This window comes from Perognathus longimembris, chromosome 2 (assembly GCF_023159225.1).
Source record: "Perognathus longimembris pacificus isolate PPM17 chromosome 2, ASM2315922v1, whole genome shotgun sequence".
NCBI lineage: Eukaryota > Metazoa > Chordata > Mammalia > Rodentia > Heteromyidae > Perognathus > Perognathus longimembris.
The window spans coordinates 81,404,426-81,476,514 of record NC_063162.1 but is presented as its reverse complement, the minus strand read 5'-3'; the positions used below and the strand labels follow the sequence as shown (position 1 = coordinate 81,476,514).

Sequence of the window (72,089 nt, the reverse complement as noted above, 5' to 3'; positions counted from 1 at the left end):
GAAAACATTGTCCTGTATAAATGCATAAATGGAAAGAGTAGAATGAATATGAGTCTTCAAGGTAAATAGTGAATTTCAAGAGATTCAATTTGACTGGGCTGTCTTCTTTTTCAATGAGTAAAGAAAAATTATTATTGTTTTTCCTGTTGTGTTTCCTGATATTCTGAGTAAGGAGTTAAAAGTTCTTGACTTGTTCACTGTTAGAATTCAGACAGTGCTGGTCACTGTCTGCTCTCCCTGAAATGAGGACTTTTCTTCTTTTTCATTAAAATTTTTAATTGCACAGGAGTTTCTGTTTCATAAGTCAGGTAATGAGTACTTTCCTTTTTGGAAAATGTCGCCCATTCATTTGCTCTCTTTCTTGTAAGAGTGTCGATATTATACAGTGCTTGTGATTCTAGATTGCTTGGATTTCCATCCTGGAGTTTTTTTTTTTTTAATGTGGAGTCTTGAGCAATGTTTGTGATCTGATTTTCAAATACATCAAATCATAGAAGTTACAAGTGTAAATCTGAGTTGCTATGGATGAATTATAGAAGGAAATCACTAGAAGACAGGCATTGTAGAAGTAGTCTTCAATGAGTGCCAGTTGCTGTTTCAGCTCTTCTTCTTGAGCTGAGCCTTCTCCCATCATTTGCTATGTTTACCTTGGGGAGCTTCTATGCCTGACACTACTGTTAAACCTAATGTGGACTTCTTGCAGCATATCTGTTTAGCTAAACTAAACTAAATCAAAAGGCTTCAGAAAGATCCCAGTGAATGTGTACCAATTCTATGCATCTTTAAAATTAGGCAACCTTTCTCAATCTTATTTTATAATTTCTCTAAGCATGGTGAATATAAAATATTAAAAACATTCCAGGCACTGGTGGCTCTAACCTGTAATCCCTGCTCCTCAGCAGGTTGAGATCTGAGGACAGTGTTCAAAGCCAGCCAAGCAGGAAAGTCTGTGAGATTCTTACCTCCCATTAACCACCAAAAACCCAGAAGTTGTACTGTGGTTCAAAGTGGTAGAACAAGTGGTAGATCTTTGAGTAAAACAGCTCAGAAAGAGCACTCAGGTCCTGAGTTCAAGCCCTGTAACAAAAAAATAAATAAAAAATAAAACATATCCCTTTCCATTTTGAGCTCTGGATTTGACTTCCCATCCCATGCTACAGCCAAGGCTATAACTCACATTCAAAACACTGCACATGAATTGGTATTAGGGATGCTTTGAATATTGATGTTCATCAAGACACTTCAAGGATCAGAAGTGAACAATCACATATCTGTTTCTTATGCCTCAGTTCCCACTTATAAATTCCTATATGAAATTAAATAATGAAAAAATATTAAAGGAGTATTTCATTTCTTAATTTGTGATAATTATACTTTAAAATTATTTTCTCATTTTATAGCCTTTGAAGAACAAAATAGTTCCAACATCACTGTTCATATTTTTCTTGATTCTTCATCTTCATGGGACAGGTAAACCCTTAAAAATGTAATTTTAATTATTTTTAGGAGTTTGGAGCATGCATTTCATAAGAGTCCTATTACTTTTAGAATATGAAGATTTTTAAGTTGTGGATCAATTTTTAATTTTATCAAAGATCTGTTGTGAGCAAATATAGCACTATGTTTCTAAGTCTTCTGCGTATCTATTTTAGGAATTAATGACATTATTTCATAACTTCTTTGTGAATCAGTTTCTTTATTTGTAAAATGAATATTGTAATGGAAGAAAGTGTACAATACACAGGTTAAACAGGGGGATTATATTCTGGCATGGAATGCCAGATGGCAACTCCTTTGTACAAGTACTTAAAGATAATAAAAATATAATTAAAATAATAAAAAAATAAAGTTTCAGTGACTTGATTTTCCATTCACAGTAGAGTGCACTCATGAGGATGTGTGGATGGAGCACTGAAAAGAAGAATACTGGGATTTCCTGTAAAAAGATGAGGAGAGTCTTGAACTCTGGACAGTTGGTGCTAGGGCAGAACAAACTGGCCCAATGTTTCAGAAGTTGGTTCGACACTGTGCATGGATTTCTACAGTGAATCTAGCACAGGAACAACATTTGTATAAATTTAGTTCTTAGGAGTAAATATTTTATAAACTTCAAAGTACAACTGAAAGGATATAATCAGTAATATTACTTGAAATACTGAAAAAGAGAAAAACGAATATTTGTTAAAAATATGGTACAACATGAGGCTGTAAAACATAAAGGATAATATGATCTCACAAGGGAAAGTGTCTACAATATTTTATGGAGTACAAAAGTAATTTTCAGGACACAGTAGATTTGCAAGTACATGACATAAAATAATGGAAGTTGTCATCAGTTTTTCCAGCCCTGTTTTTGTACCAGTTGATTTTTAAAATGTAAAAAAAAAAAAATCTGATCTCTCCTCTACCTACTTACAATTTTCTGATAGCTTTACTTATTTTAAGGTAACAGAGGTAATACTTGTCATGACCTTCAGGATTGTCTGCTCTGGCACCTATTCAGCTCTTCAGGTGTTTTAAAAAATACAGCTTTTTTTTGGGAGCTGGGAACTCATACCTGTAATGTTAGCGACCAGGAGGCTGAAATGTGAGGATCATGGCTTGAAGTAATTGGGCAGGAAAGACTGTGAGACGCTTTTCTCCAATTTGCTATTAAAATGTTGGAAATAGAGATGTGGTTAAGTGGTAGAGAATCAGCCTTGAACAAAACAGCCATGTGAGAGCATAAGGCCCAGAGTTCAACCCCCAATTCCAGCATAAAAATAGACAAGCAAGTCAATACAACACTTTCATAACTCTTTCCACTGCTCTCCAACTATCCCACACTCACAACACTGGACCCATAACACCAGATCTACACATTCCTGCTCTTCACTGTCAGTCAAGTTGCCCTCTTCAAAAATAACAAAATGAAATGTTTATTCCTTAGATGACATGAAGTCCCCACATTCATATCTCACTGATCTCATTCTTACAACTCTTACCACTGTTTTACATAGACATTGTTTTCTGTGTTTTTATGCTGGTACTGAACTCAGGACTTGGACTTTATCCTTTAGCTTTTTATTGCTTAAGGCTGGCACTTTATGACTTAAGCCATAGCTCCACTTCTGGCCTTTTGCTGGCTAATGGGAGATAAGAATCTCATGGTATTTCTTGCCTGGGCTGACATGGAGCCAAAATTCTCAGATCCTAGATGGTGTGTGTGTGTGTGTGTGTGTGTGTGTGTGTGTGTGTGTGTGTGTGTCTTCTAGAGGAAATTTCCTTAGAAGAAATGATATATTTTATTGCTCATCATTTCATTGTTTCTTCCTATTAACATTTAGTTAATGAATGAAATTTGTCTTCCTAACTATGAACTTATCATAGTATCAGTTTGTGAAGACAATTTCTTTTATCTCTGTGCATGTATCATGCACATTTTAATTGATTACTACCTTGAACAGATGTTTACTCTGAGTATTAGGAAATATTACAGAAATTTAATGCTTTTCTTCTTTTTAAAGTGATTTGCCTTGTTATTGGCTGGCACCAAGAATACAAGAGTCTTTCTGACTTTACTAGGAGAGAAGTGTTTGTCAGGGAAAAGAAACTTAAATGACTGAGCCAAATACTTGGTGATTTCTAGAGTACTCTGAAATACTATACTTCCATATCAGGAGTTTTTACTCATATTAATTTAACAAAGCACAACTCTGAAAGTTCCATTGTCAATATCTGTATCAATCCTTATGGTAAAACTGGAATTATGAAGTTGTGGCATAAATCCACATTATTTGCTCATTTAGTGGTATTCCTCAATTAATAAATTGATTCACAGTCGTGTGTGTGTGTGTGTGTGTGTGTGTATGCATATGTGCACATGAGAGCCAATACTGGTGCTTGAACTCAGAGCCAGGGTGCTCTTCCATAGCATTTTTTCTGAAGGATTCAACTCTACAGGTTAAGCCACAGATGAACTTTTGGCTCTTTGCTCACTAACTGGAGCTAAGAGTCTCAGATCCTGGGATCTCCAGATTTTAGCCTCCTGAGTAGACAGGGTTACAGGTATGAACCACAAATCAGCAGCTTCATTGTAATTCTTTTTATGTGTACAAGTAATAATAATTTTTCTATGTTTCTCATACAAAGTAACCAAAATACAGCTTTATATACTTAAATGTACCTTATAAAGTTATATTTCTAAAGAGTATGGCAAAGTACAATTTAGAATTCATCACTTAGGACAATTTAAAATTATTGACATGCTCATGATTTGCAGATCAATCCTTGTAAGTGTTCATGGGAAATCTCTGTGGCTCAATGCCGTTTTCTCTAAATTGGCTATTTGCAGCAAATAAACACTGGAAATTGAAAGAGAGGAGCACTTACGTCTTCTAGATAGACTCCTGAGAATTGTGCAGTCACACAGTGATGATGGAACAAAAAAAGATATGAGAATGTGCCGTTTGCAATTACTGAAGCACTAAAACTAATTTTAGGGTATTCGTGTTTTCAAGAAGATCATCACTGCAGTAATTTTAAATCACCTACTCTTAAATGGGTTGAAATTACTAAAATCTCATTAAGCATTAATGAAAAGTAACAAAGGTGGTTAAGCCCTGGTTTGCATTCATTTTCGGTTACTTAAATTTCCCTACTTTATACTGATACAAGTTTCAAATGATGTGATTGGTGTGTGTGTGTGTGTGTGTGTGTGTGTGTGTGTGTGTACACATGTATGTGTATATGTGTGTAAAATGAATGATATAGAGTTTGGACAACCCACTCTATACCATATACATAGGATCAAAAGAACATAACTAAATATTTTGAATGGAAAATGTAATCAGGCTATCATCTAAAAGAAGTGCATGGTTTCAGTGTAACTGGAGGTGTGAATTGGGCACTCTCAAGATGGAATAGAATGGGGGTCCATGATGGACTCATGAAGAAAAATACATGTGGAGAAGCAGAGAGGGGAACAGGAGCCAAACTTTGTACCACTTTGTACCAACTTACTTCCATGGAAACTACTCTTGGTGAGAGAGCAAAAACTCACTCTCTCTCCTAGACAGTATTAATCAATCTCTGGCAGCACTGCCCTATGATCCATCATCTCCACCAGACATCACCTTCCAGAATGGTCAGAAGAGTTGACCCTTAAAATGAATTTTAATGGAGAGTAACAATGAACCAGAGTTGATTTTTACTAATATTTTTGGAGAACAAAACAGAAAATAGATGTCTTTCTTATTCATTATTTCTGAAGGCACATGGACATTAAACTGTCATGTGGTGCTGTTGGTTTATGCCAGATACTTCCACTGTGAATCTAGAAGTTATTAGCTCTCTCTAACCTGTGCTTAGAAGTCTTTAAGACCTGTCATCAAGGAATTGAGGTCATATGTAACAACCAGGATTGTAGATGATCTGTATTGTTGGGTCATATAAATATTCTTATAGTTTTTCTCATTAATGTTAACATATATTCATGGTGGCCAGTAGCAATTGTGTGTGTGTGTGTGTGTGTGTGTGTGTGTGTGTGTGTGAAAGTTGTATGTTTTTTTTAAATACTTATTTATTGTGTGATATACAGAGGGGTCATAGTTTCATACGTAATACAGTGGGGCCATTTCTTGTACAATTTGTTACCTCCTTCCTCATTTCCTCCCTCCCCCCTCCCCTTTTTCCTCTCCCCCCATGAGTTGTTCAGTTAGTTTACACCAAATGGTTTTGTAAGTATTGCTTTGGAGTACTTTGTCTATTATCTTTGTATCTTGATTTTTATATTCCCTTTCCCTTCCCTAGTTCTAATACCAGTATAGACTGTATCCAAGGTAGCAGATGAGACACAGTAATAGCACTGGGGCAACCACGGGCAGGGTATACAAGAGGATCATCAACAAAAAAGAGCTATAGTTTCACATGGTATGTTGAAAATAATTCATTTCACTTAACATCATCTTATATGTTCATAATGGCATAGCTATTGGGCTCTTGTGATCCTTTGCTGTGACTAGCCTAAACCTGTACTAATCATTCCCTATGAGGGAAACTATAAGGTCCTTGTATCTTTGGGTCTGGCTCACTTCACTTAGTATTATTTTTTCCAAGTCCTTCCATTTCCCTATGAATGGTGTAATGTCATTCTTTCTGATACAGGCATAAAAGTCCATTGTGCATGTGTACCATATTTTCCTGATCCATTCATCTACTGAAGGGTATCTGGGTTGGTTTCATATTTTAGCAATAAAAAATTGTGCTGTGGTGAACATTGTTGTGGTAGTGGCTTTATTTTTTATTTTATTTTATTTTACTTTTTGCCAGTCTTTGGCCTTGGGCTCAGGGCCTGAGTACTGTCCCTGGCTTCTTTTTGCTCAAGGCTAGCACTCTACCACTTGAGCCACAGTGCTGCTTCTAGCCGTTTTCTATATATGTGGTGCTGAGGAATCGAACGCAGGGCTTCATATATATGAGGCAAGCACTAGGCCATAATCCTAGCCCGGTAATGGCTTTAGTGTGTTCTTGTTTGTAATCTTTTGGGTAGATGCCCAAAAGTGGGGCTGCTGGGTCCTAGGGGAGCTCTCTGTTTAGTCTTCTGAGGAATCTCCATACCACTTTCCAGAGTGGCTGAACCAGTTTACATTCCCACCAACAATGTAGTAGGGTTCACATCCACATTCCTACCAGCATTTGTTACTGTTAGTTTTCATGATAAAGGACATTCTTACTGGGGTGAGTTGGAATCTCAATGTTGTTTTGACTTGCATTTCTTTTATGGCCAGTGATGTAGAGCACTTCTTCATGTGTCTCTTGGCCATTCTTATTTCCTCTTCAGAGAAGTCTCTTTTTAGGTCTTTATTTTTTTTTTTTTTTTTGCCAGTCCGTGGGCTTGAACTCAGGATCTGAGCACTGTCCCTGGCTTCTTTTTGCTCAAGGCTATCACTCTGCCACTTGAGCCACAGTGCCACTTCTGGCTTTTTCTATATATGTGGTGTTGACGAATTGAACCCAGGGCTTCATATGAGGCTAGCACTTTACCACTAGGCCATATTCTTGGCCTTCAGCCCACTTGTTGAGGGGGATGTTGGTTCTTTGAGGTTTTGTTTTAGAGGAATTCAATTTTTTGTGTTCTACATATATTTTAGATATGAGGCTTTGTCCATTGTGTGGCTGGTAAAGATCTCCCAATTTGTGGGCTTTCTGTTTATCTTGCAAGCTATATCCTTTGCCCTGCAGAAGCTCTGCAGTTTGGTACAGTCCCATTTGTCCAACCTTTCTTTGATTTATTGCATTTCTGGGCCTTTTTGTTAAGGAAGTTTGGTCCTGGCCAAGGAGCCCAAGTGTTTCTCCCACGCCTTCTTGTAATGTTTTCAGGGTGTCTATTTTTATTTTGAAGTTTTTGATCCACTTGGAATTGATTTTGGTGCAGGGTAATATATAAGGATCTAGTTTTAATTTGTTGCAGGTGTTGAATCAGTTTTGCCAGCACCATTTGTTAAAGAGGCCATCTTTCTTCCATCCTACTTTTTAGTTCTTTTATCAAAGATTAAGTAGGCATAGTTCTGCAGGTTCATTTTTGGGTCTTCAGTTCTGTTCAATTGGTCCTCAGGCTTGTTCTTGTGCCAATACCAACCGGTTTTTATTACTATAGCTTTATAATACGACTTGAAGTTTGGTATTGTAATTCCTCCAGCACTGTTCTTTCTGCTTAGGATGGTTTTTGCTATTCTGGTCTTTTATTGTTCCATATGAATTTCTGGATTGCTTACTTTATTTCATTAAAAAAATAGTGTTAGGATATTAATGGGTATTGAATTGAATTTGTAGATAGCCTTTGGCAATATTTCCATTTTGACAATATTAATCCTCCCAATTCAGGAGCATGGGAGGTTTTTCCATTTCTTAGTTCTGCCTTAATTTTGTTCATCATGTTTTTAAAGTTCTCATTATAGAGGTCTTTCATGTCTTTGGTTAAGGTTATTCCTAGGCATTTTATGTTTTTTGAGACTATTGCAAAGGGAGTTGCTTTCCTAATTTCAGCCTTGGTCTTCGGGTCATTGGCATATAGAAAAGTGATTGATTTTTGAGAGTTTATTTTATATCCTGATACTTTGCCAAAATTTTGGATCAGCTCAAGTAACTTGGGAGTAGAGTCTACGGGGTTCTTTAGATACAGGATTATGTCATCTGCAAAGAGAAAGTGTTTGACATCATCTTTTCCTATTTGGGTTCCTTTTATGTCTTCCTCTTGCCGAATGCTCTAGCTAGGAATTCTAGTAGTATGTTGAAGTGGAGAGGGGACAGCCAACAACCTTGTCTTGCTACTGATTTTAGAGGAAATGGCTTTAACTTTTCCCTATTAAGAGTAATATTCACTGTGAGTTTGTCATAGACACACTTAACTATATTCAGGAATGTTCCCTGGAACCCTAGCTTCTCCAAAGCTTTTATCATAAATGGGTACTGGATTTTATTAAATGCTTTTTCTGCATCTAGCAAAACAATCGTGTGATTCTTCACCTTGCTCTAGTTGATGTGGTGGATTATGTTGATTGACTTGTGTATATTGAACCAGCTGTGCAAGCTGGGAATGAATCCAGTTTAGTCATAGTATATGATTTTTTGATGACCTGTAGAAATCGATTGGCCAGAATTTTGTTGAGAATTTTTGCATCACTGTTCATCAGGGAAATCGGTCTATAGTTCTCTTTCCTTGATGAATCCCTGTCTGATAGGATAATACTGGCATCATAGAATGTGTTTGGTAGCGAACTTGAAGGCCTTGTAGAATTTTGCTGTGAATCCGTCCGGACCTGGGCTTTTCTTGGATGGGAGATCTCTTATTGCAGTTTCTATTTCAATGCTGGATATGGGTCTGTTTAGGAGGTTTAAATCTTCATGGTTAAGTCTGGGCATATCAATTTTTGCCAGGAATTTGTCCATTTCTTCCAGGTTCTTGAATTTGTTGGCATAAAGGTTTGCAAAGGGGCTGGGGATTTGGCCTAGTGGCAAGAGAGCTTGCCTCATATACATGAGGCCCTGGGTTCAATTCCCCAGCACCACATATACAGAAAATGGCCAGAAGTAGGCACTGTGGCTCAAGTGGCAGAGTGCTAGCCTTGAGCAAAAGGAAGCCAGGGACAGTGCTCAGGCCCTGAGTTCAAGGCCCAGGACTGGCCAAATAAAACACACAAAAACAAACAAACAAACAAACAAAAAAAGGTTTGCAAAGCATTTCTTTATTCTGTTCTGAATCTTGTTTCTGTGGTGATGTTACCTGATTTATCTCTGGTCATGTTTATTTGAGTGTGCTCCCTTTGTTATTTGGTCAGATTTTCTAGGGGTCTGTCTATCTTGTTAATTTTGTCAAATAACCAACTCTTCGTTTTGTTGATTCTTTTGTGGGTTTTACTTTTTGACTCTAAGTCATTTAATTCTGATTTATTTTAATTATTTGCTTTCCTCTATTGGCTTGGGGCTTGTCTTGTTCTCTTTCAAGGAGATTAAAGTGCTTCCTTAAATTGTGGAATTGCTGTTTCTCCAGTTTGTTGATGTAGGCACTCAGAGATATAAATGTCCTCTGACTACTGCCTTTGCTGTGTCCCAAAGGAGCTGGTACCTTGTGTCCTCAACTTGGTTTAATTCCATAAACATTTGAATTTCTGTTCTAATTTCTTCAATGACCAACTGGTGGTCCAGCAATGTGTTGTTTAGTCTCCATGAATTGCAGGGTTTTCTGTGGTGGCTATTTGATCTGAGCTCTGATTTTATTCCATTGTGGTCTGAGAGAATGCAGGGAATGATTTCAATACTTCTGAATTTGTACAGATGTTCTTTGTGTCCTAAGGTGTGATCTATTTTGGAGAATGTTCCATGTGCTGCTGAAAAGAATGTATATTTTGGTGTTGCTGGATGGAATATTCTGTAGATGTCTGTTAAGTCTAGTTGGTCTATGCAGTTGTTTGGTTAAGTCTAGTTGGTCTATGCAATTGCTTAGTTCTGAGGTTTCTTTGCTCAGTTTTTGGCATGTTGATCTGTCGAGAGGTGTCAGTGGAGTGTTAAAGTCTCCAACTGTAAATGTATTTGAGAGTGTTTTTAGAGTCATAGTGTTTGCTTGATAAAGTTGGGTGCTTCTGTATTTGAGGTGTAGATATTTAGGATGGTTATATCCTCCTCCTTTAAGGAGAGATCCCCTTATTAGTATGTAGTAACCTTCTTTGTCTTTTCTTACCATTTTTAATTTGAAGTCAATTTTATCTGATACTAGGATTGCAACTCCAGCCTGCTTATGGGGGCTGTTTGCTTGGTAGATTTTATTTCAGCCTTTCACTTTTAGAAAATGTTTGCTTTTGTTGGGTAGATGTGTTTCTTGGAGGCAGTAGAAAGTTGGCATTTGATCTTTGATCCAACTTATGAGCCTATGTTATTTGATTAGAGAGTTAATTCCACTAATATTGACAGTTAGGATTGAGAGATATCATTTATTCCTTTCATTATAGCTATCTTTTTAAAGGCTTTCTTCCCTATTCTTGTCCTAATATCCCAGTTTTCTATTTAGGGTTCATTTCTCTGTCTGTATTGTAATCTTGAATATTTTTCATGTGTAGGACACATGTTGTTCTTTTGTTTTGGTCAATGAGTAGGCTTAGGCTTAGTGCCTAGGCACTGTCCCTGAGCTCTTTTGCTCAAGGCTAGCACTCTATTACTTTGAACCACAGCAGGACTTCCAGTTTTCTGGTGGTTAATTGGAGGTAGTCTCATGGTCTTTCTTTCCCAGGATTGCTCTGAACTGTGATCCTTTTTTTCTCAGCATGTCTACTAGCTAGAATTAAAGACATGAGTCACAGGCACTCAAGTCATCATTGTGGTACTGTAATTTATTTTCAATTTCATTTTTTCTTATTGCTTATCTAGAATTCTTCTATGTCACTTAAGTTCTTCATTATTTTCTAACAGTACAATTTTAAGCTCAAATCTTTTCTGTTATAGCCTAGATTTAATCATTTAGGGAGATCTGCTTTAATGTTTTGCATAGTGATATTTTAAAAGTAAATGCAGATACTAGTTATATTTATTATTGTTGTGTCACCTTGTTCCTAGGGCTTTTCAGTAGACAGAGCTTCAGATGTTTGTGTATTGCCTAAAGCATGTATAAAAACATGACTCTGTTTCTCTATTCCTACCAACATATTTACCTATCTGTTATTACACCTGACTAGCTATCCTTCCATGATTTCTCTTCCTAACTACCAACCTAATACCTATCCTACACTTTTATCTGTGCATCATCTGTCCATTAAAATAAGCATGAATTTATACTGATACCTTCACCACCATGGCATTTATTCTAGTCTTCCTTTCTGCTTCTCTTTAATTTCTATCTATTGGTGAGGACCTTACATATGTGTACGCTTTTAAACTATTTTTTCAATCCTAGCACACAGCCCCATGTATCCATGGGAGTTATATTCCAAGAAGCCCAAAATTTCTTTGCTAAGAACAAAAAAGTTAAAGAGTTGAAAAGGACTTGAAGTCTTTTGACTTTTAACAGACTTTCACAAATATTGGATAGTTGGCATTTCTTTTGGATTCAATTAGTTCATATTGGATGTCTGTGATAGCTAATACTGGATTTACTTCTTTGGTATTTACATCTTTGGACTTTAACCTAACTTAAAGGACATTTAATTTTTAATCATTATTTTCCCCCACAATATCTGTGAATGAGACAGACTTGGTTTAAATTTGGCTATCTCTATGTCACTAGAATTTTTGTTGGAGCATCCTTACCATTATCATGCACTCCACTGCTGAATTGCTCGAGTGAATGAACATAATTTGGGGTGAGACACAGGAGTAAATAATTCATATGTGGGTACAAAAATAGCTTATAGGGGGAATTTAGCTACCATAGTGCTTGATAGTATCCCACAGAAAGATATTTTAGATTGTTTTTCTTTTTACCTCTTCTTCTACTCTTGACCCTCCTGCTTCATCTTCTTAAACTCTAGAATTACAGGTGCATGTGGATTTTGTGTTCTTAGAGTGTCATCCATCAAAGTTACATGTCTCTCATCTCCTCTTTCTCTCATGTTCTATTCTTTCATACCTTTCTTCCCTCCAGGGTATGAATTTTGTTCCAAGTAAGAATTGGAAATACTTTTCCCTTGTCATTCTCCTATGTATACAATTGGAGATTCATTAAAATTGAACTCTTGTATTTGAGATTCTCCATGTTTTAGTATTGCTCATATAAAATCAACAAGTGGTTCTAATTCTAGCTTTCTGACTTTGAAAACAAATTGTGGCTGAAGGCCTATATGGTAGGCCTATACTTCCCATAATAGAACTCACTTTTATACCACCATCTCTTGACTCATTTATCTTCTACCTGTGTTTGTAACTGTGGCAGGAGAGTAGTATTTTATAGATGCTGTCTTTATTTACTCATTATGAACACTATTTTGATCATATGGTACCCTATTAGTTTTGCTTTCTGCTCTTCCAAGTATGGATTTTTAGACAAGGGTTTAAATCTAATAGTTGTTAGGAAATGGAAGCAGGAGGTAACAAGACAGAAGGACAAGAAAGGATAGAAAGTCAATAACTGAATTACCACCATGAACATCTGGAGTTGATCCCCTGGGATATCTGCTCAGAGAGCACATGGAGCAAGTCTCAGAGTTTTCTCCAGTGCATAAACTGGGGGTATTGTATCACCCATCAGCAAATATCAGGCAATTTGTGTTTACTTCTGATTCATTAACTCTTAGGCATTTTTAGCTTGTTTGGTCTAAGGACTGAATAGTTTGAAAAAGTTCATGAGCTTGTGAACCAAAGAGGCAGATAAGTGTAAAGAAACAGAGAGACTGACTTCAAGGGAATGTGGACAGAATAATGACAGCAGTGTAATATAGCATAAGCAATAGCTATAGATATTTGTGTTTCATGGATGAGGAAAATGAGTCCCAAAGTGTGGAGTAATTTGTATGAAAAATATCATAGAGGTAATGAGAATGAGAGTTTAGTCTTTCAGCACAGACCTAGGAGGTAAGTCCTTTCATTTTCTTACTGTGGTACTCTATCCTTTGCCTCTGTATTGCTTTCTATTGGTGGACAGTGAGGGGAAAGGGTACGGCGATGTCTCTTAGCTGAACAGCTCTGTGAGGTAATACTATGCAAGGAGTAGAAAATTCAGAGTACTCAGAATCTTACAGCAGCTTACAATGGATACTACTACCTTAAGGCAAAAACTCACTTTGGCCTGTTTCAGGTAAATCCCAAGGAAAAACTTAATTGAGCTCTCACAATTTTCTCCTAATTTAAAGGAGTTTGAAGGGATGTTCAAGGAGACAACAGTGAAATCAATGGCCTGATAGCTTTAGGGGCTTCTTGGGTAATCTGAGCACACTTCATGTCTTTCAGCCCCCATCTGGGAGCTGGAGAAGGTAAGGACCATAGCTTCCTCAATAATCTTAGAAACAGAGCAGAAAGAAAAATAATATCACTCTATCTAAGTTGTGGGCTTCCTGTGGAAAGTGAGAAGGATGTGAGACATTCCAGTAAAGTGAGCCCTTTCATGAAGGGACCTAGACTCCATAACAACCTAAAATCATTGATAGTTGCTCTCCAGGTCATTTCTAACACAAAAATCCCAGGAGGTCGAGTAAAAAAAAGATCATATTACACTTACTTTTTATGGCATGCATCATGAGAAAATACTTTTCCTTATGATATAAGATCCAAGACCTATGTTTACAATGATTGGCTTCCATTGGTCAAGGCCAGCTCAACACCCACAGGGAGAAAAATGGCATTTGGGCTGGAGAAGATACAAAGTTTGTATGAAACAAAAGTTAACCCTTTACTCCAAATCACAAGGATATTCACATGTCAATAGAAAGTCAGTGAATCCCACAAGAGTCTCCTGGCTTTTATCATCTTTTTAGATCTGTGGTTTTGTTTGTTTGGTATATGTGTATTGTGATTTTGTTTGGCCTTCTAATTCAAAGTTGGCACTCTACCACTTGAGCCACACCTCCACTTTGGTATTTTCCTTGGTTAATTGAAACTAGAGGAGTGTAGATTTTTCTATCCTGTTGGCTTCCTGTATGGATTCAAGTTGAAGTCCTGAAGTTCTCAGGTTCCTGAGAAGCTAGAATGGCAGGTGTGAGCCACTCACTCCCAGCTTAGAGTTGTCATTTTTAACAAGCATAATTTTCTTTAATTCAGAATAAAATATCTATTTTTACAATACAATGGAAAAATAAAGAAGATAAATGCAATTGAGTTAACCTGGTCACTGAACAACAAAATCATAGACACACACATACGTACATCTATATATAAAATATATATTACATACACATATACTTATATGCATTATTCAATATGAATGTATAGAGTTATACACATATCATGCATAAGTAGAACACATTCATATATAATCACACACATAATTTGATCTTCCTATTCATTTGTGTACATGTATGTATATAATTTTTCACTTGGAAAATATAGGCACAAGATTTTACAATCCTGAAAGGAGAAGGTACAGATAAATTTTGTAAGTGAATTTTTGACTCAATAATGTATCTTTTCCTTCCCTTTGTGTATGTACCTCCCTGATATGTTCTTCCATTACTTTTAAACAATTGAAAACCTGTGCCTTATCATAGGACCAGTTCAATTTTCTACTAATAGCTAAGTTTATGGATTTCAATATAGCTATAATTCTTTCAAAATTTTCTGCATTTTACCTTTACTATTTTTATGTCTTTTTCTTGATAGTAGAATGCAGAAATGTCTTGACTGGTACTTTCCTGAAGGTCACTCACATTCGTAAGTAGTGACAGAAAAATCAGGAATATGCTTACTAAGGAGGTGTCAGAATTTGCCTTACCTTCCATAAATTCACAAGTTGAGCAGATCTAAAATCTTTCTCTACTCTTATTGCTATGCAACCTGGCATAGTCCAAATAGAAGTTGAATCTACATACATTATATAATTTCATACTGCTATCAGATGATATAGCCTTAGGGAAATGCTGTGCAGGCAGGCAGCACTTCACCAGAATGCTTCCAGCATTTAAGTAATACTCTGTTTAGACTTCCTGTGGAACAAGAACTCCCAAAATGCCTACTTTTATTGATTGTAGAGATTTGATATAAAATTATGTGTTTTTATTTTGCTAGTTATTTCTCATCACATGTGTACTTATTTTTCCCTAGTTTGTATAAGAAAATAATATCTTCAAAGTTAGTATGTATACAATTTTAAGTTGCTATTTTCTTTCTACATGAAATTAAGCTTGAAAGTGAGTTTTTAGGTTTATGTTTTACTGTTGCTACCAAGTTATTACTATTTTGTTTACATTTACCTTTTATATTATGTGATAAAACATCAAATATTTGCTAATATATAAGAACTTTCAGAGCCAAGTGACTGTGACTAGCTCCTGTAATCCTAGCTATTCAGGAGGCTGAGATCTGAGGATTGGGGTCCAACGCCAGACCTGGCAGGGAAATCTGTGAGACTTTTATCTCCAATTAATCACCAGATAAACAGAAATAGAGGTGTGGTTCAAAGTTGGAGAGTGCTATCCTTGAGTGCCAAAAGGTCAGGGACAGTGCCCAGGCCCTGAGTTCAAGCCCTATGACTGCCACTCCCCCCCAAGAAAAACAACCTCCATCTGTTATCAGATGTGTATCATGACTGTTTTTTTTTTTCTCCCCACACCTTTCCTACTTTTGAGTTCATACAATTCATTTATCAGTGAGCCACAGTTCAAGTTTAGATGTGCATGTGGGCATGTTAGAAGAATATTATCTGAGGACATTTGTTTTTCCTATTTTTCTTTCCCACAATCAACAATTTGGATTAGAATAAGTGATTTGATGATAATATGCCTTCACAAAATTTGTATATGCTGTATAATATTATATCATTACTCAATCCTTTTCACTTTAAAATAGAAATCTAAAACTTCTAATTTTCAAAATGTTGGTTGGCTTTGTATGAATGTGTGTGCAACTTCTATTTTTCCCCAGTAAACTTGGATTCCTAGACTTGATTTTTATTAAGAAATTTGGAAATTATGAAAACATTTTTAGTATTTTGTTTGATTGTTTGCTGTTTTGGTTTGGGTCCTGGGCCTTGAACTAAGGGCCTAAGCACTGTCCCTTAGCTCCTTTTTTTGCCTACTGGACCTCTACCTTTCAAGCCACACCTACACTTCTGGATTCTTTGCAAGTTAATTAGAGATAAGAATTTCCTGGAATTTCTTAACCTGGCTGGCTTCAAACCAGGAGCCACTGGGGTCCAGCAGTTTTTTAAACCATTAACTTGTTGCTTTGATAATAAGGCAATTTGTCTATTCCAGTTTAGTGTTCTAATTCTAGCCTTTCTCGTTAATTTGTACTTTAGTCAGATAATTCCCATCCAAGTTGGAAGTAAAGAAAAATGCTTATTTTTTTCTAATTTTTTGTCAACCATGATAATACCTTTTGCTCCATTGATTAATTTTTGTATTAGTTTGTCTACTTTTCTTTGCTTTCTCCCTTCATTTTAATTTGGAGTTACTATTTCTGGTGCTATGAAGAATAGGTTGATCTCAGAATAGGAGCTTTAAAAATCTCTGCCTCTCTCTATTTTAATTTTTTTCATTTCTAAGCAGAGTATCACCTATGGCGGAGAATCTTCCCCTGATTTTATTCTTGGTGTGTTTATTTGTGCAAGCTCTGCTTTTGCTCCTGTGCTCCTGTTCTTTTTTTTTTTTTCCCAGTCCTGGGCCTTGGACTCAGGGCCTGAGCACTGTCCCTGGCTTCTTTTTTGCTCAAGGCTAGCACTCTGCCACTTGAGCCACAGCGCGGCTTCTGGCCGTTTTCTGTATATATGTGGTGCTGGGGAATCGAACCTAGGGCCTCGTGTATCCGAGGCAGGCACTCTTGCCACTAGGCTATATCCCCAGCCCTGTGCTCCTGTTCTTTAAGGTGTTGTTGTGCTTCAGTATTCAGAGGAAGGAGCATGTCTCTTTGTCATGACAATAATCACCTTTTTATAAAAGCCTCTTGCTTTTCAGAGTGAAATTTTTTTTTTCCAGAATGAAAGTTTCTTTCTGTACTATGCTTTCCTCTGCCTGTTTGTTCTTATTCATACTGCTAGGAATTTTGCTGTCTTTTCAGGCATTTTACCCAAATAATGAAGATTATTACATCATTTCCATACCCACTGACTGGTCAATCCACACACTATTGATTGCTGATACTAGAACTCAGAGCCATGTAGTGTCTAGCAAAGCATGGTACCATGTGATTTATGCCCTCAGCATGTTTTTGTTCATTTGCTTTTGTTGTAACACAGTACTAGGATCTGAACTCATGATCTTACACTTCCTAGACATGCTATCACTTGAACCATACTTCTAGCTTTAGTTTTGCCATGTGCTGCTTTTTTGGAGGATGATGTCTAACTACCTTTCTGCTGAAGCTGTCTTGCACCATGGTCCCCCTGACCTCAGTGTTTGAATAGCTATAATGGCATATGTTATTCTTAATGAATGTTGTTTTATGAAAAGCACAAGAAGAATTGCCATGATTTCTTAATTTTTGTATGATTTATAACACACCTTTTAGGTTGCAGACAAAATATTCATATAAAAAGATTTTCAGATAGAGAATACATGAGTGAAGGATTTCAGATAGGAGAAAATGTTTAAATTAAAAATATTTAAATAATATACAGTTGTGGCTGGTTGTGGTCATTTATACTTGCCATCCCAGCTACTCCAGAAACTGAGATAAAAAGAATGCCTATTTGAGTCCAATCCAGGAAAAAAGTTTCTAAGACTTTATCTAAACCAGGCACAGTGGTACAAGGCTGTCATCCAAGTCACATTGGAAGTGTTAATAGGAGGATAGTCGTTCCAGCAACTTTGGGAATAAAGCGGTGGTGAAGGACTTTTGTGCCAAGCATAAAACAGAGATCACATCCTAATAATATCAATCTGTAAACAGCACAATGGAAATCGTAACAATTGCACAATGTAAAGAAAAATATGTTTTCCTAGTCAACATTCTCCACTTCAATATGAGATATTTTTGCACTATAGCACTACCTGTCAGTTCTTAAGACACACTCTAAGTTAGGGAAAACAGAACATACTGCTTGAAGTGGATTTTCAAAGGATTTTACAAAATAATGAGGTCACCTAAACAGATGTATATTTACAACTCTGAATTGTTGATTAAAAAACTGGGATTAATGAGACTATACAACTTTCAATCAAAATATTGTAGCTTTCTGTAAATGATACAGCAGAAACTCTGGATCTATTTCCATGAGTTTTATGAGATTTATAAACCCGATTTATGAAAATGTTATTACTTTCAGCGTATCTTTAATCTTAATACATTTTTCTTCCTGAATAGTCTGATAAGACTCATGAAAGTAATATAAGTTCTTGAAAGAGCAAATATTTGAAAGAATTATTAATATTAAATACAACACATTTTCCAAGTGTGTCATCAAGATGTGTAATCTAGAGAATAACATTAGATTTAATATTCTTCATCCCAGTTTCTTCAGGCTTTATTGATCTGATCTCAATGTGCATTTCTATGTTAGTGGACTTGAAGGAATGATGGGCAGGATTTTACACTTCATCTGATTTTCTGGTGATTTTTATTAAAATTTGATGAAATTTATTCCACTGTTAGTTCAGTTGGTTAATGAATTTCACTCATACAGTTACCCTTGAGCTCAGTTTCATTGGGACAATTCTGTATTTCATAGCCTGCAAGAGCCTTCTCATCCCAATTAATCTATTCAATGTGGAAACACACAGCAGTATTTCAGGACATTAGAGACACACTCTAAACTTCTGTAGATGAGATCCCAAAAGTCATATCTGCCTGTTTGTTATCTCCTAAATGTATCAAAAATGGATTCCTGTCCTAATTTCTGATGTTGAGAATTCCATTAAACATAACTATATAACTTTACATGCACATTTATTATGTTTATTAATCTAAATACAAAAAAATATTAAGCAAATTAAATTATCTAGATTAAATGTCAAAAACATACCATTTTTATAATGACATAACCAAGTTAATATCTTTCAGATGAAATGTAGAGGAACAATCATTGGCTTGTGCACTGAATATGAATTATAATTTTAAAAGATAATTTTATGTTTTATTTAAATATTTGTGAGAGTACATTTAAAAAATCTGCTCTTCTGAATTCTCAACATGGATACCAACTAGGAGAGTTTATTGTTATTTGTAGCTCAAAAATGATTTTTTTTTTTTTTTTTTTTTTTTTTTTTGGCCAGTCCTGGGCCTTGGACTCAGGGCCTGAGCACTGTCCCTGGCTTCTTCCCGCTCAAGGCTAGCACTCTGCCACTTGAGCCACAGCGCCGCTTCTGGCCGTTTTCTGTATATGTGGTGCTGGGGAATCGAACCTAGGGCCTCGTGTATCCGAGGCAGGCACTCTTGCCACTAGGCTATATCCCCAGCCCTCAAAAATGATTTTAAACAATTAAAAAATTACCTTTAAATTTTAATCATACTAAGGGGTTTCAATTAAACATGTCAACTTTTTTTAAAATTTAATTTTATTGTCAAGTTGATATGCAAGTACATATGTAAGGTAGTAAGTACATTCCTTGTCATACTTGTTACCCCTTCTTCATTTTTTTTTTCCACCTTCCATCCCCCAACCCCGCCCCTCGTTTTTTTTCTACCTTCCCAATGCTGGACATTGTCATTCGAATCTACAAAGCTTATGAACTCTATGAACATTAACAATAAAACAATTCCTTTCGGTTCAGGTGATGTGTACATTTCTTTCCTTTTGCTTAGTATAATCCACTCAATTTTTCTCTCATTTCTTCCATCCCCCCACTACCCTTGAGTTGCTTAGTTCACTTTCATTGATGTCTATTACAGCTGTTGGGCTCCCTGTACAGTATTATTTTTCACCTACTTTCCACTCATTCTGTGCCTTCCTCCCAACTTCCCTCAGATGTGCAAGTATATACCATATATATAAACCATATGTAAGGTAAAAATATAGAGTCCTCTAAAGACTAATTAAGGAGAGGCCCTTTTTTTCCTTATTTTTGGAGTTCTTTTCAGTTTTTCAAATGTTTTCAGGAAAGAGTAAAATGTCAGTCTCTGCTCTGGGAAACAGTACACTTTTGTAAATTTAGTCTCCATTGAGACTAAAGAAATTTGACCCAGTGCTCCAAAGTAGAAAGAAAATGTCAGTAGTATAATTTTGTTCAACCCCAAAGACCATACATGAGGAAAGACTAGATTGTGTGTTTTGAGTTTAATTATGATCCTGGTATCTTTCTCAACAAGTCATCATCATTGACAACTTCCAGTTAACATAGAAAGCTAGTTGCCTTTCAAAAAATTAGAGGATTCTGGGCATAATGTTACCTTATAAATTCTCTGAGTAAAATTTAGAATTTTTTGCGGGGGTTAATAAATATTGATAATATGTGTCTCTTATGGTTCTAACTTGTTGAAGCTATATATATGAAATAAATAAGTAAGTACTTGACAAGAAATAAGGAACACTCTGATGTTAGGCAAAACTTCCCATAAAATAGCAGCATAGATATGTTGAATTGAACTTTCTTCTTACATGGGTATATCGATTTCTTTGGAAAGAAAAACTTAACCAAATAAAAGGAGAAGTTTTCAAGCAAGAAGTAGCAACTCAAAGCTAAATCTGCAAAACTTTCTGTTCTGAAATACTTCCTATTCCAATGTGACAAAATCCCTGAGGCAGTAGAACTTAAGAAAGATAAGCAGAACTTGTTTAGTAGAAGATGCAGATGTGAAAAAAAGAGAGAAATCCTTCTATGACCTTTGTCTCTATTTTCTGTGCCATATAGTAATGTATTCTAGAACTTAAACAACAGCTGTTCTACTATGGTTTGTGGCTGAAGACTCCAAGAAAAGCTCATCTGGGAATTTTGTACTTTTTTACCATATAGACCTAACTGCAGTCACTGCAGATGGACTGGATGCAATGTGTCTGGAACAGATGGGATGCTGGACTCTGCTGGAGCTCCAATTTTTCAACATAACCCTTCTGTCAGTTTATTGGTTCTTCCTGTACATCAGCTCAGGCATATGAGATACTAAGAAAATTGCAGCCAATCTATTCACAGTCTTAGATTACATGCCTTTAACCCAAGTAGACACAGAAGAGTCAAGATTCAGGGAGAGGGAAAATGGACCATACTTTTCAACTTCAAATAATTTATGAGCATCTTGAATATGTGCTAGTCCTATAAGTTAGAAGCAACAGTGAATTTTCCTGTCTGAGAGACAACTTTTTAATGGGAGAAAGAACAATGCCCAGGTATCAGCAACAACTGAGAGGAGCCCTCTAAGTAATTGGTTCAGAGCCATACTTGTCACAAACTCAACACACTCTAGACAGAATTGGGAATGCAAACATTACACCTCAAGAAATCAATATATTAATTAGTAAATGAACAAAATAACTAAAAAATACTTCTCAGACGTACAAATGGCTAATATATACATTTAAAAAATCCAGCATTCCTGACTATGATGGAAATGTAAATGAACAGAGACCTCATGTCACCCTAAAAGGCTCTCTACAAGAATAAAAACAACAACTAATGTTAGCAAAGATGGGAGCAGAGAATATTATTATCCTGTTAATGGGAATGTAAGTTAGTGTGATGACTATAGAATTCAGTATGAACACTCTTAATAAACCTGAAAATATGATACTGTGATACCACTCTTGGTTATTTACCTAAATAAAAGATTCCATGATAGAATGCAGCAAAGGCATCTGCACACACAAGTACATTAAAGCAGAGTTCACAATAACCAAGTTAAGAAATAGCCCAGAAGTCCTACACTGGATGAATAAAATGCATCCATTAGGAAGAATAAAAAAATGTCATTTGCAGATAAATTGATGAATCTGGAAAATATTACACTGAAATAAGTAAGCTAGACCCAGAAAGAAAAAGGACACATATTTTTCACATATGTAGATTTTACACCCCAAATACAACTTCCACATACACAAAAGGAATTGTGTGTATAATTAATTTGAATAATATAGTATATGAAGGAGTTAAATTCTATACAATAAATCTTTCAAATGATTAACACTCCAGTGTAATGCAGTGAACATCAACGTATTGAAAGAAGTTTAAATGAGTTCATGCTACTGGGAGGAAATGGATAAATATACAAAGAAAAGGAGAAAAATACAGCTTGAAAACTCAATATACATATATGGTAAAGGAAGTAGGAAATGTAAAATGAGTCTTCAGGGCAGGAGTAGATGGGATGGGGAGAATGAAGAGGTGAATCTCAGCAAGAAGCACTGGGCACTTGTGTGGCCATGTTAAATGTGGAATTGCATTTGCTTTGTACAATTCTCTGAAGTTTAGAATATGAGAAGAATAAAGAAGGAAAAGAAAAGGAAAAGGAGGGAGAAGAGGAGGAGGAAGAAATGGAAGAGGAGAAAGAAGAGAAAGAACAAAATACATTTCTGCCATTTACAACAGTCTATATGTAATTGGAATGACATTTTTTTAATCATACATAGTGGGACACAGAGATGTACTATACGACTTTCCATAACTGTAGAACCTGAATTACTCCAATTCATGTAAGAGTGGAGGCTTGCCAGCCATTGGAAAGAGGAGTGTGGAGATCTTATTTTAGTTAAGAAAGATAAATGTGGGCTGGGAATATGGCCTACTGGCAAGAGTGTTTGCCTCGTATACATGAAGCCCTGGGTTCAATTCCCCAGCACCACAGATACAGAAGGCTGGAAGTGGTGTTGTGGCTCAAGTGACAGAATGCTAGCCTTGAGCAAAAAAAGAAGCCAGGGCCAGTGCTCAGGCCTTGAGTCCAAGTCCAAGCCCCTGGACTGCCCACCCCCCCCAAAAAAGAAAGATAAATGTACTCACCACCTTACCTATATAAATGTAACCCCTCACCTAACCCCTCTGTACATCGCCTCAACAATAAAATTAAATTCCAAAAACAAATAAATAATATCTTCTACAAATTACAAAATGAAGAAAGAAAAATAAATTTACATTAGAGATATAATTGTGCTTGTGACTATAGTTTTAAAATGCATTCCAAAATATAATGAATTGGTGTCTTAAAATTTGTGAAGATGAGTTTAACTTCATCTTTTCCTTTTTGGATCCCCTTTATGTCTGCTTCTTGACTTATTTCTCTGGTTAGGAATTCTAGTGCTATTTTGAAGAGGAGTGGAGAGAGTAGACATCCTTGCCTTGCTCCTGATTTTAAAGGAAATGGCTTTAACTTTTCACCATTAAGTATGATGTTTGCTGTGGGTTTGTCATAGACAACCTTTTTTATAATAAAAAATGTTCCCTGGAATACTAGTTTTTCCAAGGCTTTTTTTTTTTTTATCATAAATGGGTGCTGGATTTTATCAAATGCTTTTCCGTGTCTAAAGACATGATCATGTGATTCTTGACCTTCCTCCTATTAATGTGATGAATTATGTTGATTGATTTGAGTATATTGATCCTGCTTTGCATCCCTGGAATGAAGTTTGATCATAGTGTATGATTTTTTGATGACTTGTGGAAGTTGATTGGCAAGAATTTTGTTGAGAAGTTCATCAAGGAAATGGGTCTAAAGTATTCTTTCCTTGGTGAGTCCCTGTCATGTTTTGGGATAAGGGTTATACTAGTAGAATGTGTTTGATAGCGATCTTTCACTTTCAATTTCATTGAAGAGTTTGAGAAGTGTTGGTGTGAGTTCTGTTTTGAAAGCCTTATAGAATTCTTCTGTGAATCCAACTGGACCTGGGCTTTTCTTGGATGGGAGATCTCTTATTGCAGATAGAAAATAAGCACTTACAAAGGTATTCAATAAAATTTACATTATAGAATGTCAAAAAGAAAATAAGTCATTCCATTTTAGTCTTGTTTTAAGTTCTAAAATTGAGAAAAAGTGACCAAAACAAATGATGAAAACTAGAATTATAAACACACATACTCACTCTTGGCAAGAATATAACAGTGATATAACACTCAATTTCATAACATGGAGTTCATTTCACTTAGTATCATCTTATGTATTCATAAGAGCAGAGCTATTGGATTCTTGTGATCCTCTGCTGTGACTAGCCTAAACCTGTGCTAATTATTCCCTATGAGTGAAACCATAGAGTCCATGTTTCTTTGGATCTGGCTCACTTTACTTAGTATAATTTTATCACTTTGTAATTACTTTCAACATGCCATTTGAAACCATAGCTTTTTTTTTGTTGATGATCCTCTTGTATCCCCTTCCTGTGGTTGTCCTCACACTATCACTGTATCTCATTTGAGTACCCTGGATACTGTATACACTGGTATTAGAACTAAGGAATGGAAAGAGACTATCAAAATTGAGAGACAAAGGATAAAGAGATAAATGACTCCAAAAGCAATACTTACAAAACCATTTGGTGTAAACCAACTGAACAACTCTTGGAGGGAGCAGGAAAGGGGGAGATGGGAGGGAGAAATGAGGGAGGAGGTAACAAATTGTACAAGAAATGTACCCACTGCCTTATGTATGAAACTGTAACCCCTCTACACATCATTTTGACAATAAGTAAGTAATTATTCAGAAAAAAGAACATAATAGCACAGTAGTTGCGTGTGTGTTTGGGGGATGTTTGTCAGTTACCTACTAGGTGAAATTAACTGTACCATTCAATTTGGAAATTTTACTGCTTTGTATTGGTAGATTCTATTTTCACCCTTTAAAAAATTTTCACCAAGATGTGAATTCTTTTATCTTAATTTGTATTGTTATTATAAACATGAGGTATAGAGGGGTTACAGTTATGTAAGTCAGGTAAAGTGTACTTTTCTTTTGGAAAATGTCACCTTTTCTGTTGCTCTCCCAGTTTTTCCCCACCCAGTCCCACCTACAAGTTGTATAGTTCATTTTCAACACAATGTTTAGTAAGTACCACTGCTACATTTATTCATCCTTTGTCCTTCAATTTCTGTGTCCCCCCTCTCTCCCAAGACAGATAAATGAAAAAACAAGACATAAAGAAAAACAAAAGCAACAAACAAAGAAAAACCAACTCTTGTTTCAATTCCCTGGAGTTTATCTCAATAATTAATTATATCAATATTAATAAATTATTAATTAATGTTTTGGTATTAATATCAATGATAATTTTTATTATCAAACTGAATTACAAAGAGGTTACAGTTTCATACATTAGGCATTGAATACATTTCTTGTACTGTTTGTTACCTCATCCCTCATTCCCCGCCGCCCCCTTTTTTTAATCAGTTTGTAGGGCCTGAACTCAGAGTCTGGGCAGTGTCTCTGAGCCTCTCTGTGCTCAAAGCTAGCGCTCTATCACTTGAGCCACAGCACCACTTCCAGTGTTTGAGTGGATAATTGGAGATAAGAGTCCAGCAGAGACTTTTCTGTCTGGAGTAGCTTCAAACCACAATCCTCAGGTTTCAGTCTCCTGAGTAACTGATTAAAGGCAGAAGCCACAGGCACCAAGCTGTAAATTTGTTTTATATGATAAGATGCACATAGGCATTTGGCCTTTGTGTCCCAGTCCTAAGAGTATTCTCCTTTGATCTACTGTGTGTCAATTCCTGGAGCCTTTGTATAACTTATCATGTCCCCATGTATTTTAAATTTATATTACACATATGACAGAAAAATATTCCATTTGTCTCTTTGAGCATACTTTGGTTCACTTAACATGATTTTTTTCTAGGCTCATCCATTTCCCTGCAAATAACACAATATTATTCTTTCAAATGGCGGTGTAAAATTCCATTATGTATAGTGACCACATTTCTTTTTTTTCTTTCTCCTGAAGGAATTTTAATTTCCCAAAACAATACAAAGGCAATGACTTGAGAACCATTATCAAATGTATCTTAGAACACATACTTATAAGAACAATTTTCTATAATATTCTTAATATCCTAAGAAATTTTGATATTCAAGATGTTTATATGTCTGAAGACATTTAATCAGACTGATGGCAGAATTTTAAAAACTCCAAACAAAGGCCCTCATATTGTTCAGTCCCGTCATTTCACAGATGAGAAGGTAAGTCTAGAAAGGTCAAATAAGCTGACCTAGGCTATGAATTAGAGGGCTTTGTTGGAACTAGTTAAAAAGGATTTTTTTTCCAGTAAGAAACCTAATTTCTGCATCACTGACTTTGGCTTTCTGAAAGGAATGCCATATTGACATTTGCAACCTTTCACAGACATGCGGAGAAAGTATGTAGTTTTGTTAGCCATAAAAACATTGTGGGAGAAGTTACAAACAGAGAATGGTGGATCCACCTTCTTCCAGGTATTTTGCTTCTATCCGGGTTGCAAGATAGCCTCTGTGCTTTTTCTTTTTTCTGAATAATTACTTATTTATTGTTAAAGTGATGTACAGAGGGGTTACAGTTACATAAATTGGGTAATGAGTACATTTCTTTTCGAACAGTGTCATCTTCTCCCTCACTTTCACCCAGTTTTTCCACTCCTGACCTCTGTTCCTCACAAATTGTATAGTTCATTTAATTTCTAATGTAGTGTTTAGTAAATATCACTGTTGAATTGGTTCACTCTTTGTCCAACCATTTCTGTACTTCCACTCTCCAAACCAGATAAACTTATATACAAGATAAAAGGTACAAAAGTCAAAACAGTGAAAAAAAGGGAATAAACCAAAGAAGAAAGTAAAAAAAATAAAAACAAAAAGGAACTGCAAACAGTGCAATAATAAACCTCTTGTATCCATTTCTTGGGGTTTATTTCAATAAACATCATTTTATATGATCATATGCACATAGCTATTGAGCCCTTGTGAGCTTTTCCTAAGAATGTCCTCCTTTGGTCTCACTCTGTGAATGTTTAGAGTGTTGTTTAATCATGTGAAGAAAGACAGCTTCCTCAACAAACGGTGTTGGCAAAGAAGGTTATACAACTGTAGGAAACTGAAGTTATATTTTTATATATGACCCTGAAACAGAATAAATTCCAAACAGGTCAAAGACCTCAATGTACAACCAGAGACCCTGAAAATGTTACAGAAAGGGATAAGGTAAACTGTAGGGCTCTTTGACACAGGTTGAAACCTTCTAAGTAAATATCTAGAATCACAGCAATCAATTAAAGATTGGATAGATGGGAATGCATCAATCTGAAGAATTTCTTCATGGCAAAGGATATAGCTAATCATACTAAGTGAAGTGAGCCGTACCCAAAGAAACATAGACTATGTTTTCCCTCTTTGGTAATAATTAGTATATGTCTAGGATAGTCCTAACAGAGGATCACAATAGATATGTATATGTATATAAGATGGTGCTAAATAAAATCAATTCCGCAATATGGAAACAAGTGTTTTTATTCACTGTTGTTATTTTTAATCTACTACTTGCAATTATTTCTTTTGTCTTGCATTTTTCTTCCCTATGGTTTAGCCCCTGTTATCACTGTATTAGATTTTGTTAATCTGAGTATTGTATGTACATTTATCTGAATTAGGGAAGGAAGGGAGGAGGAACATCAAAATGATGAGACAAAGGATAAAAGGCAATGCAACAACAATATTTACAAGACAATATGTGTTGGGGGTCTCTCTGGGACCCCTCTCCCCACTTCTCCAGGGGAGATGCCTGAATGTTGGGGTCTCTAGGGACCCTTTCCCCCCCCCCCCCCCCCCCGGGGGAATGCCTGATTACCAAACTGTGATGGATTATGCTAGGTTGAGGAGAAATGCGGAGACTGAGACCTCCCCCCCCCCATCTCTCACGTGTCAGGAGCGGGGGTGGAGGGAGGCATCGGGGACCGTTAGGTGATCCATGAGTCTCAGCCTCCCAGACGGTGGGCAGAAGAATTTATTATGGTAACAAAGGCAGAAGGGGAGGGACTTGGGGTGATTAACTGATTAGATGAGCTGGGCTGCCCATCAGGTGATGTCATGTAACTTCCTCTATGGGCGGGGATCACAATCCCCCAAGGGCTAACACATACTGGCCCCAGGGGCTGGGGCTTCTCTTCCTGTTAAAGGCTAAAGCCAGCTGTGGCCTCTTAAAGGCACAGCTGTCCCCAACAAATATGTTGTAAAACAACTGTACAACAGGGGAGGTGAGGGGGGGGGGGGAAGGTGGCAGGAAAATGTGGGAGAGGTAACAAGTCTGAGAAGAAATGTACTCACTACCTTATGTATGTAACTGTAACCTCTCTGTACATCACCTTGACAATGAAATTAAATTCAAAAAGAAAAGATAAATACTATGTATTTTTGGATCCACTCATCTATTGTAGGACATCTGGCCTCTTTCCACAACTTGGGTATTGTGAATAGTACAGTAATGAACATAGATGTGCAGGTGTCTTTGTAGATATACTGGGCTGTGATGTTCTAGGTAGATACCCAGGAGTAGTATTGATGGGTTGTAAGGAAGATCTATATTTAGTTTTGGTGGAAACTACAGACTGCTGCCCAGAGTGGTTGTACTAGTTTACATTCCATCCAACAGTGTAGTAGGGTTTCTTTATCTCCACATCCCTGCCAACATTTATTGTTGTTTTTGAATTCTCAATGTTGTCCAGTCTAACTTAGGTGAAATAGCATCTCAGAGTTATTTTGATTTGCATTTCCTTTTTGGTCAGAGATGATAACAATTTTCTCGGGTATTTCTTTGCCATTCTCACCTTTAATTCTGAGAAGTCACTCCTTAGCTCCTTTCCCCATTTAGTGATTGGTTTATTAGGTTTGGGTGGGGTTAATTTCTTGTGCTCCCTCAATATTTTGAATATTAGGCCTTTGTCAGATGTAAAGATCTGGTAAACATCTTCTCCCAGTCTGTTGTCCATCTTTCTAGGTTAGTAACTATGTCCTTGCTATGCAGAAACCTTTATTTTGATGTAAGCCCATTTGTCAAGTCTCTCTCCTATCTGCTGTGCTCCTGGGACTCTTTTCAAAAATTTTCTTCCCGGGCTGGGGATATAGCCTAGTGGCAGGAGTGCCTGCCTCGGATGCACGAGGCCCTAGGTTCGATTCCCCAGCACCACATATACAGAAAACATACAGAAAACGGCCAGAAGCGGCGCTGTGGCTCAAGTGGCAGAGTGCTAGCCTTGAGCGGGAAGAAGCCAGGGACGGTGCTCCGGCCCTGAGTCCAAGGCCCAGGACTGGCCAAAAAAAAAAAAAAAAAAAAAAAAAAATTTTTCCCATCTTGTTCTTGTGTTTCTTGTACTCACTCTTTCAGTAATTTCTGATTTGATGTTAAGGTTTTTGATACACATTGAGTTGATATTTGTGCATGATGGCAAACTGGGATCTGTTTTTAGTTATCGCATATGGATGCCCAGTTTTCCCAACACCAAATTATTAATGAGGCTATCTTATTTCCACTGTATGTCATTGGTTCCTTTTCCAAATATCAGATAAAAATATTGTTTTGCTTCTGAGTTTTCTAGTCTGTTCCATTCATCTTCTGTTTTTGTGCCAACAAGTTGTTTTCATTATTGTAGTTCTGTAGTAGAGCCTGAGGTCTTCTTATCTATTTTTTTTCAATTTTCTACAAATAGTATGATCTAGTAAATGGTATCTTTAGAGATAACTGAAATATCAGCTATTTCCAGGAACTTAGGGAAAAGTGTTAATGACAATTAAGGACAAGGAAAACTTTAGGGCAATATAATTGTCCTACTGAGTGATCTTCTAGTAGTTAAAATAATAAGATAAACATTTTTCAAAATCTATAGTCTTTAGGACAAATCTTAAGGTAAAAGTAAAGTGGTCATCAGGTGGTCACAGATAAGGGCAAAAGTTGACATTGAATCTAAATGTTGTATAATGTATCACATTAATTAAATGAAAGGCTGGAGCAAAAGAGCCACACATTTAAGTTACTTGAAAATGGATAGAGTCTATTCAAGTCTAAAGATAAAAGAACTATTCACAAGTATGGTACTCTAGAATGTTTTGCATGAATTAACAGTTAAGCACTGCCTATAGATCTGTAGTGGAATCGAACTCTTCAGTGATTGATAACAGACGATGGGAACCAGGAACTTTACATTAGGAAGTTGAAATAAGGAAATGAATCTGTAAGGACCTATGTGGAAATGGTTTAGATCTCAAAATGTCAAGAAACAGTCATATCTAACTAAATAGAGATACAGATAGTCACATGTTTGGGTACATATAAACATCAGGTTCCTTTTGTTTTCTTTGATGAGTATACCACCACCTCCATGACAATCTTGTAGCAAGAAATGTATCTAATGTTCACATCTTGGTTTTTCACATCATTTTCCAATAAAAGGCATCAAGGTTCTTTGGTGAAATGGCTATAATTAAGACTGGGGCAGACTTAATTATTTAACAGTTCATTGTATATAAATTCTATTATATAAGTTGATTTTATCTAAGTTAATTCCACTTAATTGCATATAAGTTCATTCTTGATTCCTACAGTGCATGAATATAAAGTAAGTCTCAAGTAAATAATCAAATAACATTAGTGGGAGTGTATCAGAGGGGTACAAAGGCCAATACAATGGTCAGATGGAAAAGAACATTGAAAACAAACAGAATAACAAGTCATATTGGATTATATACTCAGATATAAGTATGAATAATCATACATTTATGCTAATAGAAAGGAAAGATATACTAAATTAATACATTTTGGAAACAGAAAAAGCTTCTTTCAGAACAATTCTACATTAATTTTGTAGAGCGCAATAAAGACATAACAGCATGACTTCCCACTTCAGTGCCAGGCAGCACATGATGACTCTCCTGAGGAAGACTCATGGGAGGTTGAGTGAGGTGCTATAGCTACAGTGAAGAAACTTAGTACAACCAACCTGCCTCTGGTGATTGACCTGAGCATCAGTGTTATGATTACATTAATAACATACTACATTTTACAGAATCTCAGCTTCTCAGGAGGCTCAGAATTGTGAGATGAAGTACACAGGCTAGGCTGGGAAAGACAAATCTGGAAAAATCTTTCCTCTAAATGTCCAGCAAAAGGCTGAAAATGGAGACATGGTTCAAGTGGTAGAATGCTTGCTGTAGGTGAAAAACAGAATGAAAGCTGGAGTTCCTGAATTCAAGTCTGAGTACTGGAGATGAAAAGTAAACTGGCCAGGATGTTGTAAAGGGTGTTATTCATACAAAAAACATTAATTTCCATATAGAGACATCTTATATCACAGCTTCTTAACATTCTTTGTAGACTTTGTCTTTAAAATATAAAGGGTCTGAGGATAAGTCACTGCTCAAAGAACACTCAATAGACAAGATAAAAAAGCAAAGCATTATTTGGTTTCTACAATGAAATATTATTAAGTTAAAACTAATATGAATAAACTGTAATGGCATGCATATACAGGCTTGTAAGTTGCAATAAGGGTATCTTGCTGATGTAAGATTTTAATAATGAGAAAACAATGTATGTATATAAGGGAAGTCTGAGAACCACCCTCTGTTTGATTGAATTTCCTAAAAGTATCATATCTTTTTATAACTAAGTCTATAAATACAAAATGTAACGAATGGTCAAGTGTGAAATGTGTCTCAGCATATGAAAATTATAATAAGACTAGAAGTCATTATGAGTTGTTCCATTAGGAATCCAGCAATACTTGCATGGGAATTTCTTTTTTAAAAATAGTAACTTTAGTGGGGCACCAGTGACTCATGCGTATACTCCTAGCTACTCAGAAGGCTGAGATCTGAGGATCACAGTTCAAAGCCAGCCTGGGCAGAAAAATCCATGAGACCCTAATAAACTACTCAGAAAACTGCTCCAATAAAAAACTACCTTCAGGGCCTGGAGTTTGGCCTAGTGGTAGATGGTTTGCCTAGCATGCATGAAGCTCTACATTCAATTTCTTGGTACCACATGCACAGAAAAGGCCTGAAATGGTGCTGTGGCTCAAGTGGTAGAGTGCTAAACTTTTGCAAAAGAAGCCAGGCATAGTGCCCTGAGTCCAAGCTCCAGGACTGGCAAGAAAAAAACAAACCAAAACCAAAACCAAAACCAAAAAATAAACTATCTCCAATAAACTACTCTTATGGAAGTGGTGCTATGGTTCAAATGGTAGAGCCTGAGCCTTGAGCACAAAGAAGATCTGTGACAGTACCCAGCCTTAAATTCAAGCCCCAGGACCAACAAATAATTATAATAATATTTTATTATTAATACCTTTTATTATTAATAATAATTTCATTAACTCTAATCAATTGTACAACTGGATTTCAATTCAACATAACAAATTATGGTACAATGCATCTTGAGCAATGTCACCCTTTCCACCATTTCCCCAAAGCTCAGTAAGGAAGAATGGTGTGTTAGTCAAAGAAAGCCAGAGTGCTGAGCTTGTGGTTCACTGGACATACCTTCAAGGGTAACTTCATGATTTTTATAATTTGCTGCTTCAATTTTCCAACCTAATTGACTACAAACATCATGAAAGTAATGTCAATTGTACATACAAGAACGATGGAAGTCTCCAGAAGGTTCATTTGTTTACTTATAAAAGCTATCCAAGGCACATTTTCTATCATGTGAAAATCACAAAAGGATAAAAAGAGAAATTGCTACTATTTACCACACAGTTTAGAGTTCAACAAACTGACTGTTCCTCAAGCTGAGCTGCTATTTAGTTTCCCCTGAAAATAAAATATATCCATCTTATAACTTAGAATTTGGTAAGTCTGTCAGTGAAAGTCATTTATCTCAATGAGTCTGTCACCTTGCTTATTTGTGCTTAGGTTAGAATTGTGTTTAATTTAGATGGGATGTGTAGATGCATCTCTCTATATAAATAAATTCAACTAAGTTTTGTTGAAGAAAATCCTCAATATTTTCTTCTAAGTCATCTTTAAACTGAAAAGATGGACTAACATAAATGGGCAACTGTTTTTAAGGAAATATGTTTGCAGATGGAAATATTGACCAGATGTGGATGTATGTTAGTAATGTATGTTATAAATTTTGCATATAAACATACATGTATATATGTGCATTTCATATAACTTTGTATTTAGAAATCATCAAAAATGAAATCATAGCAAACACTATTAGCAGTCAGTATTGTTTTGAAAATGACCATGATTAGAGACAGAATACAAAAGCATATAAAATATATGGTTCGGAAATAACTAACACACAAAATGAATCATAGGTTTAAGGTAGCAGTACAAATCTTTGTTCTGGAAGATAAAATAGAGAAAAATCTAGGTAAGTCAGGGTTTAACAATCCATGTAAGTTAGTGTTTGAGCACAAGCATGATATTGACTTGCTGTGTAAATTCCTATGCACACTTGGCTCATCCAAGCTCCCCAACATGGTCTCACAAAAGGAGCAATTTAATGACATTTAATGGCATTCACTATGACTTGTAAAGGTATTAAAGGTGACTTTATATGAAGCAATCTATATTATCTGACCTAATAGTTATTATTTTCATATTATTGTGAGTATAACTTTACTTTCATTTCCCCAACACATTCATACAATAGGGAGTAGGGCTGGTAAGCCCAGTCTCTGGAAGGGTTGTACTTCTTACAAATCTGCATGAAGAGAAATTCCACAGTGATAATCAACCCTATGTATATTATCTCCTCTCTCTTCCCAGTGTCCTAAACAGAATAAAGACAATGCCATTAAGACACAGGTTTAATGTCAGATTTTACTAAACTACTTCCAATAAAGAAGAGAATATGTTTTTCTTTTTTCTTTCTTTTTTTACCCTGGGTCTCTCAATTTTGGTATTTGCTTCCAATTTCCTAGTTTTTTTTTTCTTCAAATTTTTATTATCAAACTGATGTACAGAGAGGTTACAGTTTCATACATTAGGCACTGGATACATTACTTGTACTGTTTGTTACCTTGTCCTTCATACCCCCCTCCCTTCTACAAAAGCAATACTTGCAAAACTGTTTGGTCTAAGTGAACTGAACACCAGTTTCCTAGTTCTAAAACCAGTATACCCGATTTCCAATATACTCAGATAAGATACAGAGAAAGTGATACAGAGAAACCACAGGAAGGTGATACAAGAAGATCATCAATAATAGAGGCTATAGTTACAACAATACTTGCAAAACTGTTTGGTGTAAATGAACTGAACAACTCCTGGGGGGAGGGAAGAGAGAAAGGAAGAGGGAAGGGGAGAGTGAGGGCGGAGGTAACAAACAGTACAAGAAATGTATCCAATGCCTAATGCATGAAACTGTAACCTCTCTGTAATTCAGTTTGATAATAAAAAAAGAAGAGAATATGAAAAGACTTAAATTGATATTATATTCTACTTCAGGGCAGCATTTCTGATCATTAGTGAGGCTCATCTATGATCTTCCTCAGTTTTATTTAATCAAAGAAAAAATGTATTGAACTTTCAAATATAAATGGTTCTGTAGCTTCAGAGTTTGATCATGATTTCTCCTAATATAACACTTTACTTCTAATGTAACCATTTAAAGCTAAATTTAATAATGCTGCAGCTGACACTAGTTTTGCTTTTAAAATCCTAAATAGTCTTCTAACTTACTTTAGTGTCAATCAGGAGCTTGGCTTAAGAATTAGCTTATATTATTTATTCACATTAATAGTACACCCCCCTATGGTGAGACATTTTACTTTTGCATGCATACTTATTTCATATAAGCTTATTATCATGAAAAGTGGGACAGATATTTTTAGTGGATTTTTTTACAGTCCTCAGTAAGATCAGGATAGTTGTTTGACAAGGACATATTATCCACACTGATTATCCAGCTGTTTTAGAGAATACCTTAATATTCTGGTAAGCAAAATAAATATAAAAAAGGACATTGTTCTATTTTTGCCATGGATTTCAGAATTTATATAACTCTTTTTGATATTTTTAAAATGATTTCTGCTATTGGAAGAAGATACAAATGAAATACTAAAATATACCAACATGTTGAAAATACAGAATTTTTGCTATTCATAGCATTTAAAATAATTTACCTAAAATTGAAAGTCATTAACACTTTATATGCCAACATATCATCTGATTTTGTTATTGATTTAAAATATATTTAGATAAGCAATCCTATTTCCAGGATAAGTAGAGAATTGATTGACATGTAAATCAAAATGAATCTGAGGATAAAATTTAAAATAAAAATCTCTGTTCTATTAGATAACATAAAGGAAACATCTAGGAAAGTCTGGATTTGGTAATGCATTTTTAGATACAGAACAAGTAACCTTGCATTTTATTGGGTTGGGAAAAATTCAATAGAAAGGTTGATTTTATTATAACCCATAACTTCTTCTCTATGAAAGGCATCCATGAGAACATGAAAATACAAGTCAGACCAGGAGATGATGTCAGAAACACACATAAATAAGGGACTGTGTGTTAAAACTTAGATAACAATAGAAAAGAAACTAATGAAAAAGTTAGCACACACCTATATTATACATATATTCTTCATCAAAAACAATATATCAATTGTGAATACAGATAGAATAACAGATTCCATTTCATATGTTACTAGGATGCTGCTAGTTAAAATGACAATGAAATATAATTGTATACTCATTGGAATAACTACAAGTCAAAATACCTGATGGCCAGAAAGCAGAGTAAGAGAAACCTATTCTGTGTTTGAAGGAATACAGTCTATAGGGGCTGGGGATATAGCCTAGTGGCAAGAGTGCCTGCCTCGGATACACGAGGCCCTAGGTTCGATTCCCCAGCCACCACATATACAGAAAACGGCCAGAAGCGGCGCTGTGGCTCAAGTGGCAGAGTGCTAGCCTTGAGCGGGAAGAAGCCAGGGACAGTGCTCAGGCCCTGAGTCCAAGGCCCAGGACTGGCCAAAAAAAAAAAAAAAAAAAAAAAAGAATACAGTCTATAGAAATCATTTTGGCAGTCCTTCAGAAATGTAAACTTGGTCTTACCATGCGACCCTGTACTGCATTGATAGACAACTGGGTTAAAATAGAGTGATGATGTATATCCATACAAAAATCCATGCTATCTATCAATCTTCCAAGTTGGAGACCGCCAGATGTCATTTTCTAGATGTCTGGCTGCACAATGTGTCCTATAGCCACACAGTGCAATATTATTCAGCAATAGAAACAAATGTGCCGTCATTCTATGAAAGATACATTACTTTCAGTGGGTAGAGATAGTTGTAGAAACATGTCTCAAAAGATTGTATACTATACCATTCTAATTGTGAGACATTTTGGAACAACAACTCAACCAACAGCAAACAACTATAGAGAAAACTAAAAGATTGATGATTGTCAACAACTCTGGGGTGGGAGGAGTGCAATGAAGGAATGAATCATAGGTCTTCAAGCAGTGCATCTGTTCCACATGCAACTCTTGTAGTCAATACCTGCCATTTTATATTTGTTTGTGTCTTTAAAATTGAGCAAAGGGTGAACATCCAGTAGGCCATGGGCTTTAGTTAAAAATAATATTTAAACATCTGCCTGTGGTTTGCACTTGTAATCCTAGCTATTCTGGAGGCTGAGACAGGAGTACTACAATTTTCAGCCAGCCTGTGCTGAAAGTGGAGTTATGACTCAAGTGGCAGAGCTTCACTTTGAATAAAAAAGTTAAGGCTCTGAGCTCAAGTTCCAGTACTGGCACAAAAAAGAAAAAAAATTAAATAATACATTATGACTGGGGATGGAGTATACAGAAACTTCTTTAGTTCTATTGTACTAAAACAGATCTAGCAATAAATGGTATCAATTATTTTTAAAAATAAAATGAATAACTCAATCCACGTGATTATTAAATTTCCTGGAAACCATATAGCAAACTGGGTGAATACTGCAATCTCATGCTCCTTCTTGTTCTATTAAGTACTAGTAATTAACTATCCAGGACTCTATTTTATATATTAAGTTCAGTGAGCCATTGCTTTCCTTGTCCTCATTTGTTCTCAGTTTTTCATTCTCCTTATTTTAGTGGAAAACATCCTATGATACTTGTATGACTCACTCATGCTTTTTTGAAGAATAAGTCTGTGTATGATAAAAGCTAAACAGATCCAGTCTTTCAATTCTTGGATCCTCCATTGTCTCTACTAATATTCCTGATGGGTTAGAACCAAATTCAGAGAGGTATGAACTCAGAGAGCTTTCTCACTGTACAGTAAAACCTATTTCCTTGCTTCAATTTCAATCCAGTAGTAGTATATTTGTTTTTAAAATTTACTCACCCATCTGTATTTCTGAAATATTAGTGAAAATATCCAAGTATTCTAAAAATAAGATATACATTGCTAAGATGCACTCAATTCAATTTATATTTCAAAATTACAAAAAAGTTTTCTTTGTCTCTATACACATATAACCATAAATTTACATTCACACATACATCTAATTAAGTTAGTAAAATATGTAACCTGCATTTAAATGGAAACATATTGATAGATTAATTTCCTGAGGACTGACAATTTGGAATGATAAGTGAGATACTTCTTCATCTTCTAGTCATTTCAAATTCCATTTCCATTATTACCATTGTAAAGCTTTCTCTATTAATTTCATACATCTTGGCTTAAAACTCTCAAATTACAATGCAGTTTGACAGTTTCTCTAGAGAATATCTTACATAGCTGAGTTAAAATGACTAGTGCTATATAATAATGTTTAGTAATTAAACCAATGGAAGCATTTGTTTGGCCAAAATTAACTACTTATGAGGTTTGTCTTTGTTTATGTAACTTTCCTCAATAAGATAGATTATATCATATCTCAAAATACTGGTAATTCATTCTCTATCCTGCAGACTGCTTGATCCTTGTTTCTCCTTATATTTGCCAATAATTTTAGCAAACTACAAGAAAGAAGATAATGGACATCCTTGTATCAGTATTTATTTTGAAGAGAATATTTCCTCATGGTCATGTAAGTATGGGTTTGTTTTATCTATCATTTATTATCTATAGAGCTCTTTTTTATCACCCATTTCTCTCATCTTTCATCTATCTATCTATCTATCTATCTATCTATCTATCTATCTATCTATCATCTATCCTCCTCATATATCTACCCTACCCAATCTATTTTTATTGCTTCCAATAATTATCTGTCTACCAATCTAGTCAATGTCTTAAAAACGTATGCTCACTCATAGATGCCCCACATAAATGAGTGGATCCAAAAAATATGGTACCTATATACAATGGATTTTTACACAGCCATTAGAAAGAATAAAATAATGTCATATGCAGGGAAATGGATGGAAGTAGAACAAATCATGTGAAGTGAGATAAGCCAAGATCAGAGAGACAAATGGGGAGACAAATGTTCTCTCTGATAAGTGAAAGCCAGATCTAAAATGCACTGGGATATGACAAATTATGCAGTATTCTAGATATTCACATTCAATGAGACCAAAAGATCATAGTCTTGGGAGAGAATCACAAAGGTGCAATGCCTAAGTGTCTCTTCAAATTTATGTAAAATCATATACATACTAACATGAACTTCTAAAATATGGAAACAGGCCTTTTAAGATTTTTTTCTTTTTCTAATAATTCTGTATTATTTACCTTATATATGGTGTATTCACACATATATCTGTGGGAGAGTTAGGGTAGGGCAGAGAACTCAAGGGAAAAAGCATGAAAAATTACAGTAATGGAGCTCACTGACATTTGATAAAAGTGAACTATCCAACTTGTGGATGTAGATGGAAGGGTCTGGGAGAGAGTGAAGAAAAATATGACACTGTACAAAAGGAAATGTACTCATTAACTGACTCATGTAAATGTAACCACTGTGTACATCATTTATATCATAACAATCAAGTAAATTAAACAATCTAGCATCTGGGAATGTGGTTTAGCAATACAGTGCTTGCTTTTCATGCATGAAGCCATAGATTCAATTCTTCAGCAACCCATTAACACAAATGGCTGGAAGTGGTGCTGTGACTCAAGTGGTAGAGTGCTAGCCTTGAGCAAAGAGAAGCCAGGGACAGTGCCCAGGACCTGAGTCTAAGCCCCAAGACTGGCCAAAAGCAAAACAAAACAAAAATCTATGCTGAGTCAAGAAAACACTTTGTCAATCCCATTCTGTTCATGTAGTTTATTAAAAGGTTTTAAATAACACTTTGACAATAAACAAATGAATAAATTAAAAATATTACTGATGGCTAGATTTTTCTAAATTAAGAAAAATAATTGCATCTTTATTTAAATTATTTATTTTAGTAAATTACATTAATGATCAACTTGGAACTCCTAAGGTAAACTTCAATTAATTATAATCATTTGCCATTTTATTTTGCTACATAGTAATTTATGTATGTCTTCTGTATCTATTTAAATGGTCATAATAATAACTGTTACTGCTTTTAAGTTAAACTAGGTTCAAAAATGAAATTTTAAATTATAATTTTACTTGGCTTTCTATCTTGAAAAACACAATGATTTCATTTCACCAGGAGTTTTATGCAAATGATTGTAGCTAAGCAGAAAAATGAGATCCAGATGATCATTGTTTGAAGAAAGCCGAAGCGGGAAAGTTTGGGAGATTCTATCTCCAAAATAACAAGCAAAAATGTCAGGTTGAAGGATTGGCTCAAGTGGTAAAACATTTACAAAGGGCCCTGAATTCAATTTAACAAATTACTTGTTGAATTTGTATGATTTCTCTGTCAAATCATTAGAGCCTGAGAACCTGGGGAGGAGAAATGTGGAGAGAATGTCAGTAGTACCTTAGTTATTTCAAGTGCTATAGATAATTTGTCCCAATTTTGACATCATATACATTTCCAAAACCTATTTTAAACTTTCAAACTTATTACCATTTTAATTTTTATAACATTTTATTATTGTTTCTAATGTTTTTCTCTCTGTAGTCATTTTTTCTTTTTCAATCCAGTCATTCATTGGTATACAACTTATTTATGTTTTCCTCCCTCCCTCCCTCCCTCCCTCCCTCCCTCCCTCCCTCCCTCCCTCCCTCCCTCCCTCCCTCCCTCCCTCCCTTCCTTCCTTCCTTCCTTCCTTCCTTCCTTCCTTCCTTCCTTCCTTCCTTCATTCCTTCCTTCCTTCCTTCCTTCCTTCCTCCTTTCTTCCTTTCTTTCTCCCTTCTCTTTCTTCCTTCCTTCTTGCCTTCCTGCCTGCCTTCCCAGTCTTGCTATAGCTCATTCTACTATACTTCTACTAAAATGGCTAAATTTAAACGTAAAATATGGATAATATATCATTTCAGTAAATATGTGGAACAAATAAAAATCTTATGATTGCTGTGGGAAAGTAAAAGAGTGGAAAAACTAAAAACCTTCACAGATTAAAAAAAATTAAATATATATTTTATATTCAATTCAACAACTACATTGCAGAATTATTCCCAAAGAAATAACAATATATATATTTCCATAACTGTTCATAGCAAAGTCATCCCTAGTAGTAGCAAACCTGTAAAGAACCAAATTCTGGAATATATACACAAATCATGTAGTATTCATAGAATGTAATATGATTTATCAGTAAAATCCACAGCAGCAAAATGCTACCTTACTAATGCAAGCAATGATATGAGTGAATTTCAAAATCATCATGTAGAATAATAGAAGCTGTCTATACAAAATATTGTTTGATCCTATTTATATAGTATTTTAGGAAACACCTTCAATTCTCTATTGACAAAGAGCAGTCCCATCAGTGGTTGCTGGAGACCAGTTTGACAAAACTGATGGACAGCTGAAACACATGACACATTATGTGGGGTAATGCAAATGTTCCTATCATTCTTCTGACAGTATATATATATATATATCTTAAAAGAAATTGATTGAATGGTAACATTTAAGTTCATATCGTTTTCAGTACATGATTCATACTAATTAAAATTTGAAAAGCAATATATTGCTTCATTGGAAAATTCAGTATCCTGTCTGTATAGTGACCAGATTTTTTCAGGGGTGGTAATTATTATATTTCATCATAGGATTTTCTTTTTGCATTAGTTTTTCATTGCTGAAGTGAGAGATCTGAAGTAAGCTGATTATGTAAAGTGATGTTTTGTTTAGCTAACAGTTCTAGAGGATGAAAAGCAGAGAAGTAGAGTCAGCTTGACACTATTGAGGAAAGCATATGGTAGAACCTAACAGGAGTCATCACAATGGTAACAGTACATGGGTCCAGGGAAGAGCCCATCAACTTGACTGAAGATCAGAAACAGCGGGCCTTGCCATATCTTCCTAGGATGTGTCCCAGTGAACTAAGGATTTGAAGGACTCAAACTATACCCCCGTAAAGAAACCAAAGGCCTAGCACTGAAACTTTGCTGAACAAAGCCACATACAAACCACTGCAATTTGACTTGGATTTTCTGTGTTCTTTTCTTACAATTCACATTTTAACATTCCACAGTTTTGAACTACATTGTCTTCATTTATTCTCAATAGAAGAGTCTATCTCCATGAGTTATTTAAGGATTCCCCACATTTTCATGTCTTGTCTTTTCTTTCTTTTTCTTTTTTTTGTTTTTGGCCAGTCTTGGTGCTTGAACTCAGGGCCTGAGCATTGTCCCTGGCTTTGTTTTACTCAAGGCTAGCACTCTGCCTATTTGCGCTCCAGCACCACTTCTGGCCTTTTCTATATATGTGGTGCTGAAGAATCGAACCTGGGGCTTCATGTATATGAGACGAGCACTCTTGCCACTAGGCCATATCCCCAGCCCCCTGCCTTGTCTTTTCTAAAAAAAAAAAAATTATCATGAGTGACCTTGTTTTTGGAGTTTGGCAACTCCCTCACTGTCATTTGTGTTTTCTATTCCTATATGTTTTTGCCATTTCTAAGGGGGTTATGCAATATGCCAACACTAATCTGTTCTTTGATAAGATTCATCCTGCTATTGCCTAATCCCAAATGTTCCTTTTTCATGGTTCATTCAATATTACTATACATGAACATATTTATATATATCCTTCATAAGGGATATATAATATTGTATATTATGTAATTATATATTTTATGTACTATATTATATATTATATTGTTTTATATATGTCAGTTTTTCTACTCAACTGACTATCGTTGTAAGAACATTAGTGCAGTTTAGCTTATTGAGTGATCTTCTCTCCTATGGTGTTATTGTTAAGATATTTAGTGGTTGTGGTCAGTGGATGCACTTTACTCTTTGAGGCGCCAAAGGGCTTCAGGATGGGTCTTTACGGCATCTGGGTATATCTGAGAGAGAAAGAAGAGGCTGAGTTGTAGCGAGGGATTCCAAGTATCACAAATCTCTGATGACCACAGTCAACTACTGTTGGTCTTGCAATGAAGAAGCTCTGCAGTGTTGTGCTTTTGTTTCCTTTTGAGAAAAGATATTTTAAAATATATTTTTCTTATCTTAAAGTAATTGTACAGAGGAGTTGGCAGTTAAGAAAGCAATTTATGGATACACCCTGTTTTAGTAAATGTCACTCCTGATTCTTACCAACCTTCCGTCATTTTTTTAAAATTTTGCAGGAAATGTTTTTAATTTCATGACTGTACTCTCCCCACCTCCATCTTCTATCTTCATCTTCTACTTGGCCCTCCACTTGACCCAACTACCCTAAAGTGTTTACTTGTAGATTTATGAATTGATTGTAGTTTCCATCATTCGGCGAAAACATTCATCCCTTATCTAGAATCTGGGCCTGACTTACTTAACCTACAATGATTATTTCCATGTCCTTTCATTTCTTTGCAAAAGGTGTAATATCATTATTTCTATTGGATGAGTTGAATTCCATTGTGTATAAGTATACCACATTTTCTTAATCCATTTGTCGATTTAGTGGCATCTGGGCTGACTCCATTCCTTGGTTATCTTTAGGAGGTACTGTGAAGTTTTTATTGACCTCACTAGAGGAGCTGGGGTGTTCTAAGGCACAGAGCTGGGTCCTAAATGAGGAAAGTGGTTAAAGATCCCAGATCTATTATCTTTTCTTTTCCTCCTTTCACTATGCTGTGTTCTTCCACAGCAGCCAAAGGGGAAGCAAAACCAGAGCAGATTCACTGCACACATCCAAAACTCTCTTACACTGTTTCCACAACTTGGCTATTGTGAACAGTCGGGAAATAAACTTAAGTGTAAATGTGTCTCTATAGTAAACTGACTTCCATTCTTTTAATTATATGCCCCAAAGTGATCTGACCATATCACACTGAATTTCTGTTCTTAGTTTTATAAAACAAAAAACTGCTTGCCAATTTCCCTAGTGTCTGTACTAATTTACATTACCACCAGCAGTGTGTGAGGCCCTTCCTCCCTCCCCCAAATCTGTACATCATGCTTTGGACATTCATTTTCTTGATGACTTCAATTCTGACCAGGATGAAATGGAATTCAATATTTTTCTAATTTTCTTGATGGTTACATATGCTATATGTTATGTGGTATATATACACATGGAATTCTATGATTACACCAGAAAGAATGACATTGCCCCATTCATGAGGAAATGGAAAGCCTTAGAAAAATAATATTAAGAGAAGTGAGACAGACCAAAAGAAGCATAGATTCCAGTTTCTCTCATTGGTAATAATTAATATATACCTAGAATAGTCCTAGCAGAGGATCACAAGAGATCAGTAGCTAGATACATATGGTCATGTAAGATGATGTTAAGTAAAATGAACTCCAAGATATGGAAACAATAGGTTTTATTTTTACTGTCTTTAATGTTTTGCATGAAATTATTTCCTTTTACTTTAATTTTTCTTTCCTATGGTTTATCCTCTGTTCTCACTGTATTTTATTTTGGTACTCTGATATATATATATATATATATATATATACACATATACATATATGTGTATATATATATAGTGTGTGTGTGTGTGTGTGTGTGTGTGTGTGTTTATCTGAATTAGGGAAGGGAAGGGGAACATCAAAATGGTGAGACAAAGGATAAAGATAGAGCCAACCCAACAATGATATTCAAAGGCAATATGTTGGAAATTAACTGTACAACTTGGGGCAGCGGTGTGGATTGGAGAGGAAGGAAGGTGTTAGAAAAATAAAGGAGGAGATAACTATTACAAGAAATGTACGCACTGTCTTATGTATGTAACTGTAACCCCTGTGTACAACACCTTGACAACAAAACAAAATAAAAAATGCTACATTTTCAAACATTTTTGTTTCTTTTCCTGAATAATTATTTAAGTTATTGTCAGAGTGATGTACAAAGGGGTCACAGTTTCATACGTAAGGCAGTGGGTACATTTCTTGTACAATTTGTTACCTCCTCCCTCATTTTCATTTTTATTTTATTGACTGTATTTAAAAAAATTTTTAATTTCATTAATGGATGAAAAATAAAGAAAATTTGGTATATATACAGGTAAATATACATATATGTACAACAATACACTGTATATAGAGAGATGTATATATGTGTTTCTATACATATAAATATATATTGTGCATAAATATAGTGTATATACGTACACATATATAAAACAATGCTTTATCCATAAGAAATACTCAAATCATGTAATTTGTAGAAAAAAAATGAGTGGAATAGAGATTTAACTTCATCTCACAAAGTCAATTATCATATTTTTCCCCTCATATGTGAAATCTGAGAAATAAAAGAAAATATAAGTTAAAAAGGAGGCTGTTAGGAAAGTGGAATAAAAAAAAGTTAGAAAGGGAAGAGAGATACAAAAGGAAATAAGGGACGGACAGAATCAGTTTTTTGCTCCATTCCACTCCACTCAACTTCATGCTTTATCTCTGACCTATTGACAAGAAACTGCTTCTATTTCCCATCTAGAGTTTCAGAATCGCAGATCGATTCAGGGTATTCCCATTGCTCATGCCAGGAAAATGGTCCAGTGTGGCTGATGCTTGGGTCTAGAGCCACAAATACTGGAATCCAGTTTCCACTCTGCGTTAAACGTCTGAGGCCATCACCTGCCCATCTTGTGAGGACCTCTCCAGTTGCCACTTTATGCCTGCCACTTCCTTGATCATCTTTAGTGAAGCCTTCTTTCACCATGTCCCCTAATATCTGCAGCCAAGATTAGCACCTGCTCTTCCTGTGGTATGGTACATATTCAGGTAAAGCTGTGCCTGTAAAAGAAAACAAAGCTTTAATTTTATTTGACCTATGGTATGACTTAGGTAATTTTTTTATACAATCAAATGTCGAGAAATCACAAAATATAAGAAAAGCAATCTACAAGAAAGGAGAATGATAATATGCGGAAATGAAACCCTTTAGTGCCACTATTGAAAAAATAGAAGCAATAAATGAAGAATGAGTATTCTAATGTATTACTTATTGATAATTAATGTAATTAAATATCATTAAAGAGAGCATATTTGCTATTATAGAAAGTGAGTTCTTGCTTCTGCCTTTTTAGTTGTTTTCTATACTGGTAAATTCCAGGAAGTTCCTCTTACTCTGTCAGATTAGGATAAGAATTACCTTTTCCACAATGAACTTAAACTCAAGGCCTAGGCACTGCCATTTAGCTGTTTTCATCAAGGTTCTCTACCACCTAAGCCATATCTCTATTTTTGGCTTTTTGCTAGCTAATTTAGGTAAGAGTCTCACAGACATTTCTATTCAAGCTGGTTTTGAACTGTGATACTCAAATCTGAGCTCTTGAGTAGATAGAACTACAGGTGTGAGGAACCTGAGCCTGGCTGCTCTATTGTTTTTTCTAACTAAATGTCCTTTTCTTTAGTCACAGTTGGTTTTCCATCTACTCTGTATGCCTCTTTGGTTTTCTTTCAACTAAGATCTATGAAGGAAAATTTACTCTTTTGACTTTTGGCAGCCAAGATCCCAGAAAAACTTTCTTCAAGCTTGCACATAGAAATTTAACTTTGTTATTGTTGAAAATAGAAATATTGCATATAATTATTTTAGAATACTTGAAAGAAGATTCTCAATTTCTCCAATGCTAAAATTGGTTCAAATGCTATGAAATACTGAATTTGTACATGAAGACTCTTAATGTGTACATGCTGTCTCAAGGGCATTATTTCTAATTATGTTAAAAGATTCTCAGCAATGTTCAACTAAAAAAAAGCTTAGCAAATGTCTAATATATATGATCTGCAATAGCCCAATGAATTATTAAAATGTTTATTCAATTACTAAACTAAGTTTACTACTTCAAAATGACTTGGTTATTAGCTTCAGGAAACAAGCCAGTTGGGGTTAGCTTTGTTTTAAGTCAGGGAAGCCACTTGTAGAATAAACCCTAAGTTGCTGCTGGAGCAAGTCCAATGTAATATCTTCTTGACCTCAAAGAATAATTTTATACACTAATTAAATTCATTTTTTGAATTGAAAATATGTACAAACAACACCAAGTGAATACATAATGCAAAAGAGAGAAGAGAAATTATAAATATGGAGGAAGGAAAGAGAATGGCTTTGAGGAAAGGAGACAATATTATTTATCACTGCAGACATAACTTTAGAAAATTACTAATGAATTAGATACAAAGGCACCAGGATTTATGAACCTAGTGTCTGAGGCAATTCCTTTTGTATTCATTGATAATTATAAACTTACAAGAAGACTGTTTAAAGACAGCTTCCATAAAGAAAGAACAATTCACTTCTTTAAATAAAAGAAGTAAATTATATTGAAATATATATAAAACTTAGCAAAACTTTATGTATACCTATTTTCTAAAGAGGGATGTTTTTGTAAATTAAAACTTAGATAATCAAGTGAAAATAATGCTACCAGTTACTGATAGACCAAATGCTAATATTTAGAACATGATTCTCCAACCTACATGGTTGCTTATGCTATCAAGGCAATTGCCAAAGAAAGTTCTGGGAATTAGTTTTAAGTCATCATATAAGATATCATTAGGTCTGCTTGGTGTGACCAAAGCAGCTTTGGAGTTATTTTCTTTTGTGCAACAGAAAAAAATCTTTCTATTTCCATTTGAATTTGTCACATTGAGCCAATGCAATAGTATTTATAGTTAAGGGCTTGGAGAGGTGATTGGACTAGAGGCCTGATGAGTGATACTTGTGTGTTTATTAAACAAATCCTAAACAGCACCTTCACTTGTCTGTCCAGTGGGGACATGGAGTGAGCATGAGTTTCATGAACCAGGAAAAAAGTTTCCCAGAGCACTGGAATTGCTGGTGCCTTGTTAGTCTTGAACTTCCAGATCTTGGAAGTATAAAAAATAACAGCTTGTTGCAGTAGTTCACACATACAATCTTAGTTTGGAGGGAGTTAGAAACTGAGGATATAGCTGGTTCAAGACCAGCCTGGGCAAAATGTTTACAAGACCCCATTTCAAGCAATAAAATGATAGATATGGTTATATATATATGTATATATGTATATATATATGCATACATAGGTAAAAGAGGAACACATACATATGCAAGTATACTTAGGGCTAAGAGAAACATCTAGTTCTCAAAGTCAAAAGAGAAAGATATTTTCAAAAATCTTCAATTATTAGTCATTTCTACTCTCTAATCATATAATTCAACCTTAGGTTTGTCTGGTATGCTGAGGACAACTACAGACATTAGTCATATAGAATTTGCAAATGAAAAGTGATACTTTTAATCTTGTTTCTTATTATGAAACTATGATCATATTCTAGGGATGATATTTTGAGCAAATGAAAATTTTCTAATACTTTCTTAAAATGTAATCATAACTTTCAAATTTTGATGGAATACTACTAAAATTTAATTGATCAAAGTTGGCTAGCTTCTGGCTAAATCCCAATAATGTGCAATGATTTGGAAATTAAAAGATCATTACCCTCCCACAAAACAAATGAAAATAAATTAGAATTGTGTGTTTTTTGCTACAGGTCCTTTCTCTGCATTTTAGACTTAAATAGAGACCTTCAGATATAGAAGTGGAGATAGTGAATTCTACTTTCCCTTTGTCCTTGAGTCTAACAGGAGGAAAGATCTATTCCAACATCTATGATCACAGAAAGAGCCTACCTACTAGCAATGAACAATTAAGTTTGTGAATATCTCAGTTTCATTTTTATGATCTTATTATTTTTATTATCTCATTCTGTGTGTGTGTGTGTGTACTGAAACTTAAACTGGAGGATTTCTGCTTACTAGGTATACACTCTACCACTCAAGCCACTCTCCCCAGGGCCTTTGAAGATCATTATTCCATGAAATCCATTCACAATGATAACAATTATATTGGGTTTAATTCAAATATATATGTACACACATATGTGTATATATACATTTGCCAGTTCTGGGGATTGGGACTCAGGCCCTGAGCACTGTCCCTGGCTTCTTTTTGCTCAGGGCTAATGCTCTACCTCTAGAACCATAGTACTACTTCCAGCCTTTTCTGTTTATGTGGTGTTGAGGAATCAAACCCAGGGCTTCATGCAAGCTAGACAAGCATTCTACTACTAAGCCACATTCCCAGCCCCTAATTTTTTGTTTCATTGTGTACTAGACTTGGGGCTTGAACTCAAGGCCTGGGTGCTGGCTTTGGAATTTGTTGCTCACGTTAGCCTCTACCACTCAAGCCACACCTCCACTTCCAGCTATATGATGCTTAATGGGAGACAAGAGTCTCACAGACTTTCCTGCATGGGCTTGACTTTGAACCAGGATCCTCAAACCTCAGCTTTCTGAGTAGCAAGGATTGCAGTATTAGCCACAGTTAAGCACCCCTAACCAATCATTGCTCCAAAATCCTATCAATTTTTTTTGTCAATATTCAGCTTATGGGAATACTGAGTGAATGGCAGTCTTTTTTTTTAAATTGAATTACAGTCTTTTAATAAAAAAAACCCTTACAATCATTAGTTCTTACTACCTCTTATATTAAGGTAAATCAGCAGCTATATCTTTTATAATAGGCAACATAGCATAAGCTAAATTTAGGGGGAAAAACTTTGTTTAGCAGTTGCTAAACAAACATGGCCATATGTATTCATTTAACTCAGAAACTATAAAAGCTACAGCTATGAGCCACAATTTAGAATTTTAACTGTCATTTCCTGCCTGAGAAGCAGAAGGTGTTTCTCTTTCTTCTTTTTCTCTGTTTTATACTAAAATAAATCCTTGTTAACTTTTTAAGGTAAAACCAAGAGTGGAAGGGGGGAGAATACAGTCATATAATCCATTGCATATTCTACGAGTGAAGAAAAGGCTAAAGGGTAGGGTTTGGAGGGACAGGAGAGAATGATAAAAGAAGTGCCACTAATCAAGATTCATTGTATTGTTGAATGGCAACTCCTTTGTCCAATTGCTTAAAAATAAAGCAATTTGTCATAAATCAGTGAGTAATTCCCTTTATCTTTGTTCTCTTACTTTTCAAATCAGCTATTTCGATTTAAGCTGTGATTTACTAAAACAAATGAATTTTAAATCATAGTATCTGAAATTTATATATGAATGGATATATGTGTATATATATGTATGTATGTGTGCATCCACATGTGTGTATGCAAAAACAGCTGTGTTGTAGACTTGCCTCCGTTGAACCAAGTTGGGTTCTCAATAACATAATTCTATTTTCTATAGACTGAAAGAGTCCACATTGCCTGTTTCATCATGGTAACAGGCAACTAATTTTTAAAATTCAGTGGCTTTCAACAAGGCATTATTTCTGACTCATTCTACATGTCCGTCCCAGATTGGTAAAGCTCCTTTCCATGTCTTCTTTATATCTTGCTCAATTGTGAGGCAGCTTGAGTCTATACCAGGGAAAACAAAATCCTTGTAATATTTCATCCAGGAAGAAAACATGATACTTGTATTTCTGTTCTTTCTTTTTTGTATTTTCAGGCATTTATTTAGATAAAGCTTCTTGAAGACTAAGAATCCAATTTTATTTAGCATTTTCTTTTTTATCTAATTTAATTGTCAAGTTGATGTACAAAGGGGCTACAGTTACATATGTAGGGTAGTGAGTACCCTTCTTGTCAAACTTACAGCACACCATGCTCATTGTAGCATTATTTACCAGAGCTGAGATATAATCAACCCAGATTCCCCTCAGTAGATGAATGAGTGAAGAAATTTTGGTATATATCCACAATGGAATTCTATACTTCCATTAGAAAGAATGACTTTGCTCCATTTGTAAGGAAATGGAAATATTTGGAAAATATTACATTAATTGAAGTAAACCAGATCCCAAGAAATATAGATTCCATGGTTTCCCTCAGTGATAATAATTACTACTTGTCTAGGATAGTCCTAGCAGAGGATCATAATAGCTCAATAGCTATATATATATAATCATATAAGATCATGCTAAGTGAAATGAAATCCAACATTTGGAAGAGGTTTTACATTGTTGTTATTTTGTAATGTACTACGTGAAATTATTTCTTTTTTATTTTATTTTTCTTCCTTTTTTATTTCCACTTTATTTTTTTTTCAAATTTTTATTATCAAACTGATGTACATAGAGGTTACAGGTTCATACGTTAGGCATTGGATACATTTCTTGTATTGTTTGTTACCTCGTCCCTCATTCCCCCTCCCCCCTCCCCCTTTCCCTTTCCCCCCATGAGGTGTTCAGTTCACTTACACCAAACAGTTTTGCAACTATTGCTTTTGTAGTTGTTTGTCTTTTTTTACCCTGTGTCTCTCAATTTTGGTATTCCCTTCCAATTTCCTAGTTCTAATACCAGTATAGATGGTTTCTAATATACTCAGATAAGATTACAGAGATAGTGTAGATGCAACCACAGGAAGGTGATACAAGAACATCATCAATAGTAGAAGCTACAGATACACATGGGATGTTGAAAGTAGTTACAACTGTAATATAACAATCATTTCCATAACATGGAGTTCATTTCACTTAGCATCATCTTATGTGATCATAAGGGTATAGCTATTGGGCTCTTGTGATCTTCTGCTGTGACTTGCTTAAATCTGTGCTAAGTATTTCCTATAAGGGAGACCATAGAGTCCATGCTTCTTTGGGTCTGGCTCACTTCACTTAGTATAAGTTTTTCCAAGTCCTTCTGTTTCCTTACAAATGGGGCAATGTCATTCTTTCTGATAGAGGCATAAAATTCCATTGTGTATATGTACCACATTTTCCTGATCCATTCGTCTACGGAGGGGCATCTGGGTTGGTTCCAGATTCTCGCTATGACAAATTGCGCTGCAATGAACATTGTTGTGCTGGTGGCTTTACTGTGATTTTGTTTGTGGTTTTTTGGATAGATACCCTAAAGTGGGGTTGCTGGGTCCTAGGGGAGTTCTATATTTAGCCTTCTGAGGAATCTCCATACTGCTTGCCAGAGTGGCTGAACCAGTTTACATTCCCACCAACAATGAAGTAGGGTTCCCTTTTGGCCACATCCCCTCCAACAATTGTTATTGTTAGTTTTCTTGATATATGACATTCTTACTGGGGTGAGATGGAATCTCAATGTTGTTTTGATTTGCATTTCTTTTATGGCACTTTTTCATATGTCTCTTGCCCATTCTCATTTCCTCATCAGAGAAGTCTCTTTGTAAGTCTTTAGCCCACTTGATGAGGGGGCTATTGGTTCTTTGAGGTTTTGTTTTGGAAGAAGGTAATTATTTAGTTCTGCATATATTTTAGAGATGAGGCCTTTGTCCGCTGAATGGCCGGTAAAGATCTTCTCCCAGTCTGTGGGCTTTCTGTTTATCTTATGAGCTATGTCCTTTGCCATGCAGAAACTCTGCAGTTTGATGCAGTCCCATTTGTCCAAACTTTCTTTGATTTGTAGCCTTTCTGGGTCTTTGTTGAGGAAGTTCCGACAAGTGCCAAGAAGCCCAAGTGTTTCTCCTACTCCTTCCTTTAGTGTTTTCAGGGTGTCTTTTTTTTTTCTTTCCTATGGATTATTCCCTGTTATCACTGGATTTGATCTTGGTACCCTGGGTATTGTATCTTCATTCATCTGAATTAGGGAAGGAAAGGGGAACATCAAAATGATGAGACAAAGGACAAAGGGCAAACCAGTGCAATGGCTCATAAGACAACATTAAGACAATACTAATAAGACTATAATAAGACCATACTAATAATTCTAATGAGACAACACTCATAAGGCAATAAGTTGAAAATTGACTGTATAACTTTGAGGGAGGGACTGACTAGAGGAGAGTGAGAGTAGGAGAAAAATTGATGGAGGAGGTAACAAGTTTGACAAGAAATGCTACTTGTATTTCTTTACACTAGCTAAAGAAAATCACAAGGTTCATGCTGATGCCAGAGAGTTGGGGAAAATATTTCCTCACCAGTAAGAGGAAATGAATATAATACAATCTTTCCTCACAGTAGCTTTGTCTTCCCTCTGCATTTGCAAGGAATATACCATCAAGGTCATTTCCCTACCCACGTTCTTCCTTTCTTGCTTATCACTCTGCAGTCTTGAGCTGTGTCCTTTTTAGACAGATCTGTGAGCTCAAACCAGGCTGAATGCCTCCCCATCTCTCTGTGCATTGTAACAACAGAAGAATATAATTGCAATAAGAGCTCCTTGGAAAAAGAACAATTTGGAGCAGCTACTATTAATCCCTGAATCCTGCTGGGCAGAGAGGTTCAGTCTCCTATTTTAAGGTGGGAAATATTTCATTTGTTGCTTGAATACCCTGGAAATAGACATTATCTTCTCAGTATGTTTTGTTTTTCCCTCTCCTTACCCTTGCTATCTTTCCTTTTTCAGATTACTTTGTCATCTCAGAAGGGCATAGAGAATAAGCCCTCCCTGTGGATTATCGGCCTGCTTAGTCTCATTCTCTGAAGTTTGAGGATCCAGTGCCTTGTACATTCGGAACCATCCTCTCTGGTGATCTAAACCCATGTCTATTGAAAGCAGATTTCAAAAGCCCCATTGGTTTCACAGTCTTTTCTAGAAGTAGCAACAGAAATTTTTAAAGAAGAATATTGTCTACCATGGAGATGGAATATATATCTTCTTTTACATAGAGCTCAACTATACTGTTCTACTAATTTTTTATGAGATGTGGTTTTACTGTTAGGAATAACAAAAATACTTTTAGAAATCAGATTCAATATCTGATGTTTCTTGTAGACTCTATTGCCCACCAACATGGTCATGGATGGGTCTTCCAGCCTGCTGAATCTGATAGCTCACTTCATACACATCACTGCCAGAATATGAATATCCTTTCGGAGAAGTCTTTCCTCTGCAGATATCAGTACATTATGAATACAAACTATAACCAATCAGTTCACCTTCTTCCTTCTTGTGACTCAATAACATTACCTGAACAAAGTCATTATTAAATTCTGTGTTGTTACATGGCATATCTTCTCACATTACTCTTGTTTTTACTAGAATCTAAAAATGACATTTTCTTTGAAAGAGAATTACAAATCTGGACATCAATTACTCATACCTGTAATCTTAGATACAGGCTAATATCTGAAGACCACAGTTTGCAACCATCCCAATGAGACAAATCTGAGACTCTTATCTCCAGTTAACCAGTAAAAAGTTGAAAGTGGGGTTTGCAGTTTGGCTCCAGTGGTAGAGAGCCAGCATTGAGCTGGCTCAGTAAGTCAAGCGAGAGTACAAAGCTCAATACTTTCATAAAAACATAAAGTAAATAAAAAACCACATAGAGATTTATAATTGTCCTTATGTCACTATAAAATTGGCAGAGCATTATACTTTTTACTTTCACTGCTCTACCACTTTTTGAATGCTAAGCATCCAGTTCTGCTATTGTTTTTTACTTGTTTTCTATTACCTCTTGTCACTTTCAATCTTGAATTCATTTTTAAAGGAGTTGTTTAGAAACCAACTGTTTAATTAACCATTTGCCATAATTGCTTGCTGGTCATCCTAAGTATTAATTATACACAGATTAGATAGTCATACCTTGTGTCTTGGCTATCCAAATGATTGCACTCACATTTCTGAAAAGTATTTAGTCAAGGACTAGGCCAAGGGTCCCTCCTACAAATCCTCTTTGTACACACACACACACACACACACACAAACATACCCATTAATAACCTCTTTTGGTTGAGCTTTTCAGTCATCTACTAATCCATCATTTTGATATTGCACTTTTCTAAATTTTGTTCACAAATATCTAGTCTGACATGATTTGTTCTCTCTGAGTCTAGAGTCATCTCCTCCTCAAAGGTGTCATTCTTCAACTTTAATGATGTGTTCCTGTGGAAACAAGGTACTACTCTGATAGGCATCAGTAGTAAGCAGAATTTTACACTGACTTTTCATAGTGAAACGGTTGTTCTTCAAACTTCAACAAACTTGTAGACATTCTAAAGTTTGCCAAGATTCATTTTCAAGTACATATTCAGGGACTCATTTATAAATTATCTGTGTGATTTGAATGGTAATCTTGGTATTGTAGAGGAAATTTAGACTAGCTCTAGAACTTGCTCGAGTTTCCTTTAATGATCCAAAATTTCAGGCTCTCCTTACAGGTGTCTCTTCTCAATCTCTCCACTCTTTTTCAGGCCTCTGCGCAAGAGGCCTTGAACCAACCATGCTCACTGTACAGCTCATGTGGAAAAGGGCCCTTATTTCATTTTGTCAGCCATGTGGTTGCTTTATTTCCTAAATTCAGACGAGATTATACATATGGTTTAGATATTACAACCTTCCCATTGAATTTAAGGAGTGAAGACAGGTCATCTCCTAAAAAGAACATTGACTTTGGTGGTTCAGGATAAGTAGCATGAAAAGAGTCACTTCAGAATTTTCTAGTTTCATTTTTTAACAGGTCAAAAGATTCCATCACCTACAAATTCTTTAAACTTAACAAAAAATTCTTATAAGGAAGCTTATAACAATGAAAAAAATACACAAACATCAATTGATATAATGTTATGCTATTGGTAGTATAAAATATTTTTAGATAGATAATATCATTGCTTTAGCATATATAAGATATATATATACATATAAAGAAATATATATTAATTAATTAAAAGTGAACTACAATTCTAAGAAGATTCTGTGATGACATAAATGGAGTAAGTAAATTCATTGTACTTTAGTAAGAATTCCATTCATTGATCTTTTGAAAAAATTTCAGTAGTTTGGTTTTAACTTTATAGGTCACATTTAAAACATTTTCATGTATTTTCAAATTTAAAAGTTTAATTTTATTCTACATCAAAATTTGTGATGTGAAACTTGGAATATGTTTTATTCAATTATTCTTTTAAATAATTTATATTGAATTGAGTTCAGAGTCAAAATTATGGACTCTTGAACTGGCAGAGAGTATACTTACTAATTTCCTTTATGTTTATATGAATTAGTTACAGGTATGAATATTCACACATGAAAATTTTAGATGTGGCCTTTACCTATAAACCCCTTTGGGGGAGTCAGCCACAAGCAAACGAGGAGAAAGAGGCTTTGAAAAGAAGTGGCAAATGACTTAGCTCCCTGTTCAATGCCATGAGGTACACTCAGAAAGTCATTTTAAATATTACATGGTTTCTGACAGATTCTTCAGTTACTCAGTAACAGACAGGGGCAAATGTTTCAACAGCAACTAAGGGCTACACTCTATTCTTCTGAGGCCAGGAAAAACACATAACCATGAGTCAGTTCTGCCTGACCCTGTAGATCAGACAGTAGATGTTCAGCTACTGATCTGCTGGGAAACAAGGCACAATGCACCAGATCACTACTGTACTGTGTGTGTGTGTGTGTGTGTGTGTGTGCGTGTGCGTGAACACATACACACACGCTAGTACTGGGGCTTGTGCTAGGACTGGCACTCAGGGTTAGGGTGCTCAAGGCCTGTGGCTCTACCACTTAATATTTAACCACACTTCTTTTGGCTTTTTTGCTGCCTGAAGTGGCTTCTAATCATGATCCTCAGCTCTCATCCCTCTGAGTAACTATGATCCTAAGTATTGGCTGTGAGTGCCACACTATCATTTTACTCCTACTCAACAAAGAACAATGGCAAAGTCTTCACATAGATTTTTATATAATATAGTCAAAATTTCCCGATTCTTATACACAAGAAGCACCACTAAGGGTTTCTACTAGAATCTCTGCTTTTGACTCAGGATAGCTCCTTCTGATTGTCATGATTATTAAAAACAAAACAAAACAAAACACTTTTTATATCAGAGACAAAATACAGTCACTCATTTATTTGAATGACCACAATGGAACTTTGCAAAGTGCTTTAGAAATGTGACCTCAAGCAGAAGATAATACCTGCATTATTAAGGAGAATGTTTGTGTTATCAGTTAAGACCCATTGGTTCTCTGTGGAGTCTTCTGCCTACCCATCACCATAGCAGCCATCACCTCCTAAACTCCAGGTCTGTGTCTGATGTCAGTATTGCCTGGTGATCCTTCTTGGGAATAATATTGGATAGAATGACTCTATACCTGTCTACATTCAAAGACATTGTTAATATAATTCTATTTTATACATCAAAACTTGGTAACATTATAATCATCTATTTGCTTTAGATGTCATAATTCTTGAATTCATCCAATTTAGTCATTGGTAATATAAGGGATTGCTTACTGTCTTGACTACTAAAACTATCAAGGAAAGGAAGTAAAGTTCAATTTAAAACATCCTGTTTGAGAATTTATTTGGTAATATTTCATGATTACCACCTGTTTTTAGATTCTAACTTAAAATGTTACTTTTCTTGCTTTTGCAAAGGGTTTTGCATCATGGAATGCTGTTGAGTTTTGTTTACCCAGTGCAGAAAAGGAGTGTATTCCATTATGGGTATAAATGTTTTCCAGGATTCTGGAAATAGGACATATCAAGTGCTTAATCCCTAGAAAAAGGATCAATAGGTACCACACAGGTGATGAAGAAAATCAACATGCATTTCAGCATAATCTATTTTTGTGTTTTACACTTATGCTATGGTCAAAGACACTTCTTTAAACAAATACCAGGTACATTATCTAATTGTAAGAATGAACAAGTACAGAAATGAAAGATTTAAACAAGAAGGTAATCTTCATAAACGCTTTCTGACTCATAAAATGTATCCCAAGTATGATAATGCTTGAAATTGTCATTAATTTCACCAAAAAGCATACTGTATTATATTCAAAATTATTTTAAGAGGTATATATTTTTTGTTCCTACTTTTTTTTAATAAACAATGAAATGTCTGGCTAGGGCAAGAAGTTTGGTTTTGTCTCACTGATTCTAAGTTATCTTCAAGCACCAAGAAGATTGTTTAGAACAACTTTGATAAGCAATGTACTCACTGCCTCATGTGTGACACTGTAACCCCTCTGTACATAACTTTGCCAATAAACAAAAGTAGATGGTTGTTGTATTATTTATTTCAGGTTCAGTTTAAGTAAACACTGAAGGAATTCATTTCTGTGGTTCCCATTCTTCTCTGTTGAGTAGGAGTAAAATGATAGTGTGGCACTCACAGCCAATACTTAGGATCATAGCTACTCAGAGGGATGAGAGCTGAGGATCATGATTAGAAGCCAGTTCAGGCAGCAAAAAAGCCAAAAGAAGTGTGGTTAAGTATTAATCACAGTGGGGGTGGTGGAAGGCAGGATGCTTGCTGCTCTGTTGTACTGTGGAGTACTTTAATACAGCATTCAGCACCACTCTGAAGAGTTCTGAGAGGTTAATGGGCCCTTGGAAGGAAGATGCTGTGGGCAAGTAAGATGGTAACAGATTGCATTCTGGGTTTCCCAAGTGGAAAATGACATACTACCTTGGAAATCTGAAGATCTACAGAAGATTTCAATTGCACATCTTATAAATTTTGTAAAGATTATTAAATTATCAAATTGCTCATGAATCAAGTGTCATTATTATATAAATGAATGGCTGAGGCTGTCTATTGTCCCATTTCTTTTGTCAGATTCCCAAGCCTGCCTTAGCAGTTCAAGGACTCTCTAGTCTTAACCCATTCAAATGCAAGTATTAAAATAGTGAGAAAAGAAAAGAGTTTAGTAAATACATGAAGTTAGAAAATAAGGCTAATAATCTGCCATGTGCCAGTACTTTATACTTATAACCCTAGCTACTTAGATATAAGTATTGTGATTTGATGCCAGCCAGCACAGAAGATATCATGAGACTTGTATTTCCAATTAACTTCCAAAAATCTGTAAGTAGAGATGTGACTCAAGTGATAGAGAACTAGCCCTGAGCATAACAGCTCAAGGTCAAAGACAGTGCCCAGGCCCCAAGTTCAAGCCTTAGGTCCAGAACCAAACCAACCAACAAACAAAACTAATAATGTTTTAGATCATATTAAATTACATTTTGACTTTGGTTATGGGAAACACAATTTCTTCACCTGTATTGTTCCTTATAATATTAGAATCTTCTTGTCATTAAGAATATACATATATATGTATAATGGATCAAAAATATGAGATATATGTATATAAAAGATAGTTTTACTCATCCATTAGAAAGAATGATATACCACTTGTAAAGAAATGGGAAAATCTTAAAAAGTATTATATGAAGTGAGATAAGTCAGGTCCAGAGAGATAAAGGATGGATGATTTCTCTTTTAATACAGAAGCTAGATTTAGCATAGAAACTTATAAGCAAATAGGCTGGGTGGTATGCAATTGTATGAAGATTCAGTAACTGAAATATGATAGATTCCAAGGAGAATTCAAATGGTGTAATTTCTTAGAAAGGCGAAGTCAAAGTTCAACAAAAACAACCAACAAACAAAACACGAGGAAAGGAGTGCTTGAAAGGGATGTAAAAGAAATTGGTGTACAAATGAAGAGCAGAAGAAGGGAAGAATGCAGTTCATATCCTATTAAATTAAGGGGGGTTGAGAAAAGAGGTAGTCAGTGGAGGAGGTATGGGTGAGAATGTTGAAAGGGGTGACATTGATCAAGATGCATTGTATTTATAAACTGCTTAAAGTTAATAAAATAATGGTTAAAAGACTACATACTTAAACATATAAAATTGCACATCTTTATCTGACTAGCAGAACATTCAATTTCTGAGATCTATACAGATGGATGTGACTACACAACAGTGAAATTTTTTAGCAGTTATCTAGTTTTGCTTGAATGTATTTGGGGGTAAAAATAAAACATTTCATATATGAAGTCAAAAATTAAAAAGTGGTAAGAACTTAATTTCTATCTCATAATATATGAATCTTCTTACCAGAAAAAGAAGTACATATAGAAATTTCTTTAATCTGTTTAGGTATTTTTGATAATCTTATAATTCATATCTTCGATGAATGAGGAAAAATCACTCATCAGTATTTTAACTCATTCAAAGGTGCCCAAGGATAAAACATTATAATGATGATAATTATAGTAACTTATACTCTTTATTTTAATAGAATGGTTAGTTGATAATTGCTAAAATCAAAAAAACTTGCTAATAGAAAATGTATTCTATTTCACAAACATTCAAACTATTTAAAAAGAAGAGACTTTTAATTGTATATTCCTTAAATACTAATAACTTTTCTAAAATACTGAGCATAGTTTATTTTTAACTCTTAAATCTCTATAAATCTGTTTAAATAAACATTATTATAGTATGATACCATGATACGTAGTAATTTCATTATGATTTGATTTAGCCAAATTAAATCAGTGTTGAGTTAAAGTTACAATGATAGCTGCTAATCACCAATACATTTAAGAAAACTCCTCCCAACCTTAGCTATTTCTTTCAGGTTCAGACATTTCCTCCACAACAGGTACATAAGTGAGAATGAGAATGGAAAGAATCAGAAATGTGCTGAGATTCACAAGTCTCTATGTATTTGTGAATGCAAACCCATTTGTCTACCCACTGAAGAAACACTGGTAATCAAATCTTTTGGTCTCTCCATGCAAGGAGGAAAAAAAGAGATAGATGGTCTCCAATGTACAGTTTTATGAAGGAGTATACAGTGAAACCAAATTTTGACCCTGTCCTGAGAATCATCAAATTTTTCATGTTGGGCAGTAGCATTTAGCTATACCTCCTCTGCAGCCATGAGACTAAAAAGTGAACAAATAACACAGAACAACACACTTTTCTGCTAAGCTATGATTTTTGATAAGTTAAGATTATCTGAATTTTCTACTGAAACTATATGTTCAATGTGTTTACAGAATGTTTTTACTATTGGATATAGAAAGGAGCATCTGCATTAAAAAGAGTGAAGTTTAGTTGAGAAACTTTTCATTTCTTACTCCTCTTTGGAAAAAGAAGAGAATTGATTGAGTTATAGGTATGTGTACTTTCCTTTTCAGAAAAAAATTGGTGTCCTCTATCATTTGGGAACAGTTTCCCATTCAACTTGGCCTTATTTGAGGCAGTATTATAAATGCTATTTGCCACAGATAGAAGCTTCATTCTACAATTATATATAATATACAATTTTATTACATAATATATTACATGTATACATATATATGTGTATAGATATATTTATAATTTTATTTTTGACCAATCCTGAGACTTGAACTTAGGGACTGACCACAGTTTTGAGTTTTTCTGTGCAAGACCACAGCTCCACCTCTGGCTTTTTTTGGTTAATTAGGGGTAAGAGTTCGCATGGATTGTCCTACCCAGGCTAGCTTTGAACCACGAATCTCAGAACTCAGTCTCATTAGTAGTTCTTATTGCAGATATGAGCTATTAGGACCCAGATTTAATTAGCTTTAATGTTAATTAGGCTAGAATTATGTTTTCTACTTTTTATTGTCAAAGTGAAGTACAAAGGGATTACAGTTTCATATGTAAGGCAGTGAGTACATTTCTTATCCAACTTGTTACCTCCTCTTTCACTCGCCCCTCCCCTCTCCCCCTTCCCCTCTCCCTCCATGAGTTGTACAGTTGTTTACACCAAAATGGTTTTGTATGTATTGCTTTTGGAATGGTTTGTTTTTTATCCTTTGCCTCTCGATTTTGGTATTCCCTTTCACTTCCCTAGTTCTAATACATGTATTACAGTATCCAGGGTACTAAGATCAGATACAGTGATAGCAGGTAAAACCACAAGAAGGGAATATAAGAGAAAAAAAAAGAAAAAGAAAGGGTATTTTTTCATATGGCATGTTGAAAATAATTACAACAAAGATATACCACTTGTTTCCATAATGTGGAGTTCATTTCACTTAGCATCACCTTATGTGTTCATATGGTTGTAGCTCCTGGGCTAATGTGATCGTCTGCTATGACTAACCTAAATTTGTACTAATTATTTCCTGTGAGGGAATCTAACTAAAAGATTACAAGCAAGATCACACTAAAGCCACCAGCATAACTATGTTAATCGCAGCACAATTCGTCATTGCTAAAATATGGAACCAACCCAGATGCCCCTCAGTAGACAAGTGGATAAGGAAAATGTGGCACATATACACAATGGAATTCTATGCCTCTATCAGAAAGAACGACACTGCCCCATTCATAAGGAAATAGAAGGACTTGGAAAAATTATACTAAGTGAAGTGAGCCAGACCCAAAGAAACATGGATGTTACATTTTCATTCTTTGTGATTTAAAAAATATTTGCTTATTGTTCTGAGATCCTTAGGATTGATCTGAGCACTTCATAAAAGCTTAGCAATCACTGTATTTTATACCCAAATGATTAGTTTTTCAGTCATAGGGCTTGAAATCTGGGCCTGGGCATTGTCCCTGAGCTCTTCCACTCAAGGCTAGTGCTTACCACTTGGGCCAAAGTGCCATTTCTGGTTTTCTAGAGGGCAATTGGAGGTAAGAGTCTCATGGACTTTTCTGCCAGGTTGGCTTTGAATCATGATCCTCATATCTCAGACTCCTGAGTAGCTAGGATTACAGGTGTGAGCCACCGACACCTGGCTCCAAATGATATTTTTGCAAATTGAAACCTAGTTTTCAATTACTCTGTGAGACATTTAAAATTAATTTAAATTAAACATTCCAGTGAGAAGTGCAAAATTAACAATATAAAACCTTAACCAGAAAACTATGTACCAGAGCATTGGTAGGAATCTGTTTTCCATTACTATTTCTAAGCCAGAGGTGGGTTTCTGATGTAGTAGAGCAAAGTCTACTTGTGAGGAAGAAAAGTAGACAGAAATCTTATGGAAGAGTATGAATGTTGCATAAGCTCCAAGTACAAAAGAATATCAGTGTTTCTTTAGACCACCTTGAATAGGGTTCTGCCATCTGAAACTGAGTCTTAACTAAACAGGAGTTAACATTGAATAAGAAATGCAAATGACAGACCATGAAGTGGTCTGTTTTAAAGTGAGTCCCTGACAGCTACGATTTCTTTTATTCCAGCTAAATAATTGCAAATTCATGCTATGGCTTGGGAAATCTTCTACACAAATCGACACCTGCTTGGCCATGCTGAGAGTCTATTGAGGGCTAGGTTTTATTGTGAAATAGCTTCTATTATTCAGCTATCACCCACAGAGTATACAGTTTTCCAATTTAAGTATAAAAATCACTGTACAGGTGTGTTTCATAATTATTATCCAACTATAACTACAGTCTACTATTAGTGTTTTTAATTATTTACACCTTCCAAAATTTTTTCTCATCTAGGAGCAATCAACTGTTTTCTTTCCTCATCTACCTTACAACCCAGACTTAGACAATTATTAATTTACTTTCTAGCACCCAAATTAGCTTCTCTGGATATTTCATGTGGCTATAAATGGGGTGTAGAAACACTTGTTCACTTCCAGTGCCTAATAATATTGCATTGTGTGTATACTCCATTTGGTTTGCTCATGCACTGTGTTTCACAATGGCTATTATGAATAATGGTGCTGGGAACATTCATTTAGAGTATCTCTGTAGGTATGTGCTTCAGGTCTCTTGATTCTATATACTCAGGAATGGAATTTCAGTGTCATATTGTTACGTTTGTTCCACTTTTTGAGGATCACTCAAATTGATTTTTTTAAATTCTGTGATATTATATTTCCACACTACCAACATAAAAGTTGCTCCCTTTTTCATCTCCTCTCCAACAGTTCCTGTTATCTGAGAGTCTTTTTTATTATAGCCATTCTATTGGGTGTGAAGTGATAGTTCTTGGTTTTGATTTGTATAGTCAACTATATACAGCATCGTTTTCATGTGGTTATTGTTCATTTGCATCTCTTCTTTGTGATATCAACTCAGACTCTGATTATCTTTTAAGTTTTGATCCCACATATACAAGGCAAGTTATTGTTTTGAAATAAATGCCCCTCAGTAGACAAGTGGATCAGAATAATGTGGTACATATACACAATGGAATTTTATGCCTCTATCAGAAAGAATGACATTGCCCCATTTGTAAGGAAATGGAAGGACTTGGAAAAAATTATACTAAGTGAAGTGAGCCAGACCCAAAGAAACATGGACTCTGTGGTCTCCCTTATTGGGAATAATTAGTACAGGTTTAGGCAAGTCACAGCAGAGGACCACAAGAGTCCAATAGCTATACCCTTATGATCACATAAGATGATGCTAAGTGAAATGAACTCCATGTTATGGAAACGATTGTTATTTCACAGTTGTAACTACTTTCAGCATCCCATGTGTATCTGTAGCTTCTATTATTGATGATGTTCTTGTATCACCTTCCTGTGGTTGCATCTACACTATCTCTGTAATCTTATCTGAGTATATAGGAAACCATGTATACTGGTATTAGAACTAGGAAATTGAAAGGGAATACCAAAATTGAGAGACACAGGGTAAAAAAAGACAAACAACTACAAAAACAATAGTTGTAAAACTGTTTGGTGTAAGTGAACTGAACACCTCATGGGGGGAAAGGGAAAGGGGGAGGAGGGAGGGGGAGTATGAGGGACGAAGTAACAAACAGTACAATAATGTATCCAATGCCTAACGTATGAAACTGTAACCTCTTTGTACATCAGTTTGATAATAAAAATTTGAAAAAAAAAACTTGTCAGTGAATGAGATGTTCCATGTGTAGGGGCAAATTCAAGGACCTTGCCTCTCAATGTGTACAACTCAGGAGCCATGAAAGAAACTCAAGTCCCAGAGAGAACTAATGAGTGTGCCTGTGCACATGCACACCACACACACACACACACACACACACACACACACACACACACACATGTATTTACCTTTAACATTAAAAACATTATGTTTAAGTAGCAGTACAAAAGGGCTTCAATTTAACAGATCAGTTTATCAGTACAATGAACTTTGATTATTGTCACTCTTACATTATTCCCTCCCATCTTTTCTAACTCTGCTCATACCCTCAAGTAACATGATTTTCTGTTCACGTATGTACATTGAGTGTAATGATTGTATTTTCCCATATTGCTTTCCTTTATTCTTGTCCACTCTATTCTTTCTGTGCTCTAGCTCTCTGTCTCTCTATTTCTCTCTTTTTCTCTCAACCCCGTGTGTGTGTGTGTATGTGTGTGTGTGTGTGTTTCTGTCTTTCTCCATTATTTCAGAGGTAAGATCAGAAATAAGTCTTGACCTAAACTTTTCCCTTAACTCCCTAATCAAAGTGATAGGGATTGGCACATGCTACAAAAAGGACTTCTTTTTCAAATATGTCTGTGGGATATTCCAATGTTCTGAGGATGGGATTCTTCTGTTTGGAAGCTTGGAGTTCTGGAGGAATTTGAGTAGTATGATACTGTATGTGATGTCTGAAAACACTGTGACAAGCAATGAAACTAGATCTTCATGACCTTTTGTGTCCCCCACTTATGAATTTAGCATGTATCTAGTTTTTGTAGGGTTTGGACAATTTAAGCTGGGCTTGCCACTTGCCCAGTCTTTATATTTGAATCACACAGCAATTCTAGAAATACTTGAGGAAGATGTTTGAGCTGAGGACATCAAGAAGATCAAAGGGAAGAAAAAATGCTGCAAGAGCTGAATAATGAAAGATGGGATCCCTCCCCTGCTCTGTTTTCCTTAGTTCAAATATGGAAATAATTGATGAGGTTAAAATGAAGTCCTCATAAACAATCACATTGAGGGCATCTTAATCCCTGAATCTATCCATGATACATTGTCAATTCTATAAAAGTAGTAAGTGTATGTTTTTAAATTTTATTCTTTTATTCTTTTGAGATATGGGGGTGTGCCTCATACTGACTAAGCAGGAGCTCTACAAGTTGACACATAAGTTGCCTTGGTTAATTCTAAGTTATGGTTCAGGTCTGGTCTTGGACCATGATGATCCTCCTGTACAAGCTTTCTACACAGCTGGATCTATAAATATGAATCATCACACACCTAGTTTTATTTGTTGAGACGGGGTCTTCTCTAGCTTGTTATAAAGCTGGCCTCAAACTTCAACAGTATCTATCTCTTGCCTTCAAAGTATCTGGCATAAAAGGCCACTCAGTGAAATCCTGTGAAAATAATAGTTTTAGTGAGATGTTCTAAGTTTTTCAGTACAAATGAAAGGATAAGGATTCACAGAGAATTACATAAATATGTTATTGTGAAAGAGGAATACAGTTCTCTTAGAGACAATTTAAGAGAGAGGCTAGGAGAAACACAATTCAAGAAGAAACTTGAAAACTGCTATTTTTAATAAAACAAATCTGTAATCGACTTTCCTGAGTATTCAGGAAAACCTGTTTCCAAGAAGTATAATTAAAAAATGAAAAGATGGGAAAAGACAAAAGTGTTAGAGACAAATTTTGAAGCTTGCACACCTGACAAACAGAAGTCATTAAAGTAACAAAACAAACAAGCAACAACAATAAAATCTGGGATAGCAGAAGAAAATTTCACAAAGCTAACAGAAATTAGTAGCCAGTAGACTCAAAGGGTCACATTCAAGAATTTTCAGAGAAAAAACCTGTGATATCCACATAGAAAAATATGCCAAAGGAAGAGGTAGGAATTGGATTAATGACATTTCAAATCCTAATAAAGATGAATTCTCAACTGCAAATCATATTTTTTAAAAGTATCCATTGTAAATTTATTATGCATTAGGAAGCTTTACCTAAAAACCAACAGCATTGTAAAAAGATATGTTATTTCTGTACAGGGCAGAACAGGTTTCAAAATATATTTTCTTTTAAATGTATTCAGTCAGTACACAATCCTTTATAAAAGTTGTATATGTTTTTTTTCTGACAATACCTTCATTACTTTTATAAATACAAGATTTACAGAGCACCCCATCAAAAAAAAAGTTTAAAACCCTTACAAATATCTACATGTGTTTCATACCTATAAAACTTTCAAAGGAGTGCTTTGTTAAAGGTAGGCCCTAGTTAATGCTCCATTTACTAGGCAGCAAAATACATATAAATCTGTAAAGTTTTCTTTGTCCATAAAACATCTCAAAAATTAGCAATACACTTAATTGTGAAACAGTGTTTCACTAAACCCTCATATATTAGAAAGGAACTTAATGTTCATATTCCCATGAGATTCAAGTCAGCTAAGCAGACTGAGACACAGACTGGGGACAAATGCGGGTACACAGCAGTTAGGGCAGGAGTGTGATGCCACAGCACACGGGGATGTGGGCGGGTCAAATAGTAATCTCATGAACTCCACTGGTACCCATTCTAACTCATCCTCTCCTAGGACTCCTCAGTTTGTTATAAGACTTACATGAGCCTCTGATTTCTTTGTTGCCATTAGAATGCTTGATGTCTCTTGGGGGGGGGGGGGGAGGAGGGTAGGGGTCTTACTAAGCTGCTTGGGCTGGCCCCAAATTTATGACCCTCCTGCCTCAGTCTCCTGAGTAGCTGAGCTTACAGCCATGTGCCACTACGCCTGGCTCAACACAATTTGTTTTTCTTCTGTAAAATGACCATGGAATCCACCAGGTCCCCAGGTCCAGGAATCCAAGTTCTTAGTACATGATTTGAAACGGGAAGAAAGCTTTCCTTTAGCTGGTAAAGGTCACCACAGATCAGCTCTACTAATGTGTGGACAAGCAGGGGAAGTAAAGGAAGAGGAAAAGTAGATTTTCATTTGACTTTGGACAAAGGCAACAGATCCCTGATACTGAGTAGCACTCAACAACACCTATGGGCTAACCAGGAACAATTGAGAGAAAGAAGGAAGGACTCTACCTGAAATCTTGCCCATGATGGTAGTTCTGCTATCCTTGCACTTCTATTGAAAAGCATAGAGAGGGTGTTGTCACTCTCTCACTAGTTACTAAAGAAAACCCATCCTTTCTAGCAGTTTCTATTTGACTTCCAGTGTAGACTCCAGGTAACCTTGATAGCTGCACATTATTTGCAGGGAAGTATGTACAAACAGATTGAAAAAGAACAGAAAAGACAGGAAGAGGAGGGCAAACGGATAAAGAGAGGGAGTCACTTATTAAACTTGGCCCGAAAGATGCTGCTAGCATCGCCCCTCCAGCTCCATGAAGTCCCTGGTGGCGGCGTGGCTCCCTCAGGGCTCTCAGAGGTGGTGTCTGCTGAGTTACAGCTCAGCGCACTGGTTCCCAGGCTCTTCAGAAGAGGAGAGCTCCCAGGTGCTGTTGTTTTGCAGCAGCGGCTCGTTGCCTTCATCACTGCCCTGTTCAGGGATGCTGCCCAGGCTGCCACTAGCACTGTTATGTTTTTGAACTCCACTGGCTTTACGGTACTCAGGGATGAATAAGGCAAGCAGAAAAGACACCAGATCTATGCAAGCCCCAAACAAAAATAGTGGGCCTGGGATGAGTGATTCTTGTAGGGCTCCATCGTCAGAATGCAGTTCTGGGCCGAGCTCGCTGAGTTCAGCATGGAACATGTAGAATATTAATCCATACAGAGCTGGTCCCAGCCATTGCACAGTCCCCGAATTCCAGTTATGATCCCCTGAGCAAGTCCTTGCTGATCTGACTCTGCATTCCGAGATACCAGGGCGCTGACTGACGGCTGGGAATGTGATGCTGGACGTGGCGGCCACAGTCCCTGCTGCCCACATCATCCAGGCCTCAGATCCAAAGCCGTACCAGGCCAATTGGAACATCTGGAAGCCCAAGCCAAGCAGGACAGTATTCTTATTTCCCAGTGACCTCATCAAAATGTTGAGAAAGATAGTCTGAGCCACAATAGACAGAATTCCTACCATGGCTATGAATGCTGCAATTTTAACTGATCCAAAACCCAAGGGAGAGTATGAGGCCTTGAGTTCAAGCCCCAGTTCTGGTACAAAAAGAGGGTGAGAAAGGGGTTATGGAAAAGAATGCTAGGCTTTCCTTATGTGTTTTGGTCAAGTGAATGGACATTTAATATGTCTTTTCTTATTGAGCTTTTAGTAACAGAAGGTGAATAACATAAACAGTTCTAGGAAGCCAAGGAAACAACCTAGCAGAGAACAGAGATGTCACAGAAATGAACAGAAATCCCTGGGTGTCAACTGTACAGCAAGTCCGAGAAAGCAAGGTTCCCTGAGAGAGAGGAGAAGGATGAGAAGAGATGCTTACAAGCAAATGAGAAGAGCCTATTGTACGTGTATAGGGTCACAGTGAAAGAGTTTGGGATATCACTGTCCATTTGGATAGTAATGAGGATCAAAAGGCAGACTTACATCTGTGCAAAACCATTGCTGACAAAGGAAATACAATAAATGACAAGTTATAGCAATAAAGGAACAATGAAAAAACTTATTAAATAAGACACTGATTTAAACAAATTGCAGTCATGGAGGAGGGTATTTGTTTTATATGCAGAAGGGGACTTAATGAACCATGTTTTTGTTTTCTATGAAAAAACATTAAGGGATAATAGATATAATCTGTCAGTCTAATAGAACCAATAGTAGTGCAATTTATTTAAAGTCATATTACTTAAGACAAGTTAGAAGAAGGAGCTAAAAGGCTCTCAGCCATGGTATAGGAATAAAGGTACTGAAGAATTACAGATTTACCTGAAGGAAATGTTGGGAGTTTGCATACTGGTGCAGTTGGAAGAAGAGCAATAATGGAATAGAATATTGTAAAGTCTCTGATCTAACCAAATGAAATTTGGCAATGTGGTAATAGAAACATAATTTGAGGGAGAATGACCAAAGATGTTGATTTACCAACTATTTAAAATAGTTTATAAAGGATTGCACTAGTTGGAAGTTAATGAATGGTGACCCGGAAATTTTATATTCGTAGACCAGGTGTGCTGTTTTTCCAAGTCCAAGTATTATGAATTTGTAAGTTTTTTCTGACTGGATTTTGATTGAGATAAATTAATGAAAATTATTGATTGAATGGAATCTTTTGACAGAACATACAGTCCAAAGGAGAGTTGAAGGGGATGTAATAATGCCAACTTGTAACATGTGAACCTTGGAATAGGGGGTGTGGGGCTGGAAGAGATGGGGGAGAATGATGAAAAGGGTGACATTAACCAAGATATGCTGACATATTGAGTGGAAAATCCTTTGTATAGCTACTTAAAGATAATTTTCAAGAGATTCTGCCTCAAAATGTACAGTGCCAAAGAAGAAAATGGAGTAAATGCAAAAAAGACAAGTAGGATATAGGTATTACTCTATCTATAGAACCATATTCTTATTTTATGGTGTTGCTGGAAGATATGAAGGCATAACCCCTTTGATTCACACTTTTACAGAAAGCAAAGCTTGAGAGAGACATAAGAACTACCAAGTAAGCACTATTTGCTAGTACAGTGTGCACAGAAAGTGGATTCATGATATACAAAGTCAGTACACATCTCTATAGGCAGCATAAATGGTGGTTTAATTATTCATTGCCACTTGAGCAATGTGAATTGCTTTCAGTTAATTCAGTGATGGAATCAAATAACTCTACCACTGACATGTATTTGATATGTTAATTAGAACATTAGCAATATGTAGCTTTGCATTTAAAAGAGAACCATCTAACCACAAGCATGTATTTCAATCCTAGAAATCTGTGTGTAAGCTAACTCAAAACACCATGCCTGATGGTTTCTAGAGTCTGCAGATCAAAACAAAACTGGATCAAGTTTTTGGTTACTCTGACCATAATATGGGTATGAGTCTTCGCAAGAAAATCAGTTCTTCATAGAAAGACTGGTATGATAATATGAATAAAATCTACATAGATCAAAGAGGAGACATATTTTGAGCAAAATTGAACATAGTCCCTGTATTTGTGGATATGGGATAACACTTTTATAAATGATTAGGGTAGGACTGTGTGTTTCTATTTCTGTGAGGCTTATTTTATTTTTTTTTCAAACTTTTATTATCAAACTGATGTACAGAGAGGTTACAGTTTCATACTTTAGGCATTGAATACATTTCTTTTTTTTAAGTTTTTATTATAAAACTGATTACAGAGAGGTTACAATTTCAAACTTTAGGCATTGGATACATTTCTTGTACTGTTTGTTACCTTGTCCCTCATTCCCCCTTCCCCCTCCCCCTTTCACCCCTAAGTTGTTCAGTTCACTTACACCAAATAGTTTTGCAAGTATTGCTTTTGTTGTTGTTTCTCTTATATTACCCTTTGTCTCTCAATTTTGGTATTCCCTTTGAATTTCCTAATTCTAATACCAATACACACTGTTTCCCATACAGTCAGATAAGATTGAAGAGATAGTGTAGATACAAGCACAAGAAGGTGATACACGAACATCATCAATAGTAGAAACTACAGATATACATGGGATGTTGAAAGTAGTTACAACTCTCATATAACAATCATTTCCTTAAAATGGAGTTCATTTCATTTAGTATCATCTTATGTGATCATAAGGGTATAGCTATTGGGCTCTTGTGATCCTCTGCTGTGACTTGCCTAAACCTGTGCTAATTATTCCCAATAAGGGAGACCATAGAGTCCATGTTTCTTTGGGTCTGGCTCACTTCACTTAGGATAATTTTTTCCAAGTCCTTCCATTTCCTTACAAATGGGTCAATGTCATTCTTTCTGATAGAGGCATAAAATTCCATTGTGTATATGTACCACATTTTCCTGATCCATTCGTCTATGGAGGGGCATCTGGGTTGGTTCCAGATTCTCGCTATGACAAATTGCGCTGCAATGAACATTGTTGTGCTGGTGGCTTTACTGTGATTTTGTTTGTGGTTTTTTGGATAAATACCCAAAAGTGGGGTTGCTGGGTCATATGGAAGTTCTACATTTAGCCTTCTGAGGAATCTCCATACTGCTTGCCAGAGTGGCTGAACCAGTTTACATTCCCACCAACATGAGAATGGCCAAGAGACATATGAAAAAGTGCTCTACATCACTGGCCATAAAGGAAATGCAAATCAAAACAACATTGAGATTCCATCTCACCCCAGTAAGAATGCCATATATCAAGAAAACTAACAGTAACAGTTGTTGGAGGGGATGTGGCCAAATTGGATACATTTCTTGTACTGTTTGTTACCTTGTCCCTCATACCCCCCTCCATCCTCCCCCTTCCCCTCCCCCCCCCCCCCGGAGGTGTTCAGTTCACTTACACCAAACAGTTTTGCAAGTATTGCTTTTGTAGTTGTTTGTCTTTTTTTAACCTGTGTCTCTCAATTTTGGTATTCCCTTTCAATTTCCTAGTTCCAATACCAGTATACACAGTTTCCAATATACTCAGATAAGATTACAGAGATAGTGTAGGTACAACCACAGGAAGGTGATACAAGAACATCATCAGTAATAGAAGTTACAGATACACATAGGACGTTGAAAGTAGTTACACCTGTGATATAACAATTGTTTCCATAACATGGAGTTCATTTCACTTAGCATCATCTTATGTGATCATAAGGGTATAGCTATTGGGCCTTGTGATGCTCTGCTATGACTTGCCTAAACCTGTACTAATTATTCCCAATAAGGGAGACCATAGAGTCCATGTTTCTTTGGGTCTGGCTCACTTCACTTAGGATAAGTTTTTCCAAGTCCTTCCATTTCCTTACAAATGGGACAATGTCATTCTTTCTTATAGAGGCATAAAATTCCATTGTGTATATGTACCACATTTTCCTGATCCATTCATCTACTGAGGGGCATCTGGGTTGGTTCCAGATTCTCGCTATGACAAATTGTGCTGTGATGAACATTGTTGTGCTGGTGGCATTACTGTGATTTTGTTTGTGGTTTTTTGGATAAATACCCAAAAGTGGGGCTGCTGGGTGATAGGGGAGTTCTATATTTAGCCTTC

The 72,089-nt window shown here is 35.8% G+C and overlaps 1 long non-coding RNA gene and 1 pseudogene across 1 annotated transcript; one reads left to right on the top strand and one right to left on the bottom strand.

Annotated features, from left to right (window-relative positions):
• The first annotated feature begins 22,742 nt into the window (after window positions 1–22,742).
• Window positions 22,743–39,079, top strand: LOC125345771. The gene is made up of 2 exons (XR_007209791.1): window positions 22,743–22,799; window positions 38,947–39,079. It is a non-coding gene; the product is annotated as an uncharacterized LOC125345771 (long non-coding RNA).
• Window positions 39,080–67,413: 28,334 nt separating this feature from the next.
• On the bottom strand, window positions 67,414–68,083 carry LOC125345770 (annotated as a pseudogene).
• Between the last annotated feature and the right edge of the window lie 4,006 nt (window positions 68,084–72,089).